This window comes from Medicago truncatula, chromosome 4, assembly GCF_003473485.1.
Source record: "Medicago truncatula cultivar Jemalong A17 chromosome 4, MtrunA17r5.0-ANR, whole genome shotgun sequence".
Classification (NCBI taxonomy): domain Eukaryota; kingdom Viridiplantae; phylum Streptophyta; class Magnoliopsida; order Fabales; family Fabaceae; genus Medicago; species Medicago truncatula.
The window spans coordinates 49,338,119-49,410,207 of record NC_053045.1 but is presented as its reverse complement, the minus strand read 5'-3'; the positions used below and the strand labels follow the sequence as shown (position 1 = coordinate 49,410,207).

Below are 72,089 nucleotides of genomic sequence, written 5' to 3'. Positions count from 1 at the left end.
AAATTTGCGAATATATGTGCTCTTTGTAAAAATATGTATGCTTTTTGTGCTGACACGTTTTAAATTATATAACACAAATGCATATTTTACGTATTTGGTTAATATAACCTAAAATATATCAATAAAATGACCAGTGTTGTTAAAAACTGATTTGATTTAGTTTTGCTTTTTAGTTTTTAAACACTCTTTTACAAATCAATTTTTAAAAACTATTTTAAAGAAAAAAGAATAAAAAAAATCTGTTTGGCACTTTCAGATTTAAAAACCATTTTATGAATTAAAAACTTGTTTGTCAATCCTGTGTATCATTTTTAAAAAGTCAAAGTTGATTTATATTACATTTTTGCCATTGAGAAAATGGCAAATCCTCCGTGTTCTCTGTTTTTGGTAACTGAAAAGTGAAAAGCAAAACCCATATTTGTTGTTTTGGTTTTTTACTTTTAAAAACAGCAAAATGGAAAATAGTTTTCAAAAACAGTTTTACAAAATCCTACATTCAAACAAGTTTTAAAGTTTTTAATTTTAAAAAACTACAAAACACTTTTTAAAAACTAAATCAAACAGACCCTAAGTTTGTTAAAAAGGATTTATTGGCAAAACATCTAATCATATGAGTTTTGAGAGGTTTCAAATTATATATTCCTAAATTATATAGAAAACACTTTGGATTTATATAATCCAAACGGGGCACAATTGGGAATTTGAAGAGTGTGCAAGAAGGATTGGTGTTGGAAAAAGAGATTCTCATAGTTCTTCTATCTAGACTTGAAAATTGTTCAATAACTTTTTAAGTTGATTATTATTTTAAAGGTTTAATTACACTTTTGACCCCCTAAGTTTTTTAAAGTTGTGATTTTGACCCTCTAAAAAAATAACTCTTTCCAGGTCCTCTAAGTTTACTTTCTGTTGCAATTTTGACCAAGTCAACGGACATGTAGGCACCACGTGTGTAAAAATTTTATTTTTATTTTTTTGTTTTTTAATTTTAAAAAAATAGACTTGTAATTAAAAAAAAGTTTTTTTTTAATTACAAAAATAAAAAATTAAGTTTTGTTTTGTTTTTTTAATTACAAAAAATGATTTTTTGTATTTTATTACAAATAAAAAAAATTAATTACAATTTTTTTTTTATTACAAAAATTAAAAATTTACACACGTGACGCCTATGTCATCGTTGACTGGGTCAAAATTGACGTGGGGGGCCAAAATTGCAACAGAAAGTAAACTTAGGGAGCCTGAAAAGAATTGTTTTTTAGGGGCCAAAATCACAACTTTGGAAAACTTAGGAGACCAAAAGTGTAATTAAGCCTATTTTAAATGATAGAATATTTATATCACCCATAATTCTCATGATATTTTGTGGGTAGACCAAGTGGAAAGTACCACTTGAAACTCCCAAATACAAAATTATGAGTTCAAACATATATAAAAGTGTACAATCTAATAATATCGATATTATCAGTTGATTTAGATCTTACAAACTAATTCTCAGAAGATTAAAGTTGTGCCTTTTGTTGTGACATTTTAAACAAACTACTTTAAAATAAATTGGTAAAGAATTGTCTCTTATTTACTTTCGGTTTATACATTGAAAGTCATATATTCTCATTATTAATTTACATAGTTTTCTAATCAAGTGTTAGTTGGTAACAAACTACCAAGTTCTCTTTTAATATATAAATTTGCCAACTAATTGGGCTTTCTAATCAAATGATTTGATCCATATCACGTCAATGTTCAGCTCTTAATTGGACTTTCCATTAGATTACTCTAACTTATGAGAAATCCTCCCCCACCCCAACACGAGGTATTCTTTCATGGTCACAAGATCAAATCAATAATACTTAAACATACACACATAAAAAGATTCTCTTCAAAATACTCAATCATCTTTTTTATCAATTTCTTCTTTATTATTAAAAAATATTTCTCCATGTGTGTGTGACCAAACACTATTTCTTTAGTCCTGTAACCATATTATAATTTCTCCCCATACACACCTCTATTGCCCCTTATTTTTTTCGAGAATGCCCCACTACTTTCAAATTTTAGAATTTGAAGCGTATATTCTTGTTATTTAGAAAGAAGATAAATTATTCACGGTTAAATTGTAGCTAACTTCTTTTTTTTTTTTCGAGATTGTTACAAGATTGGATTTTATAATTCGAACAACAAAAAATTTATTTTTACACAATGATATTTTCAAAGCTAGAAAATGTAGAGTTTGATAAACGTGTGATGGCATCGTGGAAACAATAGCTTCTAAACATGCACTAAGTTACTTGAATATTTTATCTAGCATTTTATACTACTCAATATGGCTTAACTATTGAACATGTAAGTTTGGTCTTCTCTAACAATATTGTCGCAATAAGATAAGAAATCAAACAATGCTAAACAAAGGCGAAGAACATGATAACGTCGTACTCAGACTACAAAATCAAGAAGAAACAAAATAAAAAATCAGATATAAGTGAAAACTATTCATTTAGATTTAAAGAAAAATATGATTCATGAGTTATTTCAGCAAAAAAAAAAATCCAAAATCAATCTTGTCTAATGAATGAAAAATAGAGAAGATAGAGAGAATATGGAGTTTATCTCTAAACTTATCATTATGATTGTAGCCTCACTAATCATTAGGAGGTGGTGACCTATGGGAATGGATCCTCTGTAGAGTCCCGTTAAATCTCAACCTTTGAAAAAAATTAATGCTTGAAAATATAAATGTTGAAAACTTAAAATTAAGAGAGATAATATATTTAATGGTGTAGATTCTACACTGCAGAAAATCGAAGAAAAACACACGGGAGGAGATCCATCCCCGTGACCTATAATCATCGACATTAAGTTGACAAATGGTCCCAAAATTTCACGTGGTATTGTAAGCAATCCAATGACCGCATAAGAAAAACCCAATTCTCGCTTTAATCGCAAGGTTTTCTTTTACAAGAACTAATAACAAGGTTTTTTTCACAAGAAATAATCACAAGTTATTTTAAAGCTATAACTAGCAATTGAATTGAGTCAAAAAGACAAACAAGCAATTTTTAATATTTTTTAGACAAAAAGATAAATATATTAATAAAAATTAAAAAAATACCGAGACTAATATATTGAATAAAAACAAGCAATTAAATTCCAATGTTTTTTTTTGGCAGATAGACAAAATGATAACCTCCACTAAAATTCACATACTGCAAGGTTCCAGATTTAAATTTGGATGAAAACATCTAACCTAACAATTTCGACATTATTAATTGAGCTAAATTTTATGGACATTAAATCTCAATCTCTAATATAAAATAGTGTACAATAAAAATATTGCAAGTGGACCACGTTTAACACCAAGAATAATCATCTATAATCGCTCACTAAATCTGGGCAGTAGGGGACACTCCTGCATAGAGCTACCTGTTTCTTCATTATTTAGTCCAACCAAGGTGGCCCTATATAATGCACTAATTAACATATACTTATACAGCCTTGTTGTCTTAAATCATCATTTGGTCATCTTAATTTATTGTCACCTTGGTCCTTCTAATATTTGTTAAATTTGAATAGATCTTCAACGAATAAAATAAAATTGAACTGCTTATATAATTCTTTACATGATTGTAAATTTATAATAATCATTGTCCCATGCTTGATATTATTGTGCGGAAACCTTTTTGTTGTTGATATAATTGTAAATAAACCTTTCATCATTTGAAGAATAAGGAACCAGAATGATTAGGTTAGTAGTGGTTTTGTGTATAAATATATCATTAAAATGAATAAAAGAAATCAACATGATGTAACACAAGTTGTAAATATATTCTTTTTGAGTAAAACCTTGATGAGTTTGATCTTTGGCTAAATGTATATGAAAAATTATATATTGAATTATTTCAACCCTTAAATGGATCTTATGTATTTTGTAATTTGTTATCTTGGTTTATAAATAAAATAAATTTAATTCCCTCAAAACAAAAATTAAGAAATAAAAGAGACTCCAAAAGAAATCATAGCGCTTAATACTTTATGGATCATATACATCACCGCTCGTTTCAAAGAAAGAAATATATAAATCATTTACCTCAAACAAATATATATATATATATCATTGATCCATAATCATATGGGTTAATACATTTTTTTTTTTTGGACAAATATAATACATATTCTCTGTCATTCCCCCATCAAGCTATACATACAATATTCTTTCAACCAAGCATCATCTCCCGAATCTATTCAATCGTTCTATCTATTTCCTATTATACCCTTCATTCCAAACTAAGTTTCGGTTTTTAAGATTAATTAAGCGTGGGCATGTATGTCCCTTGAAGCAATGATTTTAAAAATTGTCATTTGTAAATCTCATATAATAATCCTTACCAGCAGCAATACACGTGTGATTGAGCTAATAGGCACTAACTAATCATCGATTAACGATATATATCACATCCAAGTAATAAACGATTCTTATAACCGTTAATCACATGATAACCAGCTCAGCAGATCACATGGCCAGATATGCTTAATAATAAGCCAAATGTTAACGAGTGCCTTCGAGCACTCTTTAAGCATTTTAAATAGTAAGTTTTTAATGAAAAATTATGTATTAAATGCATAAGAAATTGTAATAGTTGACTTTTTAAAAGAATAATTACTAAATATAAAATGCTTAAAGAGTGCTCCAGGGACACTCGTTAACAAGATCCTAACAATAATACTAATGCTTTTTAATAATACTGATAATGTTTAATATACTTACTTAGATATACAAAATTTCTAATTCAAAAGCCAAGTGGGTGTTACTATATAATATATTCCTCGATGTTGTTGTTGCACATGCACGTGTGGAGAATCCCACAGTTTAGTTGTTTAATGGTTTTTCTGTTAAAAAAAAGATTTGTTTAATGGTTTATTAATCAAACTATAGATTAGCTAGCGTAGCTTAGTGAGAATTGATAAATCTACAAAAAGGTACCATAAAATTGTGAGTTAAGCAACTCCAATAAGTTGCACTATTAAATTGAATGTTCTTAAGAAAGTTATCATCTTTATTTTTACAATCGTTTCAAATTGTAATTACTAATTTCCAATTATGCCAACATTTTCTACACACTAAAAAAATACTTCAAATTTCATGGGAGACATTTTCTTTTTTTGAAAGGGTTTCATGGGAGACTAACTTGAGAATTATAACTTGTTTCCATTTAAAATCATTCTTGAATTTCAAACAATAATGATGGCATTTGAGTATTTCACATATACTAAAAATATATGATAAAAAAAAAAAGTGGTCATTTTACTAGATTATATTTATTAACCGTCAATGTATTTTCATTATTATAAAAGCGAAGTATAAAGTAATACGAGTGATAAATATAACTCGTTAAGCCCAAACACTATCAAGTGTTATGATGGAAGAAAAAAACATTTTCATCAAAAATCTTAAGATATTATGTGTATTAGTTATCTCTCTCTATATATATCCAATATTTTAGTCATTCATAAACATGTGCGATGGTCACTCATACTTGAACATAAAAAGAATTCACTTTGTGCATCTAATAGATTCTCCAACATATATTAATCATCGATAAAAAGATGGTGACAATGTTTTTCTTTTTCAAAAAAAGGTAGTGAAAACTTCTTATTTATATAATAAGGTAAAAAAATAATACATTTCAGTTTATTCTTACTATTGCACTTTATATCTTTCACATGCATGATTGATTTTATATTTTTCCATCTACTGTTCGTCACCTTTTTATTCTATCTTTTGATTTTTTTTGTTTGTTCTATCTTTTCATCCCTTTCTTATCAAAAACAGCTACTACTCCCACAAATTAACATGAAAAAATAACGCGAGAGTTTTGGAAATTGAGAAAAGAGTGGGAGAGGAATAGAGGTGTAGATAATTTTAAACACGAGAGAACATGAAAAAAGATGATAAATTATGTCAAAACTAACAAAAATTTATTAATTTTCTCAATATATGTAAATAATATTAAAAAGAGAAATGTTAACTTGTGCCTTTAGGACACATGTTAAGAATTCCAGTAATAGAAATATGTATTAAAAATTGTGTTAATTTATTACTTAAAAAATTTAATATTAATTTTTTTCATTTAATATTTACCATTAGCGGCAAGAAATTTAATGTTTAACATGTGCTCTAAGGGCACAAGTTAACATGACCCTTAAATAAAAGACTACCTATTAAAGATATAAGAATATGAGAGAGAATTGATTTAAAAATTGTCACTAAATAGTTGTATGAATTTGATTTCTCAACTGTATGGGGACAGAAACATACCACTTCTTCAATTTAAAAAAGACCAATTTTCTTGCGAGGTTGAAAAAACAAATTTATTAACAACGAAAAACGTATTTAATTATTAAATTAGATATATTGCGTTTATCTTACCAAGAAGCCGACTAGTCGGATATATGGAAAGTGGGACGAAACACAAAGGAGAAGTGGAGGTGGAGAGGTACCTAATTCACGTGCAATTCACATGGGGGATCAGCCTCACGAACAAGGGGAGAAGCCAATGATTTCTGTGTTTAAGGGTCTTTTTAACCTATAGGGTAGGGGTAAGTGTCTTAAGACAAACAAATGTCGTTAAGACACTTATTAAAGATTTAAAATAGAAAATTATTTATAAATTTTATAGCAAATGTTAACTTGGGTCTTCAAGAACATATGTTAAGAAACTTATTATAGAAATATACGTATTAAAAATCGTGTATTTGACTTCTTAAAAGTTACAAGTATTATGTTTTTTATGAAGTTTTGAATGCTTAGTTCCTAAAATATTTTTTTAGCGTTCTCCAAATTTAAATAAGGATCGCTAATTAGTGTTTATGGGACACTGATTAAGAAATCCTAAATACTTCGTTCGTCTTTATATCTAAGCACTCTTTTGACTAAAAATTTGTCTCTATATATAAATCTTTTTTCAAATTACTAGATGCGTTTGTTTATTTTTTTCTAAATACAACCCTAATTAATACTACTAACTTGTCATGAAATATGAAAAGTCAAATTTAATACACATATAAATAAAAGACAATTTAGTAATATTAACGCACAAACTCGACACATTAATGCAAATGGTACTTATATACAGGGATAGAGGGAGTAAAACATTTATCTTAAAAATGTACTACTCCTCTGGTCTTATTTACAAGCAAATTTCTACTTTTTAGATTCATTCAATAAATGATTTATGTAGTTTACAATATATATCTCATACATCATTTATTGAATGAATCTAAAAAATCAAAATTTGTTTATAATAGTCATCGAAGGGAGCAATTTTTTTTTTTGATGAGGTAATTAATTACACTATCTTTTTATAACCGGAAATGTTCAAGCTTAAAACATTTGTGAACATAACCTATATTCTCGTACTACTTTACTTCACTTCACACTTGTGGGTTGTGGAAAAGGGTAGGGTAGTGGTAAGAGGAGGATTGATGAATTATGATGGGTAGGTTTGTCGGGTAGTGGGGTGTTATGCATTAATGAGTGTTATGATTTTAATAAGTTGGAGAGGGATCCATTATTGGGGTTTGTAGAAAGCCAAGCACAATTCAAGGGAACACGTGGGACAGCTAGCATGCATTTGTAGGGACATTGCTAATCATCACCCGACATCTTGTCCCTTATTTCAATTTTTTTCAATATGTCTTATGCATGAATTTTAACAAAATATTAATTAGGTTGATTTCAATAATAAAATTATTAATACTTTTTCCGTCCCAAATTGTATGACACTTTAGAAAAAATATTTGTCTCAAATTATATGTCGTTTTACAATACCAATGAAAAATTAATGTTACTTTTCCTATTATATCCTTAACTATTTATTACTCTCTTCTTTCAATTCATTCATTTATCTTTCTCATATCATTTATTGAGGACAATTTTGTAAAACAACTCATAATATCTATTTCCCACACAATATTAATTACATTTCTTAATATGTGTGAAATACCCAAAACGTCATACAATTTGTGACGGAGGGAGTATGATTAGTGAAATAATTAAGTTGGATAAAATTCAATAAATTAGTGTATAATATTAAAAATATAATAATAAATGATGTCTTGATATTTGATAGTGAAAATTATTTTGAAACACAGATGAAAAATAAAACTAAAGAGAAATATTATGCTATTTTACTTCACAATAGTTATCTTCTTTTCTAACTTTTTTTTTTTGTCTTGGATTATTTAGCTATTTTACAATATCGATACACAATTTATTACTTTTTTCTCTTTGGTGGGAAGTATGTACAAGATTCTTGCGAAGGTCCTTGCTAATAGACTTCGGTTGATTATTGGGTCGGTTATTTCCGATTCTCAGTCTGCTTTCGTTAGAGGTCGTCTGATTCTTGATGGTATTCTCGTGGCCAATAAGGTTGTGGACGATGCTCGTAAGCGTAAAAAGGAATTGCTACTTTTCAAAGTTAATTTCGAGAAAGCTTATGATTCTATAGATTGGGGATAACTTGGGTTGATTTGAATAACTTGGGTTGATTTGAATTTTGTTTGTTTGAGAAAGGAGGTTGATGGTTTGGGGTGAGGAGATTTAGGGAGTTTAATAGTACCTTATTGGGGAAGTGGTGTTGTTGGTTGAAAAGGAAAGTTTTTGGTATAAAGTGTTGTCGGCAAGGTATGGAGAGGAGGGAGGTTGGTTGTTGGACGGTGGGAGGTATATATAAAGATGAGTGATATTTGTATAACCATTTATGATAATTTTTGTGACAACTCTCTCTCTCGTAAAAAATAATAGAAAAAACAAAAGAGAGAATAAGACCATAATAAAGGACCTTGACTCAACATAATATAAGTATGAGAGAGATGATTATTCAAAAGTTATCACCAAATAGTTGTACAAATAAAATTTGATTAAACTCTGCTAAAATAATGAGTTCAACAAAATTGATGTACCCTGTTAGAATATTTATAGAGAAAGGTTCTGTCTTATACTATAAGACCTTTTACAAGCTTTTAAATAAATTTATTATTCTTTTTCCAAGCAAACCTTTTAATAATATAATCGATGGAAAATGAGTCGCAAATTATTTATAGAAATTCTAAGCACTCGAAGTATCAGCGTCTAGAGAAAAGAGTCATACATAATGTATGTAATACAATTTTCTTTAAGTTTTTGCGTTTTAAACTTTTAGTTTTTACTTGCATTTACTTCGATTTCTTTTGTTTTTATTCTTTTTTCTGTCAAAAGACACCATACAGATTCGTCTTGTTCATAAAACAACCTATGAATTTGATGAACGTTCACTCATTTTGTGGAAAAACTTTGCACAACAAGTCCAGGAATTTCTGGTTTGATCCTACTTTTAATAACCAAAACCATCCCTTCTTGTTTACCAAAAACACCGGTAAACGGGGGCCCCTAATATGCATCCTTTTTAATATAAAATGCATAAGTTTTATGATAAACTTTTTTTTTTTTTAGGGATATCTTTGATTTCTTACACTTCATCCGTCTTAAATTAGGTGTCCTCTTTACTGTTTTTCTCTGTCTCAAATTATTTTTCTATTTTATAATACCAATACGATAGTTAGATGATTAAAATATTGTAGATGGAGTATTAGTAGAAAAGAAAATGATCAGTGTTTCTTTTTAATGTTAGTGTTTAGTGAGTATATTTAAAGCTTGACAGATTTCTATAAGGGTACTATATGTAAAAACACTCAAAAAGTTGCAACAATTAATGATTGTTTTGATTTTGATGTTTTTTTGTTTTGTTTTTCTTCTTAGGTTAAGGACAAGAGTGAGTGACTCTTAATTTTGAGATTGATGGAATGCAATAATGAAATTTCATTACTTCTAGTATAATAGACGTCTTTTTACTAAAAAGAAGTATCATAGATGTCTTTGTTAACGATACATTCGGACTTATTGAATTTAAATTTTGTCAACCATGAGACATGTTGTTCTGCACTACTCTCTTTTTGTTTTTTACCGTGATTTTATTCTATTGAGTTTTATTGATAAGGTTATTAATGAGATAGTTGTTGTATTCGATTTGTCAGAATTATAGAATAAATACCTAGGAATATGTACAATTATTCATGCAGCTAGAAGATCAATAGTTAATCACATTTATGTAGGAACTAGAAAGTTGATTAATGTTCTTGTAACTCCCATATTGTATTTAACCTCTAGAGTGTATATAAATAGATTAGCTGAGTGGAATTTCACTCAAGCATTTCAGAAATCCTTTTGTTTTTCCCTCTAAGTCCTCTCAACATGGTATTAGAGCAGACATGACATAAATAACACAAACAAAAATTAACCATATCAACGTTGCATTTGAATTCGTGCTTAAGGTGATATTAAACTCTCAATGTAGATATTAGGGTCTGTCCGTTCATAGTTGTTTTGAAACTCAGGAATATTCAAAGTACCAATCTTGAAATCATAAACAACCAACTTTATCTTACACTTCCCATCTCATAACACTCCACCAGTAGTTAGTCATGATCAGAAATATATCTCACTATAATCAGGCAGAACACGTCTTGAGTAGACTAAAACATAAAGTCTTATTGATCGGTTCGACTTATTTTCATCTCTATTTGTATTTGTATGACACAATAAAGAAGCAAACTTTTTTTAGGGTTAAATATATTTTTGGTCCTTATAAATATGCCAACTTTTTATTTTAGTCTCTTTAAAAAATTTCTTCAACTTATTCCCCCAAAAGTTTTCCATCTTCACTTTTGTTCTGTCCTTTAGAGTAAACTCATACGTAGAATTCATATTTTTGAAATTTTTTGCAGAAATATATATAATATTATAAGAATCTCTAAAAAAAATGGATTTTTTTTTTAAAAAAAATATGAATTAAATATGATTTTTTATATATTTTTGCGGTTAAAAATTTATATTTGTGTTTTGTTAAAAAAATTCTAATTTTTTTGGGACATTTTTACAATATTCTACACGTCATGCATAATTTCATTAAAAAATATAAAAATTAACTTAAAATTAGTGATTGACAATTTTACGGAAACTAAGAGTTGAAGAAATTTTTTAAACGGACTAAAACGAAAAGTTGATATATTTGTAAAAACTAAAAATATATTTAACCGTTTTATATCACCACACTGTAATCAAATCATAGAGAAAGATATTCCCGTAAATTTAATTCAGTTATAAGGATAATATATGCAAATCTGAGATTGGAATTTGAAAAGAAAAAAAAATACATAGAGAAAGAAAAAGATAAAAAGAGAAGAAAAAGGTTGAGAAAATGACTTTGTTGGCTGGGGAAAGACCCTCGTGATGGTGGCATGGGTGAAGCAATGGGAAAAGGGATAAAGGGGGACCCACTCAGGGACAACACAAATGAAATGAAAAGGTTATCTGTTTGGTTTCAAATTCCAATCATGACCATTTGGTTTGCTGTGCTGATTTTGATGGATGTCGAGTGATGATGTTGATCATCATGAGTGTGTTCTTACCTTACCCTATTATTATGTGACCCTCACCCGTTGATGTAGGAAACTCATTTGGTAAGTCTTCAGGTGCGACCTGGTCCACTTGGTTAAATGCTAAAGATTTCTTGCGATTTGCTACAATAAAGTCACTATTTCTTTTTTGACCCTAGTATCACTGGGGTAGTATTTTTTTAAGGGAAAGGTTAATCTGTGTCGGGGTTTGGTTAAAGAATTATGAAAAGAAATTTTATCTTGAAAATTGTGTATTTTATTTTTTGAAAGTTAAAAAAGTATTTTTTTTATTGCAAAATTTGACTTTTCTTTTTATTTTTGGTTTCTTTATGCTTTTCTTTTTACAAAAGTTAAAAAAATTAAAGGAAGAAACTATTACTTAAAATTAAGTTAAAGGAAGAATTGTGTAAGTTTATTTAGATTTCATTTTGGAAAGCATTAATAAACAAATTCTCTACTATTTGTCATATTTTAGAAGGAAAATGCTGGATATAGCAATTTGTCTATATATCATGCTTTCTAATTTGCAATTCCTTCAATACGGTTGTCTGCTACCATACAAATTGATTGTAACAACAAATAAAACTCCTTGAAATTCTTAAGCTCCTGCAATGTCTTCAAGACATCTATCATCATTTTTGCTTAGGATAAATCTAGTAATAGTATTATAAAAAAATTATGAAAGTTTCGTGCAGGTAGAAGCCCACACAACTTTGTGTGTGGTTCCGTCTCAGGCCCCGAAGACACCGGTTAACAAGACTTTTTTTAAACATAATATTAGTGCAAACTTAATTTATAATTTTCTGTTTATATTATGCCAAAACCACAAGTGTTCGTTGCAAAAAATTAGAAGTGTTAAATAATTGATTGATGTTTAGTCTTATCGTACATGGCACAAAATGTGGGAACGAAAACCACAACCAGTCCCATCAACCAAAAGAAAATAATGTAAGGTGAACAATGATGTGATGTATATAGTTATCGTCTTATCAAAAGCCAAATACAGGTTTTCTCCGTTATATATTTATATTATACATGTATTATTATGGAATTGAACCAACATACCTTGTGGAAATTTATAGGTGCTATCATTTTCATATATCTCCCCATTACCGGTTGTATTCCACTTCCGTTTTATTACATTTCAATAATTACAATAACAATTAGAGAATAAATAATATGTCTAAGTGTTTCTATCTATATACTTTTACCAAAGACGGAAAGCTTTCTACCAAAAAAACTAAGATGCAAAACTCATGCATAATAAAAACTCAATAGAGTGTGTTCGTATACAAGTTGTTTGATCACTTAAAGTTGTTCGAAATCTATTTTTTCATTTAATGTGGTACTTATAACTCATACCACTGTTGAGATTTTTGAGGGAGTTTTAAAATATTGAGAGTGAATCAACATATTAAGGTAAGATCAAACATACAAGTGAGGCTAGACACAACATTTTCATCTAAAACTTCAATGCATTATGCATATGAATAACTCACTTATATGATGCTCAATATATACAATTTCATCCAATATCAATTTTTAACTCAAAACAAACTGTAATGACTCTGTCATCACTATACAACGGCCTCTTCAACGCCTATATAATCAACCCATCAAATCTCGCAAGGTACATATTCTCTAATTTCTCCACCTACCACAATCATTTATTGACTTAAACGTTAGAGTGTTTACAGATAGATTCACTCCTTAGCCTTCGCCGTCATCACCTTGTTTCACTAATTTATTACCACCGTGAGTATCTTTATTCCATTCGATCGATATCTTCTTTGTTCACAAGAGTCGGCATTTACTATTAATTATTATTTTTACTTGTTTTCATTTATTTGAAAAAGAAGCACTCTCCAACTCCATATATATATATATATATATACCAAATGGTCAAAGATACGAAAATAGAGTAGAGGTAACAATGGTAAGATATGTACTAGTGCATAAAGCAGTAAATGAGGGGTGGACAGACAGAGAAACATAGATGTATTATTTGAATCACAAATGCCATGATTGATATAACTGGCCCTTGCTGACATAAAGTCATGATTGAACTTACACACCACTCCCACCCCATTTCCTTCTCCTTTCTATTTAATCCCCTCCCACACGCTTCCTCCCACTCCAAAACCAAAACCACCTTCCTCACTTTCTACTTTTATTCTCCAAACAAACACACAAATTCTTCAAACCAAACAAAGGAGCTTTATGATGATGGTTGAAAAGGAAGACTTGGGTTTGAGTCTTAGCTTGAACTTCTTTTACAATACCCCAAAACCTCACCCTCACCCTCTCAATCTCATCTCCTCTTCCATCCAAACTTTCACTTCCTCAGGTATTCATTTTTTTTTCCCATTCTCCAGATCCACACAAGTTTTTGTTTTTTATTTTTAAAACCTAACAATCTCGCTATTGTCAGTTGAGTTAGGTCTTACGGACCTATCAGAGTTTTTAATACATCAAAAAATAAATGATATTCAAAATGATTCAACGTTCAATTAACATCTAATATAATGTTTGATTTTTCCTCGTACAGATCGAAATTTGGAAACATGCAGAGGAGAAAGTGGAAAATACCTACGAGGTATCGACGTGAATCGGTTACCATCTACAGCTATTGAATGCCAAGAGGAAGAAGAAGCAGGGGTTTCTTCTCCAAACAGCACAGTTTCAAGTGTTAGTGGAAAAAGAAGCTTAAGAGAAGAAGATCATGACGTGGAAAATAGAGAGAATATCAGTGATGAAGAAGACGCTGAAACTGCTAGGAAAAAACTTAGACTCTCTAAAGACCAATCAGCTATTCTTGAAGAAACCTTCAAAGAACACAATACCCTTAATCCCGTAATTAATCTACCTCAATACCAATTAATTTCCTTAATTATTTTATTAATTTACTATTGTTTATTTTTTACTAATTTGATTTTTTATGTTTTTTAGAAGCAAAAGTTGGCACTTGCAAAGCAACTTGGTCTTCGTCCAAGACAAGTAGAAGTCTGGTTTCAAAACAGAAGAGCTAGGTTTGTTATTTAAAATTTTACTTTTATTTTTAATCATAAAAAACTAATTTATTTTTGGATTAGTTTATAATTAATATTTTTTTTATGATTTGAAATAATTATAGGACAAAGCTGAAGCAAACAGAGGTTGATTGTGAAGTGTTGAAAAGGTGCTGTGAAAATCTAACGGAGGAGAATAGGAGACTACAGAAGGAAGTACAAGAGCTTAGAGCACTGAAACTTTCCCCACAATTTTACATGCAAATGACACCACCAACTACTCTTACTATGTGCCCTTCTTGTGAACGTGTGGCTGTTCCATCTAATGCTTGTGTTGATGCATCTAACCGTCACCATTCTATGGCCCAAGCCCATCCTCGGGCTGTACCTATAGGCCCATGGGCTTCTGCTGCTCCTCCACTCACGAATAGAATGTTTGATGTTTTCCGTCAATGATCACGGCGTTTTAAGGGTGATTTGGTCATTGTAACGAGGAAATAGGTTGTAATAGTGTGCTTTTGAATTATGTGCTAGGATATTAAAACATGATTTGGTGGGTCTATAATGTTTGTATCAGTTTGACCCATTATTATTTGTTTTATTGGGTACGGCTAGGAGGAGGGTTTTTAGTTTCTATATTCTACTTGACTTACTTTTTCCATTTCAAGGCTTATTATAGACTTTGTGTAAAGTGCTTAGAGATGTCTAATTAATTAATTAATTAATTAATCATGTATAGGTTTGGTTCTTTTAAGCCTAATAATTCGCTTATATTCATACTCCATTCCTTCCTTTTTAGTCGTTACTTTACGATTATATACGTGACTATATACATATATAAGCTAACTTGGAGGTTTTATGAAAATAAATTGAAAACGGTTAATGAACATCAAGTTGTATTCAAAAGTTCTATCAAAGAGCTGCACAAGTACTTAGGTCAATTGATAGCAAAACAAAATAACGATATATACAGGGGCGGAGCCACTCACATCAGTGTGGGGGCTCCTGCCTGCACTATTATTTTCAATCCAATATATATACCAGCCACTTTGGGGTGCTTTATTTTTAAGGGAACTTTGGGGTAGTTTTAATTAGTTAAAATTTTAATCAATTTCCTTACCAGCAATCCAACGCATGAGAAAAATTTCCACCTCATTAATTTTTGTCCCTCACAATAATTTGATGACAAGTATAATTCAATTTATTTTTTAAAAACACAAGTATACTTAAATTTATATTTCATATTTTGTATCTAAATACTTTTATAATGGCAATTTTAATTTATTTTAACAATCAATATATAACATGATTGTGTTAGATTTTTTTTAAGGAAGTGTTAGAAATAATTGTTATTCTTATTAAAAAAAATGAAATAATTGTTATTCTTCATTTTTATAAAACAAACATGTATTTTTATAGTTTAGATAGTTGTAGAGAATATTATGATGTACACCTTCATTCTTAACTATTATATTACATATACGTAGAATATTGCCCCCACTACATACAATTCCTAGCTCCGCCACTGGATATATATGCGATAGTGGTCTGGCACTCTAGCCTGTTACTTATGGATAAGTACGAGACCCATAGCCTCCTCACGGCCATTTGCTACCTGCACACATCTCATAGTTGTTTTCACAAGTTCTCTCAAACAATTGCACAAGTACTTAGGTCAATTGATAAACTTAAATAAATCAATCCAAATAAGTACATCATCTGATTTGAGGGAGCTCCTAATATGGACCTCTTTCTTTAAGGTTCACTCATGGTCCTTGCTAAATGACCTGTAATAGTGAGTAGACACTTACTTTTCGGGTGCAAAATCACTTGTTAATTTTCTAACCCCCATTTCATACTGTACACCCTACTCCTGGCATATGAATATTTACCATGGCTAGAGCTTTGTAATCAGAGATCAATGAATCATCGCTAACTCACTTTTGGTTAACACAACTTTTATTTCATCATTCACATAATAGTTTAACTTCAATTTGTCAAAAAAAAAATGTTTAACTTCAAATTCACAATTTAACTTGCAGTCCAAAATGAGTGAAGAGATAAATGAGTGAAGTTGAGAAACCAAGGGAACCATTTTGAAGATTGGAGATTTGTGAACTTCATAGTGATTCTTCTTCATCTTATGCCTCTTGTTACTTTCTCTGTGTCGAGGTTGTTTCTACTGTTATGCTTAGAAAGATGAAAGATAGTGGTTTCACGGGTCTAATTTTGGTGAAAATTCACCTTCACATGGAGGGAGGAGGGTGTACAAAGTGAAATAGGGGATAGAAAATGAAAAGGTGATTTTGTATGCACCCATGTAAACCGGAAAGGAAATGTATCTACCCATTATTGTAGGTCATTTACTTAGGACCATGGGTGGACCTTAAAGAAAGAGGTCCATATTAGGGGCTCCTCTGATTTGAGTACGATTTTCTTTTAATTATCGTTTAAGATTTAACTGTTCCTTTTGTAAAATAGTTCAAGTAGGAATTGATTAATTTATCTCTTTCTCAAGGACTAAAAAATCTTTTATTTTTCCCAAGGACCAAGTTAAATCTCATAGTTTTTTTTTTATTTAGACTAAACTGTTATTTATATATATGCCAATAGAGATGGAATAGGGTGATAAACAATTAATTAATTTATCAAGGGAATTATTTGTTTTGCAGAACCATTACCACGTCCATTTAATTTCAAGAATAAAAACCTTCACATCAGCTTGAGCTTCAACCTTGCTTGCATTTGAAATCCCTTGAGTTTTAAAGGTCGCAGCAGCACCATTGGCGTCTTGAATCACCACACCCAACAACATAAATATTCGCCTTACGATAGTTTGGGGGATCAGTTTCGATTCTTTATTTTTTGAGTTCTAATTTCTCTGATTATTTGTATCATTGATCAGAAACTTTATCGTTTCTGGCAAACCAAATTCCATCCTCAATGGTTGTAATAACGTGAATTATTTCTTTGAATCGTTTTAATAAACAAGTCCTAAAATTTCATCTTTGAGAAAGAGGTAAAATTTAGACTTGTGGAACTACTACTACTCCCCCACAAGTTCCACTTTGAAAATTTGCGGAACATAGATAATTGCATATTCACTATAAATAAACTGTTTGTGAACTGCGTTATGTCCTTACGGGCTTCCTTCACCAAGTTTAGCCCAATGACTTTCTCTCCATCTCAGCTTTCCTCTTGCCATTATCAAGCCAACACTCATGATCATGAAACTCATGCCCACAACTAGCCAAAACCCTCCTCCATATCATCTCTTCCCCTCAATGTCTCGACCTTTAATTTTCTCCTTGGGAGTGCCCATCACCTGATCCACGGCATCCGCCTCATGCTCTTAGGGTTGTTCCCCCATCAACAAATACCTTAACCAAAGCCACTTATAGATTTTTGATTCCTCTCTTTGTCACTGCTTGGTAATAAAGGTTCCATCTATAACAATTGACTTATCTACGATCATGATAAATTAGCAAGGTAAACTAAGACCAATATATTGACTCAAAGTCTCATTTATCTAACATACCCTAATGTCTTATGTGAACTAATGTTATCAAAAGCGTGAATAGTCATAATTTTTTATATCACATGTAGATATATAGATGATTCAATATTTCTAAAGTCATTATCTAGTGAACAATTAGCTTATGTCCAATGCAAAACTTAAGGTTAATTAATAGTGAATTATTCATCAAGTTCAATTTCAAAGGTAATTGAAAAATCACATGTTTTTAATTGCATAAAAGGTGCTCATAAATTACATAGTTTTAGTAGATCCAGACAAGTTCATCTATCCTAATTGAGAGAAATTTAACTACTCATAGCATTTACAACATTGCAAAATAGTTTATAAATTTCTACATTCAAAGGGGAGAAATTGAGCTCTTAATTAAGTCTTGTTCCCAAGACTTGAAATCGCCACCTTCAGCCTCCAAATCGCACTCAATCGTATTTTCAATATATAATTTGGAACCATTGCAATCTGACGAGGTTTGGCTTAGAAATAATATAAAAATCACATGCAAAACGCCTTAGGTTTGAGTATCAATCGCCTTGCGTTCAAGATTTTTGACCGCATGCAAGATATTTGACGCCTTAGGATAAGACGCGAGGCGAGTGAGATAGAGGATTTCGGTAACTTCAACTCGGGTAAAAAAACCCTACAGATTGGATACAGGCGCAAGGCGTTTAGGGCAGAAAGGACCTTCACATCCAACTCATGCAAAACCACGAGGAGGGAAAGGTTGAGACGAGGGGCGTCTAAGACAGAAGGTTGAGAAAAATCTGCCTTGCACTCAAAGTGCTTTGCGAGACGATTGAGACAGATTTTCACAAATTTAATTATGAGCTAATGCTTCACTATGTCATGAATTTTCATATCTGTAACTTCCATAATGGCACCCACGATTAATCAACCCTTTCAACTAATATCAAAATACAGAACACTACAAAGTTCGCTGATAAGGGAAATTTAAAGCACAACAATGAATTTTTCAAAACATTTGTTAATTTTCCAACTCTATGCAAACCTTAGCTAAAAATACTCTAGATGCTCTAAAATTTTATGAAAATACTCTGTAAAAGCTCTAAATACCTCTCATGACTGGGAGTCATCAGTCTTAATGAAAACTTTGTGGCCTGGAATCTTTAGTGGTGTTTGGTTCAAGAACTATTATAGTACATGTGTTTGTGGGTGATTGAATGTCTTGTTTTACTTTTTTTAAATTGTATCATGCTATTGATTTTAGATTGTTTCAAGTTTATTTTTAACGGTTCTGTTTGAAGACCAAAATGTGCTTGAATTTTCGGAATTGCATCTTAAGAACAATGCTAATGTGGGATGCTTCCAATCTCACCATGCCCCCAACTCTCGTGTTTGACCTGATTGTTTGTTGTCGGGGCAACTGAGGGTGACAGCCACTCGTGGTATGGTTCAGTGATATTGTTGGGACATGAACCAAAGTATTATATATATGTTGTAAGTTGTAACACTCTAAACCGAGGAATGTACAAAACTACATCTTCTCAGTAGTCATATATGATTTGCATTTCTTCATTCTTCGAGTTTATACAAACTTGATTTTATTCGGATTTTTGCATCTTCGAGTTTTGTAGGTCTAATGTGAAATACAAATTTAAAAATTTGAGCTACTTGCAATTTAGCATCAAGAGATGAACAAACACAAGTTGCCCTATCCCCTAACTCATCTCAAAAACATCATAAGAAATAGGACAGCAGAATCCTTAACTTGATCTTACTAGAGAGAATTAGGACATAATCCAATTAGTAATTACAACCTTACTTAATACCATGGAAAGAAAACATCCATTTTAATTACATCCCATTTAAATTTTGAAAAAAATAATATCATAATAATAACACTCCAATAGTTATTCAGAAGAATCTTCAAGTTGAAGATTACCTTGAAGAATTTCTTGCAACTCGTGTACTTCTCTTGATAGATTCAATTCTTTGAAGCCTTATTTGTTCTCTGAATTTGGCAATGAATTCATCAGCTTTTTTATCCACATCAGGTCCTTCATCACTCACTGTGTCTATGCCACCACTCAAAGATGAAGAACATGGTTCCTCTGTTTTTACACTTTTAACACTCTGTTTTAGTTCTCCAACATCTTCATCTTCATCACTATCCGTTTCTTCAGCTTCTAAAATTACCCTTTTTTCAATAAACCTTTCTTTATCTGTTTGCTCTTGCATTGATGAAGTAGAATATTCTTTTTCTTCTTCATCTTCATCTTCCTTTTCATTCGTTCCTTCTTCTATAGATTTTCCCATTGACATGTTCCTTCCATTTTTCTCACCATACCTTGATTTCAAGAAGGTTGATTTATAAAACATTGTTGGTGGTGGAGGTGGAGGTGGAGGAGGATAGGACTTATAGTAAAAGCTCTTTTTCTTTATCAAATCCTCTGAATTCTTCGCAACTGATTCCGAAGGAGTGAATTTTATCGAAGAAGTTTTCACCATTGAAGGCTTAGAAGCATTTTCATTAGCTTCTTGTTTAGGTTCCATCACCATTGAAGCCTTTAAAGCTTTTTCAATAGCTTCTTGTTTAGGTTCCATCATTCTTGCTGATGCTGATCTTGATCTCCATGGAATTGGAGAAGGAAGCACAGCGTTCTCTTCCTCTTTCTGTTTCAGTTTATCTTCTACCAAACCTTCAAATTCAGCATAGTTTCTTACTCTATTAAAAGAATTGCTTGAAAATCTTTTGGTAGTTGTTTTAGACAACCCATCAACGGATTGAGATTGAACAACACAATCATCATCAGATAAACGGGATTTCAAGCTTCGAACCGGCAGAAGCAAAGGCTTTTCATTTTCATTGAAACTACTCTGTTCATCTTCAAAAACAGAGTTTTGTAGTTGCTGTACTTGAGGAGCAACAATAACCATGGGTTTATTTCTGTAGTGTTGATTTTGATTACTCCATGTTTGGATTTTGTTAATATCTTCAGACTCAGATTGGTTTTGATGATCAACTTCATCTTCAAAAAACGATGAAACTTGCAAGAACCGAGAAACAAGTGATTGTGCATTATCAAACTTTGTGTTATTATTGTTGTCTTTGTCTGGTTCTTGGTTCCTACGGCTGAACAAGCCGTAAGAGATAGCAATACCAACGAAAAGAAGATGAAGGAGTTCCCAATTTCTTGTGAGAAGATTTTGGCTAATGAATTCAGGAGCTTGAGAAGGTAAAAGTGGAAGAATAACAAAGAATATGAGAACTATTGTAGCTTTGTATGCAAAATTGTAATGAAACTTATTTGGTTCTTGTTGGTTCTGTTTAACATTATCAAGGGTTGGTTTTTGATGTTTGGTGATTTGGATTGAAGTTGGAGCTGACATTGGAAGAAGGGTATGTGGGAAGAGAGAGAGATTGGTTGGGGAGAGAGTTTAGAGAGTTGAAGTTGAGGAAAGGAACAAAGAGGAAAGAAGGTGTGTTCTTATGGGAAGAAAAAGGTGGTGTGTAAGATTGAAGATTTTGCCTTTGTTTGATTCAAAACCGTCAAAGACAAAAATGTCAAGTGTAGCCTTGCCTTTATTCTTTTGGTACTTTCTCTCTCCTTCTCACCATTTGCTTTCGGTTCTAAAATAAAATGCTTTGTCTAGAGCTTTAGATCATTTATAGATCAATAGCTTCCTCCTATGGTTAAGTGGAATCTGATAACATAATGCACTAGGTCATAAAAGTTCTTTTTGGTTTGTTTTCTCATCAATTTTCTCCCATCAGGTAATCTTATTTAAGAAACTATCACTAATTAAACATGAAATCTCTCTCAACAATTCGAACATTGGTTCGACACGTGTTCCACAACATTGTAAACCAATAGTTATGCATCGAGTCGTAAACCATGACAAGGGTTCAAGGTTTCTATTCAAGAAACTTGGACTCCAAAGTAGCAAGATTATGATTATTAGTACAAATGATATATTGATATGCCTTTTGGATTATGATGGGAGTTCGAGGATTATCTTTATTGGGTTAAAAACAACTACACAAATGAGTTGGACATCACACCTTAACTCAAAATCTTAAGACAATAGATTTATAAGTCGTCTTGCTAAGATAATGCTCAACATTCCCTTTATTAAGCCCCCCTCCCAAGCAGAAGCTTTTTCATACACTTGCTTGGACTATCATTAACACCCACCACATCAACGTGTCACACCACCTCTTAGGCTAAGCGCTACCACACAAGTGAGTTGAACATCACATTTAACTTAAAACCTTAAGACAATTACTGTTGAATTATGATAATAGTTGAAGGTTCTGCTCAATAAGTCCATGACACCAAGCAGAGTTTGGAGGAACATATGCAAATGGTCCATATGCATCTAGAAATAGTTGTAAATTAAACTTAGATAGAGAATGAACTAAAAGGGACAAGTTGGGAATAAAAAAAATGGAAGGTGCAAATGGTTAGCGTTGGATTTAGTCACATGATTCTACTTTTGGACAGTATATGATGGCTTTCATCCCATTTAGATGACAAAAAGAAAAGGCAAATTCGAGCATGTGTTTGCAATCGTGGAGGGAATGCTTTGGTTCTCTTCAATATTTTTTTTTAATACTTATTCTGATTTTGGTTGCTGTAATTTGATTCTCTTAAATGTTACGCAGTGAACCAATGTGGATGCCAAAGATTGTTTCTAAACACCGTTGTTTAAATTGGAAAAGGAGATGGAATAAGATGATCGGTCAGTTAGTGATTTGTATAATCATACACATATTGAAAGATATGATAAATTTCTTGACCCATGTATTTTGATGAGTAATTGCAAGTTTGGATAGGAAAAAAATTATTTTAAAGATTTAAAATTGATTTTGACATGTTCCAGGTTTTCAATTAGAATTAATTTTTTCAATGCTACCATATATAACTTGTCATTTACTTTTAACTATTTACAGCAATCTTTCTTTTTGTGAACTTGGATGACTCAGGAGATGACAAATCAAATAGAATATTGCAGATCATATTTGTTAATTATAATTATCAACTCTTTTATCCGAATGTTACTAGTTATTAATACACTTCAGTTATGCTCTAACTTTACAGGTCACTTGACCAAGAATTTCTGTAGGTTGTAGATATAACAGGATGAACTTTAAGGTTGTGCTGACTTTTTTGTCTGTATAGGATGAAAGAATAAGTACACCACTAGTTTGGGAGAAAAAGTAGTAGCAAATGGATGATGTTGCTTAGTTATAAAGGATGCATATTGTTAATATATATATTTTTATTTTATAAAAAGACTGCACATTTTAATTAATTGAGAATTATGCATTATAGGTATTTATTTTATTTACTGTTTGTTTTCTTTGTGTAGGTGAAGCTGAGGAGAGAAGAGTATATTAGGAAGACTCGTGGGCAATGAATCTGATTCCTAACCATCTGCCTTTGAATATTTTCTGAGAATATGTATGAGTTTGAGTTATGATGCCCTTTACTGCAACATTAAGAAAACTCGATAAAGAATATTTAGTTTTTTTTGACAATAATAAAGAATACTTGGTGAAAAATGCATACTAGTAACACAAAAAAACACATATAAGTAACAAATAATTTTGTAACTCAAAAAAATACATATAACAAATAATTTTTGAAGTAGAACGAATAAGATAGCTCTATATAGCATGGAAGACCTTGACTGATCTTCTACGATAGTTGAGTTAGAAAATTTTATTTTAGTTGTTTGATATTAAAGGCATCCCCGTGTCCAGTTGATAGAGATATTGTATATTATATACAGGGGTCGGGATTCGAACCCCAGACACCTCACTTCTTCACAATTAAATTGTGTGAACTCTACCCACTACATTACTTGAAAAAAAAAAAGTCTATGGATGATAATCATATCAACACAAAATACTTTTTATGTCCTTCTCACTTTCTTATCTCTCCTATCCTGTCAACACAGATCAGCAACAACTAGACGCCACATAAGCTTGCATCATTGACATTGCAGTAACAAAGAACACTCAGCTTTCTCTGGTCTCTCTATTGGTCTCTTCTCATTTGTCACTTTTGACATGTAAGGGGTTCGTGTTGCAGGGGTGGCCCTGAGGACGGGAGGGGCGAGAGTTTAGGCCACAATTTTTTTAAGAGTATTAAAATTATTATTTTTATTTAGTCAGTACAATATAGATATACTTATTTTTAATTTACTTTGATTAATTATACTGAAAATATCTTTTTAGAGAAGTTTGATTATAACTTGTGCTACAAAAAATAGTAGAAGAAAAATATTAGAATAATTAAAAGGGTATAATTTTTTTTCTTTCGCCTCGGGCACCAAAAATCTTAGGACCGACCCTGGACTTCGCTGCACTACAGTTCGGATGGAGGATGTGCGGCGTCTTTTTCTAGCATTTTATGGGTATTAGATGAAGTTTGAGAAAAGAGGCCCTTTATATAATATATCATAATTTTTTTTTCTTTATAAATGATCAATGAGATATGCATTAATCATGACAATTGACATTTTAGCTATGTTGGCACCCTTAGTCACCATACTACCAATCTTTTGAAATCCTAATTATGTCAACACCCAAAACACTCAATGTTAAATACACTCCGTCCTATATATTATTAGTAAAATGAATAACAAAACAAAAAAAAAAGCTTGGGGACGGAACCAAACTCCAAAAAAGCTTAGTAAAATACATTTTCCTCTTACCTAGTAACATAAAAATCTTTTATCATTTGTCCAATGAATATGATATGTTATTTATAAAAAAATCACACAAGATCAAATTTAATGTTCAAAGCATGAAACTTTCATGAAGAAAGTCCCATTATTATATTATAAAATTAAAATACCAATTTAGGGTTGTTTCAATTTGAAACACTAAAAAGCATCCTCAAAATAAAAAAATAAAAACAAATTTAGTTTCTAAGAAGGAGTAGAGATTTTACGTTTTACAAGTTGCTTCTAAGTTTTACGTTTTACTTTCATGTTTTGCGTTTTGGCGAATGAAATGCTAGAGGTGTGAAAATGAAAGTGTTGGGTTGGGGGTGTGCAAATTGAATGATGCTGAGTTGTAAAATAAAAAGGGTGAAAGACTACGAGCTGATATTTGATAAAAGGTTGGATCCTCTTTATATGCACCCCCTATAGAAAGTATTGTTATATACACTTCACACTATAAAAAAAATAAAAATAATTAGGCCCGCTACGGGCATGGGCCCTGGGCCGGCCCCCGGCCTATGCCTAGGGCCGACCTTGAGGATGTGGTAGAGAGATTGATTAAACACACTTATAAGTCAAATACACTTAATTATATTTAATTCAGTTTTTTCAGAAGAGATTGCCATAATATTATAAATATTTTTGAAAAATTTCATCAAAAATATGAAGGCTAGATATTACTTGACTAAAAAGTATAGAAAAAAATAACGATAGAAAATTTTTGAGGGACTAAAACTTAAACAAAATTTTTAGGGGGGGACTGAAACAAAAAATTGATATATTTATAAGGACAAAAAAATATATTTAACTTTTTTTTAACTTATTTTAATTTTCGTAATTTATCTTATTGTGTGCCATGTGCCTGTGGTGTGAAATAACTGAGTCACGTGACATTCTATTAGTTTTAATTTTCCTTTATTTAATGTTAGACTAAGAGATAAACCAGTATCAATTTTTTTACAATATATAGGGACTTAAACAAAAAAATAATAATAATGCAGGAACCCATATCAAAATATATTAAAAGTGCATAAACTAATCACATATTTAATCCTATTTTTAAAGGGTTGAAAATGAAGTTTGCGTTTCATTTAAAATTTTATATTTATATTCCGTATATTAAAGGGTTGTAACTCTTGCACTTGCATGATCTATCTTTTGCTTCGTATTGAAGAATTTAATCTCATAAGGAAGTGTGTAAGGACATGCATAGAGTACAATCTTTGCTTTACTTGAGTTCCATTTCATCCTCATGCTTCTAATTGGATCAAAGTTGGCATCACTCTTTATCTGTAAACAAAATTGACGATAAACTGTTTGGTCCATGTCAGCAAGGCATAACAAAACTTGGTAAAGAATAAGACAAGGGGAAGGTACAGCTAGCAAGAGCATGTGCAGTGCAGTATGAAACTTTATCAAATTCCTTGCCCTGTTATATGGAATTGTTTCCTACTTTAGTTAGATATTACCACTCCACTGCTCCTTGCTCTCAAGTAAAGTAAGGGACACTTGTACATGCATACAATTAATTAACACCATTCCCTTTGCCCCTGCTAAATTTACTTGATCAAAATTTACTTCAAGATATATAAAAACCACATAATATACCTACCTCTTTATACTCTTGATTAATGGTTGGTTACCGATTTTGTATTATAAGAGAATAAGAATAATTTTGAAATGAATTGGATCCATTGTCTAATACATGTTCAATTCATGGAATTTTTTTTTTTTTTTTAATACAAAATCTTACGACCAATCATCTTTAAAACAAAGACTTAGGAGATATAAAATTGTTATCCTATAAACTTTTTGTAGAAAGTCAACAACATCTTATTTTAAGAAAACAAAGTGTCAAATGTAAATAGTATAAAAACACGTTGAATGTTAGAACACATTTTCTTATGTTTGACTACTTTGTTTGAAGCGACTCGGAAGAATACATGTCCCACAATAGTCCCTCCCGGGACTATTTTCAAAAACAAAATATTTTGCAGGGACTTTTTAAAAATCAAAAAATTTTGCAAGGTCTATTTTTCTAATAATTGGGTTCAGTCATCATGTGCCACGTGTGCAAATCATCACAAAAGTAGGGTCATGGGCCAAAACCAAAACGAGGCTTATTTACAAGGACCAAAAACAATAAAATAAAAATTACAGAGACTAAAACCAAAACGAGAAATATTTACAGAGGCTAAAACCATATTTTAACCTATATATATATATATATATGAAGAAGATGGGTATTTCAAATTCATTTTGTGGTTCAACATACATCGTAATAGATGTATATATTTTATCAACTCAGCTGCACTTATTAAACAAACGTTTTTTAATTTGATTATCAAGGAGATAATTATACAAAGAAATTTTTTTCAACTTCTAAAAAAAATAGGGAAGAAAATTAAGGAGATTGGTATTAAAAGAAAAAAACAAAAAGGAAAAGGAAAGAAGTGTCACAATAATTATGAAAGAGTAGGAAGAAAACTATTGGCTGTCGGCAATATCGTCCATAAGCGAAGCCCCTAGACTGTTACCACACGTGTCATTCTCTCCATGACTTTGATCTTCCCATTGTGTCACAATCAGGTGACTTATAATAATTTCCTTACCACCTCATTATTATTCTCTCTCTTTTTCCTCTTCACCCAATTTTTCGTATCCATCCTTTACTTTCCAATTCATAGTTTGTTAAGCCAAATCCCAATTTTATTAATCAACCAAATTTAGGGTTCACCATTTTTCAATTTCCATATTTCTCTCTCAATCAACAAATTTCATCATGATCTTATTTTCCCGGGAAAATCCCTCTTTCTTTTTTATCAATCAATCCCTTCTTTTTCCTTGTTCAATTTCTTGTACAATTCCGATTTCTTAGGTTTTCATAATCGAATCCGTGATCCCCATATTTCAATTTGGGAAAAATTCGATTTCTTTCTATTTTGGTTTATTTTGTAATTATTTTTGGTAATTGTGAATTAGGTTATTGTGAATTTGTAATTGATTATCTGATTTAGAAGTGAGTTATGCATATAGAGGAATTGAAGGGAGGTGAGGTGGTGGTAGAAGGTGGAGAGGAAGGAAAATGGAGTTTTGTTGGTTCTGATCCGAAAAGGGTTTTGGTTGGAGCAGGCGCTCGAGCGCTATTTTATCCCACGCTTGTTTATAATGTTGTTAGGAATAGGCTTCAGGCTGAATTTCGATGGTGGGATAAGATTGATGAGGTATGGTTTCATATGTTTGAGATTTGCCATGAATTTGTGTGATTTTGATTGATATTGATATTGCTTTTTGGTCTTTTTTTTATTAAGTGGATGCATGATTTGTGACATGTTGGTCTTTTTTTGATTGGATTTTTTTGTTTGTTTTAGTGAATGCACCATTGAATTTATGTGTGGTATTATCTGCATATAGAGGGAAGATTGCTTGCATATGTAGGTTTTTAATGCTATATTTTATTATACCATTGATTGAATATGTGTGCTGCAATTTAACCCTCTTCCATTTTGTGGATTTATTGATCAAATATGTGGTCACCAGAATACTATGCAAAAAAGGTGCTTTGAGTTTGGTTCAGTTTGTTGCTATCATCTATTTGTTATCCATGTCCATACATGGTTTGTTTTCTGTGCCAACGATGTTATCATTAATGAAGAAAGGGTTTTGTGCTGGTATTGGATACAAATGTTCTTTTAGTGTTCTATGGTGTCTTGTTCATGCATGTTTTTATTTCATTATTTTTGAAATTGTCTTCTACTGTATGGGAATTAGGGCTCTCGTGAATCTGATCCTCTTAATTTTCAGTTCATATTGTTAGGTGCTGTTCCATTTCCTATCGATGTTCCTCGCTTGAAGGATCTTGGTGTTCGTGGGGTCATCACTTTGAATGAGCCATATGAGACTTTAGTTCCAACCACATTATATCATGTGAGTATTCAACATATCCCTGGTTTTGGCTGTTTTAGTATTTTGAGGGTTGATTTAGAATCTTAGATTATTGTTTATCACCTGCTTTCTAGCTTAATACTTTGGGATACAAGACTTGTTTTATTTCCTAAAGGATGGGTGCTGTGATATGTTCTCTCTCCCTCTGTCTGCTGGGATGCTCTTGTGCTTCAAGAAAAGTGATATAAGAAACAATGCTTATTTATGCAGCTAATTAGGAAAATTGGGTTTCTCTAGGTCTTATGCATATTCTATCTACATAGGCATTTTGGCCTGGGGTTGTTATAGCATCTTGAGTGTTTTCGTGCCAAATTTCACGTGTTCTTTAACATTCTCAATATCTTAGTTTCTTGTTTAAATTTGGCAGGCTCATGGAATTGATCATCTGGTGATTCCTACTAGAGATTACTGCTTTGCTCCACAACTAAATGACATTCGCCGTGCTGTTGACTTCATACACAGTGAGTACTGTGCAAAGTTAATTCATGATAATATCATAATGTTGGCACACACAAGTTTCTTTCTGTCTATGTGGAAAATGATAACTGATGATTAAACTCTGTAAAATGTTGCATAGTTGTTAACCTGATTCGATCTAGTGTGTTTGATGTTTCCTTATCTACTTTGTACACTGTATTTTATACTCTTTGACTCAACTTCTTTCCGCCATCCTCCTCCTGTGTAAAACTAATAATAATCATAGAAGTCAGAAAAAATCTACTAGTACACAGAAGTAGTAAAATGCATCTACTGGTAGGCTAATAATAGCAACGATTCTCATTAAAATTTAGCTGTTATGCTCAATTGTAACTGTATTTACCTACCCTTGAAGTCTTTCCACCTCCCATTTCTGGGCAAAACTAATAATTGAACTAAAAAAAACAAAAAAAAAATCCATAATGACTTTAGTTATAAAAAATTCATTTACAGGCAGGCTGCACTCATTATAATTTAGTTATAATACACTTGTTTGTAATTATTGACTTTTTTTTTCTCCCTCTACTTGGTTGTTTTGATGAAGAAAATGCATTATCTGGACGCACTACATATGTCCACTGCAAAGCTGGACGGGGTCGCAGCACAACTATCGTTATTTGTTATCTGGTTGGTTCCCAAACTTAAGAACTGAGTAGAAAGATCAAAATAGGAAAATTGTTCTTACATTACGATCTTTTTGGTGTGTAGGTGCACCACAAACTGATGTCACCTGATGCTGCATATGAATATGTGAAGTCAATTCGTCCAAGGGTGCTTCTAGCTTCTGCTCAGTGGCAAGTAAGTGTGAAACTTGTCTGTGTTTTTTTTTTTTGTAGATATTACAGCTCCAGTTTACCTATCATATTTTATCAAGTTTGTTGCTGGAAATGAACAAAATTTATCTACTACTCCCTCCGTCCCTGAATAACTGAGCCAGTTTGGCTTTTCACACATATTAAGAAAAGTGTATAAGTGAGAGAGAGAAAAAAATGGTTTTAAGTGCTTTTGTTATGTATTGGTGCATTCTCCACTATCATAAATGCAAAGTAGAATATTTTGAATTGCGAATGATGAAAGTAGTATTAATTAGAGTTATAATTAGAAAAAAATAATTAATATTGTATTGAAAAGTGAAATTGGTCGGTTATTTTAGGACAATATTTTTCTACAAAAAGCTCAGTTATTATGGGACGGAGGGAGTATCAATTTTATTCTTTATGAATCCATTTTTATACACCAATAATATTTTTTATATGTGTTAGAATAGTAATTAATGGTGATCATTAATCTTCATTCATTTAATTGTTTAAATTTCAGGCTGTCCAGGAATACTACCGCCACCTTATTGTGAGGAGGGCTGTTGGATTTGCACCCGCAGCTGAACTATTTGTAAAGGCTTCTGAGTTTGCAGCAGCTTCACAAGATCTTGTACCTTTTGATGACAATTCTGTAGTTGTGGTAACAGAGCAAGATCTCGAAGGATACGACCCAAGTTGTCAATCAGATACCACGGCAAGAGAAATATGGGCAGATTTAAGTGTTGTTTACCGTGTGCGAGTTGCTGGACAGGCAGCATTGGCTAGAATATCATGCCTTTGGTTGCGATATGGTACCGACCAGAAGATATCTGCGGGAAAACTGAGCATGGAAAACAGTTGCTCAATCAGAACTAATCACTTGGGAGAAATTAATGTTGATATCCATGTGTACTGAAAAAGCAGCCTCTAAGTTTGACACGTGTCCCTCTGTTAGGCCCAATAATAATTCATGTATGACGGGGCTGAGTCTATTACTCGTGTTTTCTTCATCTGTATATATTCTCCGCTACTTTGTTCATTTGAAAGCAAATGATGAGTGTCATACAGGTCAATTAATGGATGTGCTTCCTTTATATAATGTGCTAATAATGAGTTAGTTTTGGGAAGTATTTCCGTTGCTAGATAGTTTTGCGATATGTCAGTTACTCAAAAAAATTGGCAGATTTGTTTTGAGGTTCACTCTTGTGAATACAAACATGTTGTTGCTCACTCACGCTGCTGCCTTTTAAAATTAACCATCTACTATGCAGCCGAAGATTTGTAACTTGAAGTTGAACAGGCCAAAATTGTTCAATTTGCACTAGTGAAACAATAGTCCCAATAAAATGCTTTCTTCCTGACTAATATCGCTACAATGTGTTTTTAGGTTTATTCATAGTTATTTTATTCAGTCCATGCCTAAGAATGAATTGAGTGGGAATTAAGAATGACACAAATAAGATTTTCATATTTGATATATTAATTTTGGAAAAGGAAAAAAAACTTAGGTGTCTTTTCTTAAGTGCTTTTCATATGGTTAACAAAAGTGACGATTTTCTCAAATTCTTAAGTGTCTTCTTTTATTAGGATTTTGAATGATTATCAATTCAAGAACATGTGGCAACGAAAAATTTCCAACGAAAATAAACATTGATCAAATTGTAATAAAACAATATATATACAAGAGCAAATTCTTGGAATTTTGGAAGTAAAAGGTCATAAAAACAAGGGGAAAGATGGTATTAATAATGCACCAAAATAAACAAATTCGTGTTTTGTTGAAAAGGCTAATAATCAGGAACGGAGGCAGGTTATAGCTAAAAGGGGCTGCCGCCACCCCCAGGGGAAAAAGTGTTGAGAGCATTATCATTTGCATGTTCATATCTGCACTAACCATTTGTTGATCAATAGTTATAATTTCTTGTTGTCCTTTTAAAGCAAAATACCTCCTCTATGATATTATTAAAAAAAATAAATGGTTAGTGCTAAAACAAAATAAACCTCAAGAGTTTGGATTGCTCAGTATGAAAATTTAGTAAAAAATGGGGCAGCAGCGATATATTGGACTTATAATATGGAGTAGTACTTTGATTTGTGTGATTTTTAATTGTAATTTATATATATATTTTTAGAGCAAATGGGTTGTGTCATGGTCCTTGTACAACTTATGCCATGTTTATTCTAATAAAACAATTAACCATTAAATTCAATGGATGATTGTCCATAAGTCATAGTTCAACTAACAAATGCCAAAATTCCTGGACTGGACGCTATGATTCAAGTTCAAACCAGGAATCCCAAATTTGTGTGCGTGAGTTCTCAAGTGGTTAATAACACTCCGTCTATCCACACAGAAAAAAAAAATTCAATGGGTGATTTTTTCAATACTCATTCAAAAAACATTTTTAAAAACCCAAACAAGAGATGAAAAGGTGATTTTGTACTACAAACATTCAGAAGTATAAACTTGATGGAAAAAAAAAAGCCATAAATACACTCGATCTCTCTACACATCAGATGAACGGCATATCAGAACAATTTTGTCTGTACATAGAAAGCATTTACAGCGCAAGCCACTCCATTTGGAAGCACACAACATACAGGAGATTCAATACAGACTATTATGTGAAAACTTGTTACACTGAGAGCTACTATTGCAGATACAATTGACTCGGAAAGGAGACAGTTGAATTTGAAGGAAGAAAAAAATAATAAATATTATTATTAATAATTAACTATTAATAATAATCACAACTAAAGCAACACATGAAAATCATTCGACGTCCATTGGTCTTTCCTTTATAAAGGAGACATCACCATTATGTGAATTTAGCAAATGGTGTTTGGAACCTTCCTCTTCACTATCATCTGACTCGGAATGGCTATCAGATTCTGATTCCTCTTCATCTGCAGTAACAAATGTTATTAGCCAAAAGTGTTACTTTCCAATTAAAAAAAAAAAAATGAAAGATTGTAAAACAATAGTCATATGCTATGTGCCATTCATATTAGATTTTTCTTCTGAGACATCTAATAAATCAATCGGAAAGATAGAAGATTGTAAAACAATTAGTAGATATAGTTGTCTTCATTCATAGCTTACCAGAATGTACGAGATGATCAGGTTCATGTCTAACAGCCTCAACCTGAAGGCTTTCTGGCAGAAGACAATTGCAAAAAGAACCTGAAACTTCAAAGTGCATTTGATCAGCTAAAAACTAAACTAGTAGATGCAATTACAAGATTCAGAGTCTGTTTGAATTGACTTATTTGAGTTTATCTCCTGACATAAGCATTTGTGATTGTGAGACTATTAGGAAAACCATAAGTTGCTTTCAGCTTGTTTTCATAAACTCGTGAAAAAACAGTGCCTTTATTTTATTTTTTGTTATAGAAATAGCTTAAACATCACCACTTTATAATTGATTATGGTATAAGCGCTTAATCTAGTTGTTTATCCAAATAGAATATCATGATGGAAAAAAACACACTTGTGCATATCACATTTACGAATTAGGCTCCTCTGAAGTGAGTGGTTCTAAAGGGAGAAAATCAAGGGTTTATGCATGTGCAAACAAGATCAACCGTTGATTTGTTTACCAACGATTGATTTTTCTCACTTGCTCTTTAAAGTGATTTGCTCCCTTCAGAGGAGCCTTATCCTGCATATACAATACACACAGACAAAGAGAGTTCTCACCGACACGAGCCAACCGATTTACCCACGCAGGGATAGGCTTTCCTGTTAACTGTTGGCAAACTTCATCTGTAAAATGGTTGCAATTCTTAGCAATCAGATGGTAAGTGTCTCCGTGATATTTTGCTGAAACGCGCTCAATGAAAGAACGAAATTGTGAATAAGACATATCCGTTGTGCCTAACAATAATGATCGTCTGAAGATAAAGCCCGGACAACTTCTAGGTTCCACCTCAAATACTCCACTTGATGAGTACTCATGTGCTCCAAACCCATATTCCATGCCATGCACTGTTATGAAAAGCGAAAACCATGAACAAAGTTAGTTCCACGGATGCTAAAACAACAAGACAGTACACCCACATTCCGATCAATAATTAGTCTCAAGATATATCCCTTTGCCTTACAATACTTACTAAATTACTTCAAATCAGGATCCTGGTCAAAAGAGGATGAACTTTGGTAACTTAACAATAAATGAAGTAGTTATATTAAAGGACAAAACTTAGATCGAGTGCACTATTCTTGCTAATTCTCTAATAACGAGGTGTTTTTTTTTTTCTTAAAAAAAAAACTTTCAAAATTATTCGTGACAGTTATACTATACTTTTAGTAGAGAACAGCAGGAGCAGTGCCTATAATTTTTGTGCTATATTAAACTGTAAATGAAATTTCTTTCAGAAAAATACGACTGTTAAGATTGTGTGATATATCTGGTGAAGCGGACTCCATTTTGTGACTTGAAAACTAACTTGGAACAGAAATCGAAGTCTGACAAACAGAAAGTCTTCAGCGTTAGATGTATCTTTTGGTAAATATTATTACTATTACTTCATACTAAAAAATCCTAATGTGGGCATAAAGGATTCCATTTTATAAACTTTCACATTAATAAAATAAATGAAACAAATAATAATCATCCAAATAGAAAAGTATATTATAAGATAAACTGCTTCTTTCACTTGGTGCATAATATATCAACTTATTATGTTTTGGAATGACAAACAAAATGACCCACTAGAAAAAGCTAGCAGCAATGAAAGGCAAATGCTTGATACAGCATAATGCTCTATGAACTTGTCAAAACAACTAAGAAGAAATCAGTAAACAAACAGTGCATAGCAAATACTTAATCAAATGAAAACACTAAAATCTGCTTGTATGAAATATTTTTATTCAGAACCCACAAAATAGTCAATCATCCATGACGTGATAATAGTCAATCATCCATGACGTGATAATACAAAATGCACGCTAGAAGCAACACAAAACTCATAAGCCCACCCCCACAAAATAGTTGATCATCCATGACGTGATAATACAAAATGCACGCTAGAAGCAACATAAAACTCATAAGCCCTTCTAGAATCTCAGTCCTGGAAAATAGATATGAAAATTTCCATGTAACTATAAGTGTTATATATTTAGATAGGTAAAGGCTCAACATATGGGAATCAAAGACCCAGAAGTAGCAAGTGTGCAAGGTTTCTATATCATTGATTAACTTAAGACAGGGAGCTACATCTAGGGTGAGGTACCATAACAGATGTCTCACCCGTGAAGCATCATTAACAGCCTTTGAATAAACTATAGTTAAATGGTTGTGATTTTACAAAAGAAACGGTCATAAAAACTACACTTATATTTAGAAACAAGTCCTTTGTGGTGTACACAGCTCACCACGAGCAAGTGCGACCTTCAAACCATGCCATCCTAAATGTCGCCAAGGATGACAACGACAGTAAAATAAAAGGCTTTACAAAAGGCTATATAAAAAATATTTTAAGGTAGTCCTGAATTTTCCAAAATCAATCTTAGCAAAGAAGACAGAATATGTAAAAAGCAGAGGAGAGAAAATGAAGCCGAAGACAAAGTAATTCAATTTCTTTTTTTAAAAAAAAAGGCAGACAAACTGCTTCCTTGTATGTGTAATCTAAATAGATACATATTCCTTAGGTATATTGAAACATATAACTAGACAAACTACAAGAGTTTTGATCAAACAGGTATATTGAAAAATAATAAGTGCACATATAACTAGAACTTAAAAATGATATAAAACAATATGTAAAATAATTAAGTAAATTCCCAAATGAGTATATTAGAGATCAGATGACCAAAGAGTAAAATGTCTACGGTGATAGCTACAAAAAATAACCCCTTACTGGTTCACCATCCCAATTTATGTACTTCATATACCAATCATTTGAACAACATTTCCTATTTCCAACACCAAGTAGTATTCTCTAGAGGCATGAAACTACAAGAAACCTCAATGAATGAGTGGATGACCAACTATCTGATAACCTATTCGCATACCATTCTTCTCAACAGACCAGTACACACATAATGGTTTGTAAAGTGAGGACTGACCTCCACTTATAAACACACCACCTGGAGCGTGATCCAAATGGCTCCATAACAAGGGTATCAAATGGATCTTGAATAAACTCTGATACCATATTAGGTTTTCTATATTGGGCCTAAGTCAAACCTACAAAACTGGTTCATAAGTTTAGGACTACCCCCCAAAACCACAGCGTATAAACATAATTTCAAGTCATATCTCATCAAATGTGAGACTTCTCAACAAATATGAATCATAACAATGTTGTATTCAATTATATTAACGATTAAACATTCCACCATGGTGCCAAAGCAATTTCATACCAATAAATAAAAAACATAATTATCTTATCAAACCAAGCACAAAATAGAAAAGTTATCATGAAATTAAAAGATCAAGCAAACAAACCTTCGATACCGGAATGAAAGATCCCAACACCAAGCATATATAGATAATTGTTCGCAGGCGTAAGATCATAAACATTGAGGTACACCATTGTATTACTCTTTTTCTCGCTATCTGGCACCCTTTCCAAGCTAGAGCTCCTTGGGAAAGATGGCATTGTGTATGATTTCCTCCCTTCCTTCTCCCCTAATTCTTAAATTACACTACAAAAATCACAACCTCATTCTTCTTCCCTCAAAGCCTAAAAACATTGTCCAAAATAATATATATCAAAATTGGAAATAACCCATCTACAAATATATAATTTTTAACAAAAGGGTAGATTAAAAATCCAAAATTTTCATCTGGGGTTTTGTTTTTTTGGGTAGAAAATCTGGGATTGGATTTTTGAGGAGAGAAAAAACAAAACTTTATTGAAATCGTTTCAATTATTATGATGGGGGTTTTACAGAGAAAATGCAATTGAGGTTGAAATTATAATGAAATTACCTAATAATAATTATCTCAATGACATCCGAAAAACTTTAATCAGATAGATTATTAAGAGAGAGAAGGATCAATGGAAAATGGAAGAGAGAGAAACTTACGATAGAAGAAGAGGGAGGGGAGAAGAGGAAAGGGTAGAAATTGGAAATTGGAGAGTAATTTGGGGTGGAAGTTGAAGAACAAAACGTAAGGTGACTCTACCACAAAGCCTAAAATCAGAAGCTCTTTGCTTTGGCCTTTTGGGCGTTCTTCATTATTCTTTCTTCTTTAAAAAGCAACTACACTTTTTAATTTATTTTAGAGATTTTTTTTTAATTTTATTTTAGAGATTATTAATTATTTTTTAGTGTAAAATAAGTTTCATTTTTTCTTGTGAAGAAAAGTTTTATTTAAATGGTAAAATAACAGGAGAATAATTGATTATAAGTTGGGATATTTCTCATACACAAAATATTCATAAGCTTAAAAGACATTAACAAATTAAACTCTTAATCCTAACAATTAAAGCACTAAATTCTAACACATATGACCAACGGTTAAGAATAACAGAATCAGAGAAAACCGAAATGATGGACAAGATAGGGAGTGCCATTATTTGGTGTCTAAAGATAAAGAGTTGAGTGAAATTGCGAAAGTGAGGACCGTGGAGGTAATGTGTATCACCAAGACATAGTTAGTCTAGTGAGACATTAAGCACTTGTGGTTTGGAGAGACCGTGAAGAAGACAAACAAAACAATAACTCATAGCTATCCAGAGATAGATAAATGAGAGATATTCTTGCACCAAAGCGGTACACCTATAGAGACCTTACGTTGTATACTATAATTGAGAGCAAGGGAATCTCCAGGAAGAAGGAAATGATCATTTTAGAGGTTGTGGTAAAATTTGTAGATCTACCTAAAAATTCGAAGATAATTGGATGCAAGTTCTTCAAGAAGACATAAGGTATTCCGAGGATTGAAGAGGTAAAGGTGAAATCTTATGGTGCTACAAAACATAGTTGAAGGCAATGACAAGCAACAATGTGGTTGGTGATGAAATTGAAATCGCCATCAATTTAAAGGCAAGGTGGAAAATTGTTGTATATGCCTTGAAATCTCGATGGATGCAAAATTCTAAAAAAAATTGATTCAATTATGTCTCATTCCACGAGGTGGCTGAGATGATCCATGAGGCGGGTGAGAAAGAGGTGAAATCTTGTTCACCAAATCAGTTGTATGCGAGGCGGTTAGTGCACGAGCAAGGCAGATGCAAATTCTATATAAATATAGTGCTATTTTCAATTTTCGACAGTGGAATTTTTGGAGACCAAAAAGGGAAACTTTGGGTTAAAATTTGAGTGCTTTTAGGGGGAGATTCGAGGGTTTGGAAGCACATAGTAAATAGTAAATACCTTGAGAGTGATTATCATTGAGTGAGTTTAGATAGGAAAGAAAAGAAATTAGGGCTTACTCTTGAAGAGCAATTGGAAGAAAAAAATTGTCACTATTGTAACTCTCTTGTTCAAGGAAAGAGAGTAAGAAGTAGAAATTAGTGTTTGTTAATTGGATTGTTTTATATAGGTTGTTTTTGTTATTTTCTCCACATCTTTGATTTTGAAGTTAATTTCTTGTAACTTGTGTATCTCTTTGTATGAAACATAATATTTTGGATAACTACTCTCTCCCCGATACATAAGTAAATCTGGGTCGATTTGGATAAACAAATCTTGGTATGTTTGATCTTCTACTCTCTTTATCTTGTTGATTGGTTTGATTATGGGTTTGATTTACACATTGTTTATTGTTGCTGCTTTGACAATTTGATTATTGATTGTCATTGTTATTTGTTCTATGTCTTTGTTCTTGTTGGTTTTGACAAAGAGTTTAAATTCTCAACAGAAATGACCAAACCGTGGTAGCAAAGTTGAAACCTAAAAAGATAAAATAGAGCAAATAAAAAATTCTTTAAAGTGAGCAATTTACATTTTACGTGTCTAATTGCCACATCAAAGTTGGGTCGTTATGAAGTTTCACCGAAGGCCAAACTTAGTAACATTTACATTTTTTTTTTCGGAATTTTGGTAATCTCAAGAAGTAATTTGTGATTGTCTTGCCTTTAATTCTTATGTTGGTTCTTAATCGTCCAACACTCTGTTTCATACAACATCGTTGTTCTGACAGTTGTCCAATAAATTTTACCTTCAACTTGAGAGGTATTTTGTATCGCATAAAATATCTGAGGCTCGTATCTATTTCAACCACCCAACTTGAATGTGATGTTTGTACTTGCTTATATTTCTCCGTCATTCTGTACTATGAGCACAAGATATTTAAGTCGTGTAACTTGGGGTATGATATGATCTTCAATTTTCACTTTTAAGGTAGAACTACTTCGTTTTTTGCTGAAATTACATTTCATATACCATGTCTTGCTTCTACTCAGGTAGAAATCATACACTTAAACTATATCCCAAACTCCCATTCAATTCCTCCCTTGACTCTCCAAGTAGGACAACATCATATGCAAAAAAAAAATATATATACATCTTAGTGCTAACTCTTGGACGTGTTTTGTAAGTACTTCCAAAACTAAAGTAAAAAAAAATAAGAGCTAATGGTTGACACTCGGTGCAATCCTATTGTTATGGAAAAATCGTCGGGAACCCAATGATGTAGTTGAATCTCCCTCATACATATCTTTGATAGCTCAAATATAAGCAATTGTAACCCCCTTTCATCTCTAGAGCTTTCCACAGAATCTCCCTAGTCACTCTATCACACGCCTTCTCGAAACCAAGGAATACCAAGTGCAAGTCGTGTTTATGCGTTTGATATCGCTCCATCACACAATGAAGTAAATTGCTTCCAAAGTCGACCACCCATGCATAAAATCAAATTGATTACAGTACTTCAATTCTCTTTTCTTAATCTTCGTTTAAACACTCTTAGTCTCGTTTAACATCCAAAAAAAATTGGTTGTGAAAAATAATCGAAAAAAAACTAATATGTCTTGAGTTATTTTTTTAAAAGGATTAAAAATTGCATTTTCTTTATCGGACTAATCTAGATTGTGTTTTTTTTTTTTGTAGATAGATGAAATGACGGTAGTAATTGAAATCTCACATACACAATTCTAACATTGTTATCAAGTTAAGTTAAGACATAATGGACTAGATTTCTTGTTTTTTTTTGTTTTTTTTTTTTTTGTCAAGTAGCCTAATAACTACAAATTCATCCTGGATGAGTGGGGTCTAGAGTTCAAACTCTGATCTCTGCATATGCCATACATTGTTTCTGTGTCAACTGAGTTAATCACGGGACAAATTTCGTGTATTCTACGAGGAGCAAAATGAGACTTCACTATTTAAACAATGAAATAAAAAATCATGTCTGTCCAAATTGATTGGACCACCACCAATTTTTGTTTGAAAAATAATTGATACTTAATAATTATCTACGGAGCTTGTGATAGCTCACATGGCGTTGTTTTCCTCTGGTTGTGAGAAGACGCCAACAGACCTCATGCAATTTCTTCCCTAATTTGACTCCTAATTTTGTTGCATGTATGTATAAATAATAATGCAACAGTTGACCATGATGTTACTTGCTTTGAGAGGACAAAGAAAGCAACGCACATATACAATTTTATTTAAAAAAGATGTGTGATAAATTACACGTCACGATTCATCAAGGGTTCGTTTTGATAATTGATAGTGAGAGACTAAAACTGAAAGTTCAATACAAATCCAACTCTATAATTAATTGTATTATTTTAACTAAAATCCAATGCTAAACGTCCATTGAAAACAAAAATGGAGTTAATAATAGATAGCGGTAGAGATATTGATGAATGATGAGAAATATCTTTGCAATTTCTTTCAAAATATCAGGATTAAATTTTCACCACATAGACTGTTAATGTGTATTGTTAAGTGTTCAAGTGTTCTCTGGTCCTCGTATTAGTAGTTTGTTGAGTCGAATATCGAGTTCATAATGTTTAAGGATTTGGTTGTTGAAAAAAAAAAAAAAAAAAACTATATTCATAAAATATCCCAAAGGGTCATTGTTTCGGAATAATCCCAGACCCAATCCCTATAGACTTCACTACAAGGGCACAGGTTAGGACGCTGCGCCGTCAATGGACCAAATCATATCCCTCTAGTAGCCAATCACTGCATGATCATCGTCAGTGATCCACTAATTTGCTTTGATAATCTCTCAGTAATGCAATGAGAAAGGTAGACAATCAAATATAATAAATCCATCATTCTACTCGACGTCACAATGTTTGCAGATGCATCACCAACTCCGACCGTTATCTCTGATCCACTCCGTATCGGTAACTAATCAATTTTGTCTCTTAACATAAAATGTTAACCTTCAAATATACATGTTGATTTTCTTAATTGGTTCAATAAATTACAAAATGGAGGCCAAAATAAACATATTCTATACATGCTTGATGCTTCTACTTTCCAAACGGAAATGAGGAACAAGTGTAATGTTCCCTCATGTTCCATTCCACAACAACTCTTTATTGATATTAACATTTATATACATTAATTATCAGTACACATTAGCAAATAAAACCTCAATTATATGTTACATATTCTACCGGACATCTATAGTAATGTAGTGGTTAGCTCAGTTTTTAGAGCCTAAATTATTTTCCAACACAGTTGGAATCATCATTGTCAAAGACATTGTAGTATAGGGAAGTAATTTTTCCATCAAACTTGGAAACTACTTGATGAGTTGATAGTCCACAATAACGTTTCCCAAGACGAGCGATAAAGATATCTACAATCTTCTTGAACATGGAATCTTCTTGTATTAATGGTTGCTCTACAAACTCAACCAGTGGCATCCATTTTGCTGCATCAATTTCAAGATCATCCACAGTGATCGTAGATGATAGTGGTTTTAGCATGCAGATGAAGAACAAATCTGATTTCTCAAAAGCCACATTGTGTACATGCCTAGAATTTATCATCAAGTTCATCAGAATTAATAACTACATTGTATAAATGTATATTCACAGAATCAATGGTAACTATTTCAAATTTATTTCATTCAAAATTATGTAAATTTCTTGATGACATGATTGGTGTTACCTGAATGCTATGACTTCGATAAACTCTGTGTCTATCTGCAACATCAAAAGAAAGTCTTCATTTTAAGCAATCGAAACCTATCATGCAACCTTATGAATAAGTTCAATATAAGGCTTTTTAATTTAATTTACATCAAAACTTAAGATTATCTCAAAGTTAAATCAATCTTACCCCAGTTTCTTCCTTCACTTCTCTTACAGCTCCTGTATAAATCTCCTCTGCCTGAGATTATTCGCACAAGCGATGAATTCAAGTTGCAACATAATAACATTACGTAAGTGGAAACACAGTTCAACACTATCTCTAGTTTAGCTTATGTTAACTGGACCGTAGTATTTAAACATAAATTGTAATATATAAACCATAAGATTGAATAAAAAAAGTTTTGCAGTCACAGACATAAGCACAATTGACTGAACAACGTGATCAAATATATCATGTGTTATCTGTTTGTGCTTTTCACATCTGTTTACCATTAAATAAGGGTTTCTATTCCAACGGTTTTCTATTTGGTTTATTGAGCATTTAGGAAAGTTAAGTGAAGCATACATACCTCATGAATGAATCCAGTTGGTATTTTCCAAAGGCCAAGAGTTGCAGGAGAACAGTGTTTCTCTTGTACCACAAGCACCTTTACAGATTTATTAGAAGAAATTATACAAAAATTAGTGCTTGCATGAATCAAATTAGATAAAAACTGTTTAGAAATCATGTAGAAGAAGTGCAAACAAATTTGAAACAGTTCCTGGCAAAGCTTTTTCAGAATATCATTATTGACAGAAGAAAGAACAATACTTCATTATTTTGATTGATGACAAATCCTCCAATTCCGACTTGATGTGATGCATTTGCTGGAAGCATGCAAGGTCCTTCCGGAATCCAGTAAGTTAACATCACATATCCTGGCTCTGCATGGTGGTATTGAAAACCTTCCTGAGACCAAAATGAGTCTAGTTACCTCATAGATTCAGTAACACTTCAACTAGCGAAAACAAAATTTTAACTAAATAAAGAGTAAAGACTGAAAAATTTCCTACAAAATTTGATCAAATTTGCTAGTCATTTTGTGAATGTTTCTTTGAGTTAATTTCATCAACTTCAAAGTAAACTTTGAGAGATATTGAACTTTTTCGCCAACGTGCGGCCTTTGTGCTTTACAAACATTGTTGAAAAGTATGGTAGAACCCAACAAATAGAAGAATAAATTGAAATTGAAATTAATAGAATGAAAAAACTTGATACACGACCATAGGATACACTTTATATAGTGATCCTAAGACAACTAATATAACCAACTTGCAACCAATCATAACTAACTTGTAATTACATTAAACAATATATTTAACAAATTCTAACAAATATCATTGTGTGATTTAGGTGTGACATTTTTACTTAATGAAAATTAACGGTAAATAATTTCATTAGTAGAAATTTAGGAAGTTAAATTACCTTGACAGCAACTGGAACAAGATCAGATTGCTCTATAGGCAGCTTAAGCCAAATTCCCTTCTTTCCCTGCAAAACCTCATAATGTTAGGTTTACAATAATGCTGGATGGTGCTTTCACAAGGATAATGCACATGGATAGATGATTTTACCATTCTTTTCCAGTGAGAAAGAGATAAACAAAGCATAGATGCAAAGGCATATGGATTATGTGGTAACCTATTTGGATCAATGAGAATCCCTCCATACTCATCATCAAAGGCATCAAGTATAAGATTTCTGTAATACAAGCTTGAAGTTGATCCATTAATACAATGAGAACTTGTTTCTGATGCAAAATCATCTGAAAAAATCACAGCTTTATCTGCCAAATAAGTGTCATCTGAGGCACTACAAGTCTTAAGAAACAACCCTGAAATTAAAGATGATAAACTATTAAACCCATGTTCCACATTCTCTTTAACATTTTAGTTGGAAAAAAAAAAAAAAAAACACCAATTAAGTTCAAATATCAGCTCAAAAAATCCTCGATTAGACTTTACTTACCTCGAGGTCAAACTCCGGATTATCAGGGTCGTTTCCTGAGAACCGGAGTGTTAAAGACAAAAATAAGTACTAAATTAACCATGAGATTTTATGCAAAAACACACACAAATTAAAAAGCTTATATGAGAATCTAATTAGCTTTTTAGTTACCTCTGCGGCACTTGAACTTAGGAGAGTATCTAACTCCAAATTTGTGCCTAAAACTTGTGAACAAAGTGGAAGAAAATTTTCCAACTTCAAATGTGGACAAAGAATTGGAAGAGAGAGATTTCACCTCCATCTTGATCACTGACACTATTTACCACAATTTCAGTCTCCAATGAGAGATCACAATACTATGTGAGGGGAAACTATAAAGCAGAGAATCTTCACTAAAATCAAGGCAACCTTAGCATGTATCGAACTATACTTGACTAAAGAAACATCATGGTCATGTCATGTGATTCATGATTTTTTAGTGTAGTATATGCGTTTCATATATATCATATTATGCTTTTGAGTTAAAAATCTAGATAATCCAATTAGGCACAAACAAGACCATATGTGATAATGCTATTTGACACGTAGGGACAAGTGATATTAAATCACGAGTAGTGGCAAAACTTGGCTTGTTGGAAAGTTATAAACTAGTGGTTCAAAATGGGCGATGAGTGGTCATGACAAAAAATCATCCGGAAGATACTTGTAAAAAAAATCCAAAATAGAAAGTTGCGTAAACATATTATAATAATTATGGCATATCATAAAATAAATGAAGAAAACGAGGGAAGTTATTTACAAGAAATAATATTTTTTTTTCTACCAAAAAAACAAGAAATAATAATTTTTAGAAGAGGATTGTAAACTTGTAATAGCAATGGGGATATTATTATTTATTGGATTATCACGTTACATGCACAAAATTTTCAGCACCGTTTAACCTAAATCTCCATCGACTTGTCGGTTTTGAGGTGTATTTTTATGTTTATGTTGTTGTTGATAAGAGATTTGTGGATTGGTTGAAGATTTGTGCCTACTTGATGTTGTTCGGTTTCATAAACCCGAAAGGGTATGTTCCTGTTAACTCAAAAAGGTTTATTTGGTTACTAACGTATTGGACTCATGCTTCGATTGGAGTTCTAACATGTTTGATTGAAACTATTGTGGTTGGTGGTCTGGCCTCTTCATTTCTCTCTTGATTGAAAATATTGTGATTGAAACTACTGTTGAGATCCGCAGGAGTTAAGATGTCATGGCTGCCTCCACTTTGGTACCTACTCATGTGTCTCAGTCTTTTGCGGTTGTTTGGATTGTTAATGCTCGATCAATAGAGCTCTTTTGCTTTCTGCTTTGTTCAGGGAGCTGTTGGCACGTGGATTTTGTTACCGTGTTGGCGGTCGATCCATACGCTATGTATGAATCCCTAACTGTTCTTTACATACGTTCACTTTTCATCTTTGTTGTAACTTGGTTTCGAGCTCATATGTGGGTTCGCTGGGTTGCGCTCGTATGATGATTATTTGTTATGAATGGTTAGAGTTGATCCACTTGGTCTGATATATCACGACGTATTTCCGTTTAGGTTGTACCTGAGTCAGGTCTAATACCCCAAGTCTCTGTATCTCGTTCTTTTTATTTATATATTTTATCTTTTGTCTAAAAAAAAAGAGTTCTTCCTTTTGAGCTGAATTTATCTATAGAAATTTGTTAGAGATTGAATATGTAGGATTCAAATCTCTTACCACTTGAACAAACCATTGTTGGATAAATTTTTTTTTTTTTTAACTACAACAAGTTTAACTCATTTCATCCTCTCAATAATGGGGTTATGATCGTTTCATCATCTTATTAGCTTTCCTATTATTCTTGAAACGATTTTAACTCATTTCCATTAGTAAAGATAAAGTACTTTTTTACTTCAATAAGTTTACCTCATTTCATTAATAATAAGAATATTAATACAAACGACTACATCATTAATAATAAGAATATTAATACAAACGACTACATCAGTGAAAATATGAAAATTAGTTAGAATTCTACTCTTCACCTTGCATATTTTGTTCGCGCCATGCAGCCGTTCCAAATTTACTCTTGCGCTAGTTAAGTAACGCATGTAAAACTATGCGCTAGTTAACTAACGCTACGTCACTTAACTTGTGTAAGTGTAAAACACTGTGTGAGTTAACTCACGCATCATGTTAACACATGCGCGTGTTAACTCACGCTCTACTGATATATCAGTACAACAATAAATGTTGTACTGATATGCATTGAATGCAAATTGTGTCTGTAACCTTAAGATGCTCGTAATTGAACTGAATTACGCCTGTATAACAAGATTATTGGATAATACGACACAATCGATCAAAATTACACAAAAACATCATTTTTTTCACAATCACATAATCACACATAACGATCCAAAACGGTCCAAATTACACAAATTCGCCGGTAATGACTCGTAATCACTTAAACACACTTAATGACACGTAAACGATCCAAATTACACAAATTTGTCCATAAATTTATAAAATTACATAATCTCACATAAACGCTCAAATTACATAAACACAAATTCATTAAAATTCAACAATATGGACACAAATTCAGAAAACATTACACTATTACACTTAAATAATGATTACACTTCAGCGGATCGGACAAAAAGATACAAAGTGTTATTCAAGAGTGGTTTCCTCACTATTGCATCTTGTGTAATAGACGTATTTATGCTCCACCAACTTCGAAATCAAGAACTGCAACTCCATCATGTCACCTCTTTCCCCCTTGTGCCATCTTGTTCGCAAATTGTACACTTGCTTGATAGTTGTCACACTTTCTTTGTTATTTTGCTTCAAATTGGTGAGAATATTCTGAGGCACCATCAAGCTCTTTGTCATTTCGATAAATTTTTTCTTCTCCTCCACACTAAGTCTACCCGCAATAAGGTGTGCTTGTAACTTTTCCTTCAAGTCATGGTTGTGCATTCCACAAAGCATTGCAAGCCACCAATCATTTGTATCTTTATCAAAAAAAACCTTTCAACCTAAACGGACAATTACATTTCCTTGAGCCGATGCCTTCAAGGTTCATTTTCTTCCTTGTCTTAGGTGGCTTGTATATCCCACTCCTTCCACATTGCATCGTCAAGTACGGCCTTTTTAAAACGGATTTATTTATACAAACATCAAATCCGGCCTTTACCCCTTGTTGACGAACCTAAGCAAGTAACTCTTCTCGCTCTCTCCATCTTGCATTTGTTGTAAAAAAATGAGGCGGTGTCGCGAGCTTCACAGACAACACCGATAGGTACCGATTTAGGTTCTTCAATTTTACCAATTCGAGCTTGAATTGGAATTTGGACTTTAAACGGTTTCAAATTAACAGTTGGTTTGACATCGCCGGAACCTTCACTGGAAGCTTCATTTTTGGCCGATTTCGGTTCAACGTCATCACCCGTGACATTGTCAACCATCTCACTATATATCTATTGAATAAAAAAATTTACAAAGGAAGAATAAATAAATTACTTGTGGAACAAGCTAACCAAGAACAAAAGTGGCGCAAAACACAGGACTGCACAGTGGCGTGACTTAATTCACGCAACACTTTAACACTTGTGTCACGCAGCCTTTACCACTTGCGCAAGTTAACTTGCGCACCTAGCCCTATTGCCTACGAAAACCAAACGAACCAAGCACAAAAACCAGCAAAATGAGATGAGTTTTTATGATACAATACCTGATATTTGGTGCTTGATGAGCGTAGAAACTTGCGTCCTAACGATTTGTAATGATTTGGGATGAGGATTTTGACCCAAAAAATCGCACTTTTTGGGTTTTTGAAGGTGGAGGGAAAGAAAATGGTGCTTGGAGTTTGGACTGATGGGTTTTGTATGTAAACAGTAACATTGCGTCACTTAACTTGCACTGCATGAGTTAAGATGCGCGGCGTTACTTAAGGTGCACAAGGGTATATTAGGCATGGCTGCATGGCGCGAGCAAAATGTGCAGGGTGGAGAACAATATTCAACTAAATATAGATATGATCAACTTTACTAACTCGTGAGCAATCTTATTGACCGTGTCGCAGGAGTGAAAAGTATTACCATCCTCATATGTTGTTGTTGTTATTAGTTTTCTTCCTAGGTATCCTCCTAACACATTTAAGAGTTGTTTCTTGGTAATTTCACAGTGTCCACCAATTACGGATGAAGTTCATAACCATATCCCTAAAAAAAAGTCCATAGCCATAAATTTAAGGGGGCGTTTTAAGTTCCTGGGAATGTAAGATGGGAACTATTTATTCCAATATTTGGTACACATGCATACAAAAAGGTTCCAAGAAATTAATTATATCCGGTAATTATTTTTAACTATATTATCCCATATTTTATTCCCAACAGAAAGGATGGGAATGACTTATTCCAAGCAGTTAACATCCATTAATATCTCAAAAGTTCATTTCTACCCCTTGTAACCGCATGGCATCCCACATTTCTACTTATGTGTCACGTTTTCTTTTTGTCTTTACATAGGTTTTGCTACAAATTACACACTTGTAATACTCAAGGTGGATATTCAATTAGAACTTAACAAAACTCATGTGATTCTGATTGTATCAGTAACAGTACATAGACATGGATGAATTGGTGTATGATAAATTAAAATTATCAAATTTGTTAGTTTCACTACAAGAAACTTGACCTCTAGTGACGGGCAAAAACCGTCACTAAAGGCTATTTGATTAAAACAGCATAATCAAATAAAAAGAAAATTTTGTATGCACAATTGCCCAAACTGTGAGGATGAATCATGGACTACTAGTAACTCGTGAGGATTTTGAGAATGGATGCCTAACTATGACTTAGGTGAATAACCAAAAACTTAGCAAAGACATATGTTCGAGGTGTAGAAGCCCTTTCTATTGTCATCATGAAAGAGTTTGATATTTTTAGTATATGCCTTAATTACTTGCTTCTAAAACTTATGGTTGTTTAAGTTTCAACTTGTGCACCAACTAAATGTGTCTTGATATAACAGTATGACTTTGTTTTCTTTTCTGGTTATGAGCAAAAATAACCCTAGTATTTCAAAATTCAATAAGCAATAAGTAAAATCTGATCAATAATTGTTTCATCCAGAAACCAAACTTTAGTGGTTCCGAATGATTCGTCATTAACTAGAGTTCATTAATCACTTGAGTTCAATCGTTGGTTATAAATAGTAGCGGTCTAGTAACAAACCTTGCTCACTAAGAACATACAAATTAAATGATGCACAAATCTTTTTATATCTTAAAATGGTATTTATGAGTTTCATTTAACATTAACAATTGTACTATCAACTTTGGTACATTTTACTTCAATAGAAAACACAATAAATTAAGTACATACATTACATTAATGGACACAAAAATTATTTTAGCGGAAGCTGAATGAATTCATGATCTCATCTAGACCTTCTGATATCAGTTTCCAAAGAACCAGAATTACGTCCACCATTTAAATTCCAATCATTGGTAGAACCAAAAGCCAACCTAAGTCAACTCATTCTCATCTTGGATTCTCTAGAGCTTTACCACGAAGTTAGTTGTTTAGTCACACACAGTGGAACTTTTAAAATAATCTAATTCATGGAGAGAGATCTAAGAGGTGCTAAAATCCAGTTATCCTGATGTTATCACAATTCTCAATTATCCTAGTGTTAACACAATTCTACCAAAATCCAGTTCAAAAACACATGCACATAAACTGATTTCAAAATTCTACCAAAATCAAGTTCAAAAACACATACAAATAATCTGAATACAAAATTTTTCCCAAAATCCAGTTCAAAAACACACGCACGTAAACTGATTCCAAAATTCTACCAAAATCCAGTTCAAAAACACATACACATGAACTCCCAAAATCTAATTCAAAAACACATCTACGTATACTAATTTCAAGAATAACAACACTATACCTAATTACCACATTCATATCAAGAATTAAAACAAAGAGAACGAAAATTACTCACAGCGATTGAAAATGATCCAGAGCGAGTTCGAAGATCGGCGGTCCGGCGGTCGATGAAGGCGACGATTGAGATCGATACAGTTTGAACAAAATCGATACAGATTGAGATCGATTTAGTTTGTGAGCTTGAGAACGATTAAGAGCAAAATCGATTTGAAGATCTCTAAATCGATTTGAACAAAATATGAACAACAAAATCGATTTGAAAATCGATACAGTAGGGAATCGATTTAGAGCTTGTTTGAGAAGATTGTTGAGGTGAGATTGATGAGGTTTGTGAGGTTTGACATCAATGGAGTTTGTGAGGTTTGAGATCAATGGAGTTTGTGAGGTTTGAGATAGATGAAGAAAAAGCGATTTTGAGGTTGTGAGATTTGAGATTGATGAGCGTGTGAATGGTACGGTACGTGTTTGTGAAAAAAAATTCCACTCTATTTGTAAGAAATATAACAATAATAATTATATAATAATATAATAGAAATAATAAAATAAATAAAATGGTTTTAGTGACAGTTTTTCATATGTCCGTTGGTAAAAACTACCCCACTTTAGAAAATGGCCGTAGGGACAGGGCACTTTTCTTGTAGTGTTTGATTATTCGATGCTTTGCAAAAGAAATAAAAAAAGAGAAAATTGAGGAGACATACGTTTTACATAGTAGGGATATTTTAATAAATTATATCACGGCTTTAAAAAAGAATTTCCAGGAATTCAAATCATCAAACAAACACTTTTATCAAACTTTTTTAGGAATAAAATTTTCACTCTAACATTCCTAGGAAAGTTAATTATGGGAATACATTTTCATTTCATGTAACAAACACACCTAACGGATCTGAGTCGGGATGCACCTATTTAATTTATGAGTTTTGTTAACGAGTGTCTCCAGGACATTTTTTAAGGATTCCAAATATAGAAAATATTCTTTAAAAAAGTCACAAGTTACAAATTACAATGCATTGATTAAACAATTTTTTATAAAAATTTACTATTAATGGTTCTTAAAGAGTGCTCCTAGAGCACTCGTTAATATTTCCCTTAATTTATTACTAAGGCAACTAAAAGTAGTAACTTTTAATTGAAAATCAACAATTATTTATTAAAAGCTACATATTTAATATAAAAAACACAAATTTCAAGTCAAAGTTACTACTTTAAACTTATTATCATGTGCAAATTTGCACATGATATAAAAACCCTTAAAATAAAGATAGAAATAAAGGTTAGTTTATTACTGGCTAGTGAGAGATCAGGGAACATCTTCACAACAAGAAGGACAAACCCTTCATCAAAATTTGTGACGTTTTTGGTGTGCACCGCGTGGAAAGCAATTTAAGGACAAATGCGATCAGCATTAGCACTTTACAATTTTTTTCACAAATATGTATTAAATATTTCGTAGATTATAATTATAGTGCAAAGTCATTGCATCATTGAGTAGAAATCTCAATTATGTTGGTACTTTTAAAACGGTTATCTATCATTTGTACTGCTCCGTTCCTTTTTAACGGTTACTTTTTAATATTTTACACAAATTAAGACACTCAATAAATGTTACTTTTTCTTATATAATAATTCATACTTTTACTATAATAGTCTTAGTCATTTAATATCTTATTTCATATATTTCTCTCTCCATAATAAATAGCTAAGGGTAATGTTGGTAAAACAACATTTATTGTTGCATTGAACTTTGAAAGTGACAATTAAATAGAAACAAAAATTTCTTCAAAAATGACACTTAAAAAGAAACGGAGAGAGTAATAAATATATTTTTAGTGAGCTTTATTCAGTTAAAATAGACATTAAATTATAATGTATGGGTGAGGTTTAAATACTATATTTCCTAATTATTCACTAAGAACTAAATTTTTAACTACTATACTACTTCTTTCGTTTTATAATATAAGCAAAAAAAAACATTTTCTTTGTCCCAAAATATAAGTAAAAAAGACAAACTTTTATCTTTTTCAAGATTTTTTTGTTTATTCTTATAAAATTAAATGCAAATTACATTCAATTTTTTCTCTCTTTCATTTTTTCATAATCAATAGCCAATAAAAATTGTTTTTACATCTTCCTATAAAACTTTTTTCAAAGAAAACACAAAAAACTATACTCCATATTCTTATGTTTTAGTTTTCTTAATAAGTGTGATTTTTTTTTTGCTTATAATTTGATACGGAGAGAGTATTTGATAAAAAATATATATTCGTTTAGAAAGAAAAAAAAAAAGTTTTGGAAGATTAGATCAAAATCCACACAAGGGAACAAAGATAAGACTCAGTTGCCTTAATTAATTAAATAACTTGCTTGAAAAATTCATTGAGATAAAATCGATGTGAAAGGAAAAATATTGCAGCAAACTATAGCAATAGAATGATGAACTATCCCAATTAAAAAAAATATACTCGGTTCCAAATTATATGTCACTTTGGAAAAAAAAAATTGTCTCAAATTATATGTCGTTTTACAATACCAATGAAATATTAATGTTACTTTTCCTATTATATCCTTAATTATTAATTACTCTCTCTTCTTTCAATTATTTCATTTATCTTTTTCATACCATTTATTAAGGATAATTTTGTAAAATAACTCATAATTTCTCTTCCCCACACAATATTAATTACATTTCTTAATACGTGTGAAATGGTCAAAATGTCATACAATTTGAGACGGAGGGAGTAATCAACAACATTAAGTAAACCGATAATCAAGAAGTTCTAATTCATTACGGATTAATAAAATCAAAATAGTAGAGGCCTAGAGGGGATAATGAAATCCATTCTTTTAGTTAAATCCACACAATTTAGTCAATGTAGAATACCATCTCTTAAAGTCACAACAATATTATAATGAATGGTACGACTCAGAATAAAATTGGATTAATACAGAGTGATAATACCATCCAACATAGGTTTAATTTTGTTGGCAATAAATCACCTTAGTAATAATTTCATAAATTACAATACATAAAGCAATAGGACAAAATTGAGAAATAAACTCGGGATTATTAATTGAAGAGATTAATGAAGGGTTATACTCTAACTAGCAAGCTCATTAGAGTGGCCCTTAACAAGCCAAGGATCAGTAATAATTGTCGATAAGTGTTGTAACTTGTTCCATATTCCACTTCTCTCATGGTCACAATGCCACTACACCAAGTCACATGCAAAGCAACCATGTCAAATTAGTTTTTCCTACAAAAATTGGTTAGTGCTCTGCGGATTTTTTTTCATTACACACCCCTAAAATTCCAAGTGATTACTTTCATTAAAATTAAAATAATAATAATAATGGAAAACTATAAAAAAAATATATTAAAAGATGAAAATCCAATAATTCAAAGTCATCCTAAGTCTGTCTTGGATAGCACATGTTGTTGCTGAGTATTATTTTTCTCGGATTTTTTTTTCTTTCAAAAATGTCCTTGAGATTTTCGGATTTCATAATCCGGAATAGTGTTTTTCTTTGTTATAGGGTGAAAAATGGAGTTACGGAAACTTCAAAAAATAGGAGCGTTACATGATGTTTCCGGATTACATAATCCGGAAACCCCCTAAACACTCTTTTTTAAGGTAAAATAGTTCGGATTATATATAATCCGAACTGTATCAGCACAAATCCTAAACATATTTGTAACATGTATAGTCATTTTAGGAACAATATTAATCTTCCTAACTCTTATCATTTTGTTTTAGGTCATTGTTACATGTTCTTAATCAAAAATCTGGTTTTCGGGCTACTTGATCAGATTGTTCTGAAACTTCCCCAAAAAATCAGAAAAATCTGAAGAAAAAAAATTTGCACTAGTTTTATTTGATTTTTAGAATTTTTTGGTGGTATTTTTATGATTTTATTTGACAGGTTTTTAGCATTTTTTTACTTAGTTTTTTGTTGTTTTTAAAAGCAAAACTCAAAACTACTGAAATGTGAGAGATTCTGATGGCTGATTATACATAAGAATTGTCCGGATTATAAAATCCGAAATAGTAAACATGATTTCAGATTATGAAATCCAAAAACCTCAAGAGCATTTTTGGAAAAAACGCACGGCGCACGAGAATCTTATAGAATGGAAAAAGTAATACTCGTTGTTGCATGTTCTTCAATTGGGCTTTTACTAGAGTCAATGTTGGATCTGAAATTGAGAATGGCTTCTCCCATTGAAAATTGCTCTTTAGACTTCACTATTTGCTCTCAGCTCAGGCACCCACATTTGATGGTCTACAGTAGTGAACTGTAGTTTTAGATCCAAACTTGCACATACAATAAGAAAAAAAACACTCATACGAAAAAGTTAAGTACCGTAGGAGCCTCAACCCCCTAGAAGTTGTTGTAGCCAAGAACACGTATGATGACAATGTTTCTCCAAGTTATTGTTTCATTGTTGTAATATTTCTCCTTCTCTAGATTACATACACCAACATCTGCACGATGCTTTGGCTTGTGAAAATACAACAAATTACCCCTGTAATTCAAAGATTTTGGCAGCTATATTACATTACATATGCATTAAAATGAATCAATTTGATAAGTGGCAGCAATGATCACAAGTTTCATTTTAGAAGACTTGGATAAATATTACTTTATAATAACTTAGAATGAGATTATTCTCATTTACTACTTTATAATAACTTTAGAACATGACACTTTGAGGGTCCTACGACCCTTAACTATCGTAGACAAGTGAACGACAATTAAATGTCGTTGGGATATCGTTGGGCGTAAAATGGTCATTTCAGGTTGCCAAGAGCAAACAATGCTGCCTAAATAGCAAGTTTCTCTCCCATTAGAATGGTATCAGGTCCAGTAAAGGTGCGTTTGTTTGGTTAGATTGTTGGGCTGGTAGAAACAAAACTGGGAATTTCGGTTACCACCCTCCAACCCTCTCTTGCGCCCTATACAATTTTTATATTCTCCCATTTGAATTGAAGTATAATAATATCACAAGAAAGACGGGTTTAAATTATGATCTATTAAAAATTTGCAATAAAAAAAATTCTCAAGAAATATCGTGGATTGGATTCGTAGGTTAGTAGAAATTAATATTTAATAAATATGGCAAGTGTAATGTGTGAAATTGGAATTTAAAAGAGATTAGAGTTAGAGAATCACACACAAAAATTTATCCCAGTTCATCCAATTTGAGATACTCCAGTCCCCTTACAAAATGAATTGGGATGTTTTCGTCCTTCCAAATTTATTAGTTACAATTTTTTTTATTATAGTCTCTAAAATATTAAATGGGGTGTTTGGATTTCAAATGAACATAATTTTGATATGTCTTTGACGTTTCTTGCATATAATATGAACATTAAGGGGTTTGACATAATAGATTTTCAAAAATTGGACATGTCATGAATATAAAAGGGTCACAACCTTGACATTATTATGAACTTTAGGGACCAAAGACTAAAGGGGAAATTTTGGGAGCACAAAAACATCCGCTGTATTTTTATGGACTAAAATCTTATTTAACCCAACAAAAAATTGTACAATTTTTACAATAAGTTGAAAATCAATAGTCATGTTTAACGCAGAAAGAAAATGAATAAACTATTTAACCCAGCAAAGAACTAAACATTTTTCACAAGAAGAGAATGAATCGTTGTGTTTAACGCATATAAAAAATGAATGAATTGTTTAACGCTTAAACAAAGAATGAATTGAAAAACCCTAAACATACGTCCTTTTTTTTTGGATTCTTTCTTTCGTTTTCTCCCACACTCTTTCATTTTCGGCGAGTACCAGCCACGATGACGATTGTTTAGACCGGAGAAGATGATCGACAAAAAAATAAAAGTGCCAATTTTATCCCTTAAAATCTAAAAAACTGCCTTTTTTTTTTGGTCAAGCTACCATTTTTTTTTTTGGTGTTATGAAAAAACTGAAATATAATGACTAATTTCGCTTCTTTTTTTTATTGGGACCAAATTCTCCCTAAAAAAACAAGTATGGACCTGAATATCCCTTACTTTTGTAAATAATACACGTGGTAGTCAACTGTACAACTTGACTGTCCCATATGTCAAATCACAGTTCAAAAATAGAAGAAAAAAATCGGTTGGAGAAAATATTGAGAGAAGGATTAATTTATAACCGACTAAACATGATCATTTTATTATGAAGGACTAATTTAACAACTCCATATTTTGTCAAGTACTGAAATGATTCTTAACTCTTCTTTTAATTAGTTTTAATTAGGGTACACGAGAGAAGAAGACTTGAGGCCAATAAAAAAGAACAAGAAGAAGGAAGCCTCGACTTTTATGAGAGAGTTGAAAAAAAAATCAGATTATTTTTTATTTAACTTCTATTACATCATCACTCGTCATTTTTTTTCCTTAAGTTTTCGTATATGTCTTTCTTTTATGCAAGGGTTTTTGTATACGTATCTCTGAACAAAATTCAAAGAAAATTGAAACCATGACTTTGACCAACCAAGCCTGAAGGTATACGTGGAGAAAGTGAAACTTGACAAGGTTTGTTTTAAGACATGCCTTGACTTAATATATTATGGGAGATATCTTGCGATTGGAGGTAAAAACTCAACCAAATCATTAATATATCAGAACTAGTCATCATTAGTTTAAGGTAACAAATAGGACGCACGTGAATTCAGTTCACCCTATTGAGTATTGACCATGTTTTCTGGGTACATTGCATTGCATGAGATGATGAATGATCAAACACAGAATAGTCAATTTCAAAACACGTGCTCCAAAATTAAAGAAAAATCAAAGCATTTATGTTCCTAGTTTGAATTTTGACCAAATGAATAACAAAGAAAATGACGAGAACTGAACTGACAGTAGTATGGGAGTGAAGCATGGATGGCACACAAATTTTAATACCCATACTTACTTGCACTACAAGTAAAAGAAAAAAAGGTTAAACCAAAGATAAACATTTATGAAAATGTTTGTATTCATACATTAAAAATTGAAATATTTGTGTTTTTTTAAAGAATAATAACTTGATTGTAAATGCTTAAATAGTATTTAGGATATACTTGCTAGCAAGACTCAACTCGAATTCTCCGGAACGGTTCGTTTTTTTTTTTTTTTGGAAATCACGAATCACATTAAGTTCAATAACTTGGTGAATAATTGATGTTTTGTAAAAAAAATTGAGTGTCCTCAAAATAATAATGACCAGCATTTTAGAATGCAATTATATATGTCATATTTTAATAATAATATTATTATTCCTTAAAAAAAAAATTATAGCACATCACGAAGCAGTTGGATTGGTTTTGACAGGTTTGTCCTATACCAATTTCTTCAATTTTGCTTACATACAAAAACATGCGTAGACGAATGAAACCAACATAAAATAAAATATATAACATTATTGAGAAATTATATTTATACAATTATTTTGAGGCATCTTTTTCATACTTTCATTGTGTTTTTCCTCTCTCTTTCTCTATTTAATGTTTTTGTTTTAAAAGAATAAGGGGAAATAAGTTATCCTAAAAATTGTTTTAAATTATTTTACAAATATCATTTCTCAACATAATTACAAGTGCAGGAACATGGTGGCCACACATTAAGGATTTGATTGGAAGTTGAGATGATAATCATGAGAGGAGTTTGAAAGGGAAATATGGAAAAAGAGAAGCAAATAAATTCTCTATACTTATGCAGTTATAAATCATTGTATTAACCGATACAAATATTATCTCTTAATCAAAAGGTTACCATCGTTGCAATGTTGTAACAAACAAAAAAAACACGTTGTCATGTAGTTTGTATTGTTAAGTGTGGAGAATTTTTGCAAGTATGATTCAGGTATCCATCACACATAATTGTAGAAATTGGTTTTTAATTTTATAAGATTTAAATGGACGACAAACTCATCTTAAGAGTTTTAACTCTTAATAATTTTATACTATAATCAATTAAAAATCCATTATCAAATATTATCAAGTAAGTCTTTATTTTATTTAATAAAAAAATTGTAAATCTTTAGTATAACCGTTTAAAAAAAATGCTCAATTATTCCCTCCCTTCTACTTCAGAAATAAGAATTCACATTTTATTTCTCCACTCTAAAACTAAGGGTGGAAAGAGGTTTGGTCAACCCAAAAAGGCTTACAGCTTCATATATGTCGCACACATGTCATGTCGTACATTTTTTATAAATGGAGAATGTTATGACATTTATAGAAGCTTATATTTATATTTGGTTAATATGTCAAATTACATGTCTTAAAAAAGTCTTAGAGGCCTGTTAGATTTTTATTTTTATTTTTTGTTGAGAGGAGGCATGTGAGACTAAACTATTTAGTAAACATAGATAATATTTATTTTCTTACTATTATTATTATTATTATTATTATTATTATTATTATTATTATTATTATTATTATTATGTTATTAGATTTTATATTTTATATTAACTTATAAATTTGCTAATATTTCCAGTAGTTTAAGCATATCAACACACATTAAGCTTTTACATATTTAAATGTATTATTTTAAATTACAATTCAAATATGTATCATACAAAATTACATTCTCTGAAATATGTAAATCATTTTGATCCTTGATCGCTTGAGACTGTGGAGTTTGTTCCTCTCCAAACTCATAGTCGCAAGTCCGATTCTCAAAATATGTCATGTTAAATATCGAAATGAAGCATAGTCTCATTAGTATATTAATTTGTATTTACACCTAAAGATAATTACCTTACTAGCCGAATTTGACAATTATAGTTAGGCGAGGAAACTCCTTAGCCGAGTGAAGAATAAACGATGCAAGAGAAACTGAGTAAAGGACTGATGTGGGTCGTCAAATACTAAATATAAGTCTAAGACATAGTGAGACTCGATAATTACATTTACCTATGATTTGTGCTCTCCGTGCAAGTAACCATTATGAGGAATAAGGGGAAGGATATGACCTCTAATGGAGTTGCACACAAAAGATCCTTGTCAACGGATCAAGTCGAAAAGAGAAAGTTGAGGCCAAATTTGGAGTACCACGATCCTATTACCAAGTGAGTTATCATGCAAACAGCTTCAAAAATTAGTCGAATAGAGATTACGCACTACGATGTTTGGCTAATAGACAATAGTTTTACCGTAAATAATATGTTTATAAATTGCACAATTTATCCCTTTTTCTTTGTACTTCTATGTATGTATTTTATTAATGTAGTTCAAAAAATTCAAACACAATTGTACCAAACGTTTGATTAGAGAAATAAGAAACTTATAGCTTGGGGAATAAAGTTCCTCCTCAACGTTAATCATTTAAGCAAGATAATACTAGTTGAAAAAACTCCAACGATCTCAATTAATTTTAGCTTCCAACAACAATTTGGCAGTCAATTTAAGAATATGAAGTCTTTTCCCTAAAATAAATCCATAAATAAATTAAATAAATAATTATTCTTTAACTTTAATAGAATATTTGATCAAATAAGAAGAAAATTCAGTGAATAAATTAAATAATTAGTGAATAAATGAAATAATTTCATAAACTGTACATTTCTCATCTCTGCTCAGGATGCCATAAGAAAAGAAAAGAAAAAAAACCTAAAATAGAAATTTCACACAACAACTAAAGGTGACAAACAGAAGGAAGATAACGGAGACAACGGTGAAACGCTGGACATCCCCTTGACATCTCCGTCCCACAAACCAGTCCAAAAAGACGGCGTTAAAGGCATCTCTTTGAAACAACTCATATCATATTCCGTTATTTTCTCCTTTTTCACCACCGGTTTTACTTCTACCACCTCCTCTTCTTCTTCTTCACGGCACCGTTTCTTATTGCCGTCACCGGTGGTTTCCACCGCTGTGACTGCGGTCTCCGTCGCCGCGGCTGCGTTGACTTCAAGTGGAAAGTTGAGAATCGCTTTGGATCCGCGCATCCTGAAAGCGGCTGAATCGTAGGCTTTAGCAGCTTCAATAGCAGTTTCAAAAGTTCCAAGCCAAACTCTTGAACCTCGTTTGTTCGGGTCACGGATCTCGGCGGCGAACTTTCCCCATGGTCTTTGTCTAACTCCTCTGTAGTGCTGTTTCTTAACTGCTTCAGGCTTCTGGACAACCGCCTCCGGTTTTGGATCCGGTTTACTGAATTGGATCCATTCAGTTTTCTTCGGTAGAGCGATTTCTAGCGAGGGTTTTCGAGCCAGTTTAGGCTTCTTCTCTGTGGTTCGTTGAGATTGGCTAAAAGGATGAGATGATGTTAGAGCTTTAGGGCTCTCATGTTCCATCATTTGAGGTTTTGTGTCAAATTCAAACAGTGGAATTTGTGCATCTGTTTCAAGGAGGTTAGTGAAATATTGATTCATAGAGATTGAAGTGGAGGAATTGGATTCTGATTGAGATGCTGTTTGGTTGGTTTGAAATTCAAAATCAAAATCAAAATCAAAGCAAGGTGTTGAAATAGGAGATGGAAGTGGAGAAAATTCACCGAGAAGATGGAATTTGATACGTTTAAGAGCTGAAACTTCTTCAAAGTTAGCCATGAGTATTTGTATTTGTTACTTGAATTGAAATTGTTTTTAAAAGAAAATGATTAGGAAGAAGTAAAAAGTTGTTGAAGAAGAAGAAGAAGAAGAAGATAAGAAGAGAGGATGAGATTGTGTGTTGTCTAATTTGAGTGGAAAAAAGGATATATATAGAGCGGAAAATGTTGAATTAATGAGTGAGAGTGCGACTTTCAACTGTGGTTCTACGATGCTACTAGGAAGCATCCTAATTACTTTTCTTTGCAATTTGAAATTTCAATCTTCTACGATAGGGAACACCTTTGTAGTTTGCTCCTCATTTTGTCCATGTGACCATGTCTACTTCTAAATCTTGTCCATTTTGTTGTCTTTAGATGGCGGTCCTTTTTCTTTAAAAAAATAAAAATAAAAACAAATGGCGGTCCTTTTGATTAATGCATATTACTATTTTGTTCATCATGTGTTTTTGTAAATACTTTTAAAAACACACTTACTTATAGCGAAAGATGACACATTTATTCACATTTTTTTTTTGTATTTAAATGTATATGCTTATATTATAAAATATAAATTTAATTTAATTCATTTTACGTGTCTCAAAATTTAAATTTTAAATAATGGATTAGATTATTAAGAAAAAAATTGTAGAAGAAAAATGTCTAACTAAAATATGGTTAGTTTTTAAATTTTCTATTGTAATTGTTTAGGTTAAACAAGTTGAGCTAGCCTCTTAGTATAAAGTTTGATCTTATTAAGGATCTGGTCCACCACGGTTGGTCGTAAGCCTCGTCATTGAACGAGGAAGAGGGGGAGATGTTCATGCAAAAGGCACTCTGATGTCCAAGTTGTAACACCCCGTTACCCAAAAGTAATTTAATACAAAATATTCATCAGAGTAATTCATCAAACGGGCATGCTACACTACATTTCAAAATTTCTTAAATAGAAAATAAAACTATTTAATAAACCAACATCAATTTGCAGCGGAATATTTTCAACGTTAAAATTCATCATCAACATAATCCAAAGAATTAAGTTTGTTCAACAATAACAAAAGAGCTACATCAGCTTAATCCAAAATTCGATGCATAAGAATAAACATAAACATAAAGACCCCATCCCAGACGTATCAGAGTCCTAGACATTGAGCCGCCACCTACTACTCAGAATCACCTGCAAGTTACCCATAGGAAGGGCAACATTTTCAAGCAGAAGGGGTGAGATTTACAACAATAAAATATAGATATTAAAATCATCAATTGAATCTAACACCCTATTAAACATCAATACATCATCTTCAAAATCAATTCATCATAATATATACATAGATATATATTCATCATCAACATCATCATCATCATCAATATGGCAATTACAACCAACAACAAAGACTCATGCATGACATAACGACACCACTAAGACCCCTCAATAAATGCAATTATGCATGTGGTACCAAAACTGGACCGAAGCCCTCACCACTTTTGAATGGTTAAAGCATTCATCATGACCAAAGCCCTCACCGCTGTGAACAACTAGTGTTCCAGGACATGAGTCTTCCCGCTGTTATGCATATGCAATGGACCCACTTGTGTATATCTACATACAACTTGACCATGCATACATTCTCATATGACTCCGGAATAAAACGACATGTATGGTTTAGCAAACACAACATACTTCAGAACAGCACCAACAATTTGTATAATTTATTTAAGTGTAAATATACATAAATCATCACTCAACATTTAATCATACTCTCGATAAATAATATAGTCATATATAACCATTAGCACAGTCAAAAGAATCAACCAAACAATGCGTACAACTGAGTATACAAAACCCAAAAATTATGATTCAGTTCTGGGTACTTTCGCCAGGCGAAATTCAACAAAAAGGCTACTCGCCATGGCGAGCGTAAGACGAAAAGCTCCTGGGCACTTTCGCCAGGGCGAACAAAAGGCGATGGAATGGCGAACTAAGGCAGTGTTCTCGGGAAAAATTTCTGGACACATTCGCCAGGGTGAACCAATGGCGAGGGAATGGCGAAAATGGCTTCGCCAGGGCCAGTCGTGACAGTTCCAGAATCGTGAATTTTGTAGTTTTTCATTAAAAATCCCAATTTTTCCCAATCCAAACCCCAAAACAGGTTACAGTAATGTTATGTAATCCTAGAATCGCCCAGAACACAACTAAGTCTAAAATAACATGGTTCCTATACATTTCTAATTTAGAAATCAAAATCAAAAACCCATCTTTTCCCATTCTCACCAAAACCTGATAAATTCAAAACCAGAGATTAACATCTACACTACTGAAGCAAACCTCACCCTTACCTGAATTCAATTGCACAAACAAAGCTACAGCAAAAATCGATCCCCTCTTGCTCTTGTTCTCCCCTTGGCTTGGTTTTCTCTGTTTTCTTCCCAAAGGTTCAATTGTACGTACAGACAGTTTTCTGTCTTTCTAACTCTTAACTTAACTTCCTTTCTATTTCCTAACTCCCTATAACTCCCTTTAATTACACTTTATTCCCACTAAATTCAATTAAATTCTAATTAACTCCCCAATTTTCAAAATAACAATAATTCTCACATTATTTTAATAAATATCATAATAAATCATATAATAAAATATAGCACACACCAATCAACATAATTCATATTAAAATCATACAAAAGACTCTAAAATAAATTGAAAAATAATTAATAACAACTAGGGCGTTACACAAGTAAGTTTGGATGTTAGCAGGTTGCAAAGTGAGTCGGTGAAGTGATCATAAATGTGAGAGAGACCCGTATTTATAGTGATGTATTATAATGATACGCTCAGTGTGGAGCAAACATGAGAGACCCCATACTAGACGACATTAAGCCACGTCTCGGTAATTCTGAAAACCTCGCAAGGAAACTCCAAAGTCTGGCGAAGCTCGTAAAAGCCCAAAGTCACAACAACAGATGCAGTCTCTGACCTCTAAGACAGACTCCAAATAGAGAGCTTATATCAAACTACAATATGATTCCCTCAGCCTATAGCCTGGGGGGCTACTGTTTCGAACTGGCCTAAAGCCCAATCTAGCTCCCCTCAGATCCGACCTGAGTCTTTAAGAAGACGACATCATACGATAGACACACCTAAAACTCATCGGATCATAGTACAGACCAAGGGTGGCTCACGAGGTTCGGGAGTTACCCACGCCCATGCAGGCCGAGGATAACTCACCCAAGATCGAGAGTTACCCACATCACATCACATCTGAATCATTTTTCATGTCATTTGAAAAAGATAAATGAATTTGACACAAAAGAGCCGATTATGTAAATATGAAATTGATTTCAAAAATATCACAGCTTGAGTTAGTAAGAGGTCTTCCAATTTTTTGTTTGTTTGATAAAGATAGAATATGTGAAACATGTACAAGCGAAAAATAAGTTAAAAGTAGTTTTAAATCAACAGTTGTTGTTTCGACTCAAAAATCTCTCAAATTTCTTCACATAAACCTATTTGGTCCTATTAAAAACAAAAATCTAAGTAAAATACAAAATGATTTTGTGAGAGCCGTTATGAATGGCTTTTTATTGGAGGAGGAGGAGGAGGGTGGGGGTAAAGGACATTATTTATTTTGCAAGTGAAATAACGGGGGAATCAAAATTCAAAATAAAATGATTGCAATAATGAAGTAAAAATGAAAGAGAAAAAAAATGGTTCCATAGAAAGAACTAACGAATCATCTAATGCTTCAAAATGGGAGGAAAAAAAATTAGATTTTAGGATTTGCTAGATGCATTATGAATGGCGTTTCATAAGGGATGATGGGAGGGCATTATTTACTGCAAGCTTAGTGAGGTATAAAAATCTAAATTTAAAATCAAATGGTAGCAGGATGTAGTGAAGCAAATTGAGAGGAAATTTTTTTTGGTTACGTTGAAATAACTAACCAATTATTAATGTATCAAAATGAAAGGAAAAAATTTATAATTTGGATTTTTTTAGTAGTGACCGGAGTTTAAATCTAAATCTTGTATATTTTATGCATTGTTTTAATCAACTGACTTAAGCTCACGAGTAATTATAATTTGAATTTGCTTGATCTAATAAACTTTTAAAATAAGGGAAGACATACGTTTGATTTACCTAACTTTTTTTTTCCATTACTATATTATTGCACGTCACGATGCAATTGCGTTGATGTCATAGGTTTGCCTTTTCTTTTTGAGGGGTCATAGCGATAGGTTTGTCTTTTACTTATTTTCACAATTTTACTTATATACAAGAACAATAATGAACGAACCACTCCAAAATAAAATAAAAATATACAACATTATTACAAGTACTGCACGATAGAGGTGGTGTGTCACTCCTTAAGAATTTGATTGGGAGATAAGTTTAAAGGGGAATAGAGGAAAATAGAAGCAACAAAAATTTCTATAGTAGTAGGTTTTATGACACAGTCGGTTATAGATAATTCATAATTTAGTCCTTTAACTTACTTTTGGTTTTTACTTTGGTCCCTTGACTATAAAATATTTCAATTGGTCTCATAAATATTTTTTCGTTTACCGTTTTGATCCTCTCCATTAATTTTTAACATCAAATGTCTAAGGTGGTCCACCATAAACCTTATAAATTCATTTAATTTTAACCATTCGATATTTTTTTCAAAAAGAGAACCGTTTGATCATATAAGTATGTTGTATCTTACGATGAACTATCAACACCTAATTTTTCTTCTTCTTATTTCTTCTTTTTCCTTCATCAACACATTCCTTCATCAACACATTCATACTCCTTAGTCAATTTTCATATAACCCAGAAAAAAATCAAAAGATAAAATAAAATAAAATTCTCATCATCAAAATCAAATCATTTTCATCAACACATAAAACTCTCTACCATATATTTCACTTCCCTTCATCTCTCTCATCTTGTTACTGCTATTGAATTTTCTTGTTCCTGCATACATCGACAAAGAAGATTTTATGTGATTTCTGATGAGATAAAACCGCAAGTGCACAGTCTTACCGAAGTAGTATGAAAAGAGTATCGTTCCGACAGGGAGTAGTTTAATTCAATTAACCTTTGATGGTGATTAGAGGAGAAACAAGTTGTAAGTTGGGGTTTTCAACGATTGAAAGATAATAATATAAAAGGAGCCTTGGGATCATTGGTTCATCTAAATAACAAGTCCTTCGCAAACCAAACTATAAGCTTATAACTTTATGTTAGACCTAATTTCTCAAGACAGTTTCTCTTTTGTTCCTCTAGCAACCAAGCCTATTTCGCTGACTTGATTACTATTAGACTTTGGTTCCTCTAACAACCAAACCTATTTCGCTGACTTGATCATTATTAGTTCCCTTGAAGATCGAAACTATATATCTCAAAGATTGCAAAGACTATTTCGCTGCCTTTGCAATCCTTGTCTAAATTCACTTGTTCGAATATCAAAGCTCCACTTTCGTTTTATGAATTGATATTTGAGATGATGGATAAACAATTATCAAACCCTCCATTTTCGTTTCCACAGTTTGATAATGGTTGATTCATGTTAAAGCGGTGAATTTAGATAAGAAATTAGGGTTACATAAGATTAAGGCTTAGAGCTTAGCTTGATTAGGATTATGTCATTTAGACTTATCCAACAATCCTAAGACAAAGAGACTTTGTGATAAAATTCATGAAAATACTCACAGCTTTGTACAAATTCAATTCATTAAGGGTGCATTTAATTGACTAAAAACATATGATTTACCAGACAAATTTTTATTGTGTTTGAGTTAGAAATTGATCACGAGACCGAACAAAACACGTAGCAACGGATTGAATAAATACATGAATCCATGTTCCTCACTAAATCCATTTTTATTTCTTAAAAATAAAAATATAATCTCTATATTTGTTATTCAATTTTATGTTTAACTTGTATTATTCTGTTTTGTCTAACACTGTTCTACCTAATACTTTTTTCTTAAGCATGTTCCGTCTGATACTTATTATTTTGCTAATAAAAGGCATCCTAACAATTTTATTTAGAATTTAAACTCTTTGTCTCAACTCTTTTTCGATACTAGCAATCTAAAAATAAAAATATAAAATAGTCAAGTATATCCAAAGAAACATTTAGTGAATAAATGAAATCATTTCATGAATTTGTACAAATTCACATCTCTAATTTATCAGGATGCAAGGAACCTTAGAATAGAAATTTCACACAACAACTAAAGGTGACAAACAAAAGGAAGGTAACGGCGACAGCGGTGGAACGCTGACCAAACCCTTGACATCACCGTCCCATAAACCAGTCCAAAAAGACGGCGTTAACGGCATCTCTTTAAAACAGTTCATATCATATTCCGTTATTTTTTCCTTTTTCACCACCGGTTTTACTTCTACCACCTCTTCCTCTTCTTCTTCTTCTTCTTCACGGCACCGTTTCTTATTGCCTTCCACGGTGGTTTCCGCCGATGCTGCGACTGCGTTGACTTCAAGTGGAAAGTTGAGAATCGCTTTGGAGCCACGCAGCCTGAAAGCAGCTGAATCGTAGGCTTTAGCTGCTTCGATAGCAGTTTCAAAGGTTCCAAGCCAAACTCTTGAACCTCTTTTGTTCGGGTCACGGATCTCCGCGGCGAATTTTCCCCATGGTCTTTGTCTAACACCTCTGTAGTGTTGTTTCTCAGCAACTTCCGGTTTCTGAACAACCACCTCCGGTTTTGGATCAGGTTTACCGAATTGGATCCACTCAGTCTTCTTCGGTAGAGCGATTTCCAGCGATGGTTTTCGGCTCAGTTTAGGCTTCTTCTCTACTGTTCGTTGAGGTTGATTAACATGATGAGATGATGTTAGAGCTTTAGGGCTCTCATGTTCCATTAATTGAGGTTTTGTGTCAAATTCAAACAGAGGAATTTGTGTATCTGTTTCAAGGAGGTTAGTTAAATAATGATCCAAAGAGATTGATGAATCAGAAGTGGAAGAGTTTGATTCAGATTGAGATATGTTTGGGATTGTTTGAAATTCAAAATCAAAATCAAAATCAAAGCAAGGTGTTGAAATAGGAGATGGAAGTGGAGAAAATTCACCAAGAAGATGCATTTTGATGCGTTTTAGAGCTGAAGCTTCTTCAAAATTAGCCATGAGTATTTGTTACTTGAATTGAAATTGTTTTTATTAGAAAAAGTAAAAAGTTGCTGAATTATTATGAAGAGAGAAGAGAAGAGAAGAGAAGAGAAAAGAGAAGATGGTGTTTGTCTAAGTTGAGTAGAAAAAGGGTATATATAGAGAAAAGAAATGTGAATGAATAATGAGTGAGTGTGCGTCTTTCTACTGTGGCGCTACGATGATGCTACTAGGAAGCATCCTATTTCCTTTTCTTATAATTCTTCTTTCTTTGAGTTTAAGGTTTTTTCTTTTTTGTTGATAAATTCTATCTTTGCGGTTTGAATATTCTATTCCGGGAACACCCTTATAAATTTGCTCCTTATCTTGTCCATATAAACTGCATCTGGTTAATATCAACCCATTCGTCACTGTTTTGTTATTTTGTCGTTTCTCTTATCGTTTCTTTTGATTTTTGAATATTATATTGTTCATTATTGTATGACAAAATTTAATTCATCCAATTCAATCAGCAAATATTTATGAAAAAACAACCTCTAAATTTTTGTTTCATCATACTTCACTAATAGATTTAAGAGTTTAATTTCTATACACTAACAATGTAACACTATTTTACACATCCATTTAATAAAGTTTTATTATGTCGATTAATGAATTTAACAACTAATGTGTTTTGAACATTTAAATGCATGCGTGTGTAAAATTATTTTTTTGTTTACGATACATAATAATTCAATCCTAAATTTGTGAATATATATAATCGGGGCTATTTGGTCGTAAATTAATGGCTGAAACTATTTATTATTTCCTCCATATCTAATTATATGTCGTTTTGTCAAAAATATTTATCATAAATTATATGTTGATTTATAATATCAATGCAACATTAAATATTACTTTTTAGATTATACTTTCAACTATTTATTATTTTCACTTTTTTCTATTCTTTAATTTATCTTTCTTGCACCGTTAATGAAAGATAATTTTATAAAATTATTTATGTTTTCTCTTTCCCATATAGCATTAATGAAAATTATTAATTTCTGTAAAATTACCAAAATATCATTTAATTTAGGACGGAATGAGCGTAAAAACACGTGAAGTCCTATTTATCAAATCAAATTATTACATTAGTTCTTTCTATTGTGACAGCTTACCGGGTGTGTGAAGTTCTATGCATCAAAAGTTGATTTTATTATTAGTCTGATAGATGTCTTAATTTTGAGAAAGTCAAGGAATTATGAACAGGGAATCATTCTCCTAAATAAAAAAGAATAAAAATAGAGAAACGCATGAAGCCGATTTTTCCTCTAAAGCTATAACGAGCATCCGTGCACATTTACGCTAGTAAAAAAAAAAACATTTGACCACAACTAAAGGTGGGAATAAACTCAACCGAGTTCGTCTTTATATGACCTAATTAAGTTTTGTATGTCAAAAAGTTTATATCTAAATTTGAATTATAACCTTTCATAGATATATTATATAGATTTGACCTTTTAGCTGTCGTATAATTTGTTAGTCTGTTAAAAAGTCTATTTCATATTAATGTAGATAAACGAGTAATCTCATTTGTGTTTCAATACACTAATGAATTAATAAATCAACGAGAATAAACTTCATTTTAATATTTAACAAAATATTAGAGAGTTTGACTTAGGGTGCGTTTGGCCTACTTTTTCGAGGTCTAAAAGTTACTTTAAGAATAAAGTTAAAAATTAGAACTTAAAAGTGAAAGTTAAAGTTGTTTGTTATTTGTTTTTTTTTTTTAATTTTATTAATACTTTTAAGTTAAAAACTGTTTGGTAAATATTTCTAAAAGAGCTGAGATTTTACTATAAATTATCATAAATAAAATAAAATCCATTTTCTTAATATCAAACTAATGTTTTAATTGAGTACATATAATTAAATTAATACTAAATAAGAACAACATTCATAAATAAATCTAAATATATAAAATTATAATCCTAAAAGTATTTTAACCATTTGTTAAAAAAAAAAGTATTTTAACCAATTCATTTCCTTTCAAAAGAAAAAACCAATTCATTTGATCAATAGTGAGTCATTTGTTTTTCTACTCTTAGGACTTTTTATTTTTATAAAAATATTATTTATCATATTATATTATCTCTATATATTATATTTATCATAAAAATATACTGTCAAACTACCTTTTTTTTAAACACTGTCAAACTACCTATCATTAATATTTTATCTCTATATATTTACGTACAAAAAAATATTGTAAATATGTAGGTAAACAAAAAATAAAAGAACGTAACCAAAATGTTAAAAAAAAGAAGAACTTTCAACAAAATAAAATAAATAAAAGGAATCTGGTGTGGGTGATTTACACAAGAAATAATAAAATAAAATAAAAAGTGTCCCATGTGGAAATCGATGGGTGAACCACCGTTGCCTAACCTCCGTGTAAATTGTTGTAAAGTTCGTTTCTACAACTTATTTGAAAAGTCACTTCTACATAATATTCTTCTATACAATTAAGAGACTTCTTTTGATAAGAGCTTTTTTAAAATTGTGTTTGGCCCTACTTCTCCTTAAAAATAAAAAATAAGTAGAAAATAAGGAGGGCCAAACATGCTCTTAGATAACAATAGATTTAAATATGTGATGTAAATTCATAAGTTTAATTGCGAAAATAATTGAATGGTTGTTGACACAAATTTGAATTTTAACAAATCCCACAACTTCTCTAGAGAAGTTTCTTTTTGTAATTTTTTTAAGGTTAAATATGTTTTTGGTCCCTATAAATATACAAACTTTTCGTTTTAGTCCCTCTAAAATTTTTCTTCAATTTTTAGTCCCTATAAAATTTTGAGTCACTACTTTTGGTCCTTCAAAGTAAATTTTAGTATTTTTTAATGAAATTGTACAGAAATGAATTTTTAACCATAAATAATGTAAAAATTCATATTAAATTCATGTTTTGTTAAAAAATTCTTTTTTTTTTTTTGAAGAGATTCTTATAATATTATGAATTTTTCTGGAAAATTTGATTCAAAAATATGAATTCTACATATGAGTTTACTTTAAAAGAGGAACCAAAAGTGAAGATGGAAAATTTGTTAGGGACTAAAAGTTGAAGGAAAATTTTAGAGAGACTAAAACAAAAAGTTGGTATATTTATAGGGACCAATAACATATTTAACATTTTTTTATTATACTCCACTATGATTCTTTCATCTCACTTGTTTTTTTTTTAGAGAACAATCAAGATCTTGTTGGACTAAATAATCTTGGATTGTGCGTTGTTATGAGGAGAGGTTCATAAAACAAACAAAGAAACTTATAACTTCAATGTAACCATAAAATTATATAAGAAAATACACGAATAAGATGATAATTAATCTCAATTTAAATGAATGGTGCAATGCAACTTTTATTCCTCCCTTTATCGGAACATTTGCTCTAATTCAAGTTGTTGAAAAGCATCTAGAAAATGTCTACACATGAGAAACAAAAATAACCAAAAAGCAAGTCAGAATAAAATTTATTATTTAGTGCGTAATTTTTACATACAGAAAATTGCAAACCCTATCAATTAAAATTCTTGCAAAAATAAAATAAAATTGCAAACTCTCAAAAAACACAACTATCTACACCAACAAAGATTACGGTTGTTGAGGTGAAAAGACTAGTCTTTTTTTTTTGTTACAAAAAAAAAGACTAGTCTATGTATGATTCTTCTTTTAGAGTTGCTAAGATTGATCTTGTAGGTGTATAATTAATTATGACATGTTTAATTATTTTTTCGTAGAATCGCGATCTTATCTTTATAATTGATTCTAATTGAAGATAAGATTTGTGACTTCTTTTTTACAGGTATTTATTGCTTTTGAATCAAAATTGTTTTTTACATACAAATTTATAATTTAATTCATTTTCACACAAACGTATCCAAACACTCACTTTTAATCATTATGATGCAGAATCAAACATACGCTTAATATAACTCTTTATATTTATACTAACTCTCTACTCTTTTCCTTTCAACTATTCAATATTTGATGAGAAACTTGTGTGAGTATCCATGGATATACAACATAACAGACATGCCTTAAATGCTTTACAATGATAGATAACTAGATTATTGATCAAACGTACATAAGGTCCCTCACGCAGAACTGAATTGGCTCCACCACCCTTGATTGCATTTTTGTTTTGTAAATTGACTTTGTCTTCCATTTCCATTATATTATTATCTGCTCTTCTGTCAGCCGGCTACATTGTCATCCCCAATCTTTAAAATACGATAAATAAAAGTTAATAATGCAGCTTTCTTTTTAAAATATGGATTTAAAGTTTTCCTTCTAATAATTCGCAAAAATTTAAAAAACATAGGTTTATGCAATTGCTAAGGGGTTAGTTCAGTCGTGAGTTCAATTCATATTGTTGATGTAAAAATCTCAATTGTGGCACCATCAGAAATTTATATATATACATGTATAATCTACAAATTCCTCTGTTAACGTTCTTTGAATCTTGATGATTTAGCTTTGTTGAGCCTAAATCCAACTCATCT

General features: G+C 31.7%; 7 protein-coding genes across 8 annotated transcripts; 2 read left to right on the top strand and 5 right to left on the bottom strand.

The window, feature by feature from the left end:
* The first annotated feature begins 13,444 nt into the window (after window positions 1-13,444).
* LOC11411907 (homeobox-leucine zipper protein HAT4) lies at window positions 13,445-15,214 on the top strand. Its single transcript, XM_003608625.4, has 4 exons — window positions 13,445-13,831; window positions 14,033-14,337; window positions 14,434-14,513; window positions 14,618-15,214. Exons 1-4 carry the CDS (start codon window positions 13,705-13,707, stop codon window positions 14,946-14,948), a joined length of 843 nt encoding a protein of 280 aa, XP_003608673.2. The 5' UTR covers window positions 13,445-13,704; the 3' UTR covers window positions 14,949-15,214.
* Window positions 15,215-19,611: 4,397 nt separating this feature from the next.
* LOC11410462 (uncharacterized) lies at window positions 19,612-21,627 on the bottom strand. Its single transcript, XM_003608623.4, has one exon. The coding sequence runs from the start codon at window positions 21,373-21,375 to the stop codon at window positions 19,924-19,926; it is 1,452 nt and encodes a 483-aa protein (XP_003608671.2). The 5' UTR covers window positions 21,376-21,627; the 3' UTR covers window positions 19,612-19,923.
* Window positions 21,628-27,316: 5,689 nt separating this feature from the next.
* On the top strand, window positions 27,317-31,169 carry LOC11416490 (phosphatidylglycerophosphate phosphatase PTPMT2). Its single transcript, XM_003608620.4, has 6 exons — window positions 27,317-27,944; window positions 28,525-28,647; window positions 29,033-29,126; window positions 29,687-29,769; window positions 29,851-29,940; window positions 30,460-31,169. The coding sequence occupies exons 1-6, from the start codon at window positions 27,747-27,749 to the stop codon at window positions 30,853-30,855; spliced, it is 984 nt and encodes a 327-aa protein (XP_003608668.2). The 5' UTR covers window positions 27,317-27,746; the 3' UTR covers window positions 30,856-31,169.
* A 1,237-nt stretch (window positions 31,170-32,406) lies between these two features.
* Window positions 32,407-37,130, bottom strand: LOC11415476 (deSI-like protein At4g17486). 2 transcript variants are annotated; one of them, XM_003608619.4, is made up of 5 exons: window positions 36,976-37,130; window positions 36,392-36,629; window positions 33,640-33,927; window positions 33,043-33,123; window positions 32,407-32,846 (listed from the first exon to the last, which is right to left on the bottom strand). In XM_003608619.4, the coding sequence occupies exons 2-5, from the start codon at window positions 36,543-36,545 to the stop codon at window positions 32,713-32,715; spliced, it is 657 nt and encodes a 218-aa protein (XP_003608667.1). In that variant the 5' UTR covers window positions 36,546-36,629; window positions 36,976-37,130; the 3' UTR covers window positions 32,407-32,712. The 2 variants fall into 2 exon arrangements, with proteins under 2 accessions (XP_003608667.1, XP_024638202.1); XM_024782434.2 differs by having other exon boundaries at window positions 36,878-37,128.
* A 4,171-nt stretch (window positions 37,131-41,301) lies between these two features.
* On the bottom strand, window positions 41,302-44,527 carry LOC11409835 (nudix hydrolase 8). Its single transcript, XM_003608618.4, has 8 exons — window positions 44,113-44,527; window positions 43,569-43,828; window positions 43,420-43,485; window positions 42,766-42,903; window positions 42,524-42,601; window positions 42,142-42,192; window positions 41,971-42,005; window positions 41,302-41,835 (listed from the first exon to the last, which is right to left on the bottom strand). The coding sequence occupies exons 1-8, from the start codon at window positions 44,240-44,242 to the stop codon at window positions 41,520-41,522; spliced, it is 1,074 nt and encodes a 357-aa protein (XP_003608666.1). The 5' UTR covers window positions 44,243-44,527; the 3' UTR covers window positions 41,302-41,519.
* A 14,870-nt stretch (window positions 44,528-59,397) lies between these two features.
* Window positions 59,398-60,572, bottom strand: LOC11413434 (ethylene-responsive transcription factor 6). Its single transcript, XM_003608615.4, has one exon. The coding sequence runs from the start codon at window positions 60,449-60,451 to the stop codon at window positions 59,528-59,530; it is 924 nt and encodes a 307-aa protein (XP_003608663.1). The 5' UTR covers window positions 60,452-60,572; the 3' UTR covers window positions 59,398-59,527.
* A 5,963-nt stretch (window positions 60,573-66,535) lies between these two features.
* LOC11405320 (ethylene-responsive transcription factor 6) lies at window positions 66,536-67,786 on the bottom strand. The gene has a single exon (XM_003608612.4). It carries the CDS (start codon window positions 67,559-67,561, stop codon window positions 66,638-66,640), a length of 924 nt encoding a protein of 307 aa, XP_003608660.2. The 5' UTR covers window positions 67,562-67,786; the 3' UTR covers window positions 66,536-66,637.
* Window positions 67,787-72,089: the final 4,303 nt, after the last annotated feature.

Coding starts and splice junctions, on each gene's coding strand:
- LOC11411907 (XM_003608625.4), top strand. CDS start 13,705: ATGATGATGGTTGAAAAGGAAGACTTGGGTTTGAGTCTTAGCTTGAAC. Junction 13,832..14,032: donor CCAAACTTTCACTTCCTCAG/GTATTCATTTTT, acceptor TTCCTCGTACAG/ATCGAAATTTGGAAACATGC. Junction 14,338..14,433: donor AACACAATACCCTTAATCCC/GTAATTAATCTA, acceptor TATGTTTTTTAG/AAGCAAAAGTTGGCACTTGC.
- LOC11410462 (XM_003608623.4), bottom strand. CDS start 21,375: ATGTCAGCTCCAACTTCAATCCAAATCACCAAACATCAAAAACCAACC.
- LOC11416490 (XM_003608620.4), top strand. CDS start 27,747: ATGCATATAGAGGAATTGAAGGGAGGTGAGGTGGTGGTAGAAGGTGGA. Junction 28,648..29,032: donor TTCCAACCACATTATATCAT/GTGAGTATTCAA, acceptor TAAATTTGGCAG/GCTCATGGAATTGATCATCT. Junction 29,941..30,459: donor TAGCTTCTGCTCAGTGGCAA/GTAAGTGTGAAA, acceptor TTTAAATTTCAG/GCTGTCCAGGAATACTACCG.
- LOC11415476 (XM_003608619.4), bottom strand. CDS start 36,545: ATGCCATCTTTCCCAAGGAGCTCTAGCTTGGAAAGGGTGCCAGATAGC. Junction 33,124..33,639: donor AAATCGGTTGGCTCGTGTCG/GTGAGAACTCTC, acceptor TTGAAGTTTCAG/GTTCTTTTTGCAATTGTCTT. Junction 32,847..33,042: donor TGATCATCTCGTACATTCTG/GTAAGCTATGAA, acceptor TTGTTACTGCAG/ATGAAGAGGAATCAGAATCT.
- LOC11409835 (XM_003608618.4), bottom strand. CDS start 44,242: ATGGAGGTGAAATCTCTCTCTTCCAATTCTTTGTCCACATTTGAAGTT. Junction 43,829..44,112: donor TAAGTTCAAGTGCCGCAGAG/GTAACTAAAAAG, acceptor CTTTAATTTCAG/GGTTGTTTCTTAAGACTTGT. Junction 42,602..42,765: donor TCATCAATCAAAATAATGAA/GTATTGTTCTTT, acceptor AAATCTGTAAAG/GTGCTTGTGGTACAAGAGAA.
- LOC11413434 (XM_003608615.4), bottom strand. CDS start 60,451: ATGGCTAACTTTGAAGAAGTTTCAGCTCTTAAACGTATCAAATTCCAT.
- LOC11405320 (XM_003608612.4), bottom strand. CDS start 67,561: ATGGCTAATTTTGAAGAAGCTTCAGCTCTAAAACGCATCAAAATGCAT.